The 72,089-nt window shown below is 35.7% G+C and overlaps 2 protein-coding genes and 1 long non-coding RNA gene across 9 annotated transcripts; 2 read left to right on the forward strand and 1 right to left on the reverse strand.

Moving 5' to 3' along the window:
- Positions 1-456: 456 nt before the first annotated feature.
- On the reverse strand, positions 457-10,388 carry LOC128209274 (complex I intermediate-associated protein 30, mitochondrial-like). 2 transcript variants are annotated; one of them, XM_052913234.1, is made up of 5 exons: positions 10,326-10,388; positions 8,755-9,348; positions 7,447-7,545; positions 2,384-2,470; positions 457-705 (listed from the first exon to the last, which is right to left on the reverse strand). In XM_052913234.1, exons 2-5 carry the CDS (start codon positions 9,334-9,336, stop codon positions 484-486), a joined length of 990 nt encoding a protein of 329 aa, XP_052769194.1. In that variant the 5' UTR covers positions 9,337-9,348; positions 10,326-10,388; the 3' UTR covers positions 457-483. The 2 variants fall into 2 exon arrangements, with proteins under 2 accessions (XP_052769194.1, XP_052769193.1); XM_052913233.1 differs by having other exon boundaries at positions 8,755-9,347; positions 10,305-10,377.
- Positions 10,389-10,578: 190 nt separating this feature from the next.
- LOC128207950 (calcineurin B homologous protein 1-like) lies at positions 10,579-52,985 on the forward strand. Of its 6 annotated transcripts, none has more exons than XR_008256781.1 (10): positions 10,579-10,734; positions 15,849-15,921; positions 16,938-17,018; positions 25,150-25,262; positions 29,828-29,931; positions 36,630-36,784; positions 38,646-38,729; positions 40,381-40,497; positions 41,464-41,549; positions 44,211-44,378. XR_008256781.1 is itself a non-coding variant. In XM_052911174.1 (7 exons), exons 1-7 carry the CDS (start codon positions 10,668-10,670, stop codon positions 48,603-48,605), a joined length of 573 nt encoding a protein of 190 aa, XP_052767134.1. In that variant the 5' UTR covers positions 10,579-10,667; the 3' UTR covers positions 48,606-52,985. The 6 variants fall into 6 exon arrangements, 2 of the variants coding, with proteins under 2 accessions (XP_052767134.1, XP_052767135.1); XR_008256782.1 differs by having other exon boundaries at positions 40,384-40,497; XR_008256783.1 differs by lacking the exon at positions 41,464-41,549.
- Positions 52,986-59,230: 6,245 nt separating this feature from the next.
- LOC128208128 (uncharacterized) lies at positions 59,231-61,206 on the forward strand. Its single transcript, XR_008256853.1, has 3 exons — positions 59,231-59,510; positions 59,853-60,258; positions 60,502-61,206. It is a non-coding gene; the product is annotated as an uncharacterized LOC128208128 (long non-coding RNA).
- Positions 61,207-72,089: the final 10,883 nt, after the last annotated feature.

Below are 72,089 nucleotides of genomic sequence, written 5' to 3' on the forward strand. Positions count from 1 at the left end.
AAAGTTACAGAGCCAGACGGACGGACTCCCACATATCGCCCTTTGTTAGGTACTTTTCCATTACTCCCATTATAAAAATATACCCACTAAAGCCCTACTATCCCTTACTAACCCTACCCAACAAGGGCTACCCAACAAATTTGATCTTCTATAAGTAATAAAGGAATTAGTACCCAATATATACCCATTAGTGTGTGCGGACGGACGGACGGAAGGTGCGATTTTAATATGCCCACCTTCGGGGGCATAAAAAGAGAAAATTCTAGCAGTTTTCCAAACTATCGAGATCTGTTCTATTGTGAGTTATCTTATATGACTGAATTGAAAGCATTGATGACGAAATCATCTGATTCTGAGACAGAAAATGAAAAAGTTGTCAGTTGGCAATCTGTGAGAGTGCAGCTTTAACTAGGCTTAACACTATCATGGAACAAATAATTTATTAGCAACTATATATTCATAATACAGATTTATTTTACTTCACTAGTAGTCTAAAGGACCTCTTTCATACATCTCTATATCAAAATCATAGCTAGTAGCGTTTTTATTATTAACAAGAGCAATATAGTCTATCTCCAGTTGGAAGGGTCCAGGATTTCCGTCAGCAAGAGTGATTCCGAGGTCACTTATGGAATGAAGCTGAATCATCTCTTGAGAGTCCTGTATACGACCCGCAGCTGTGAGGAAAAACTTGGACAGCGGTATCTGGAACAAAAAATCATTATTTGTTTTAGAACATTTATATTTGTTTTAGTGTAAGAGATATTTATCATTTGGGTTCACATGGCGAAATATATTGCAATCTTACACTAAATCAAACAGTTTTTCTTTTTATTTCATGATTTTAATTCATTAAAATTAACAAATATTTGATTTATAGTTGATCGGGAAATCAAGCCAAATTTTAACCAAGTGATATTAAACTGGCAATGGGGTCATTGACTTTCCAGCACTTAGTGAAATTATGTTTGTTTTTCACAGTTAATATATATGATATATCATCACTCACAGAAAATACATGTGTATTTAATGCCATTAACTGCAGGCCCCAATTTCTCGAAACTTCTTAAGTCCCTTATAAAAAGATTAAGCTAATCTCACTATTTTTGTTGTTCTATAAAATGTGTTATATTTACTTTGTCAAGAATATTTAGAAATAATTTTGGAATAATCTGTATGATTATCACAATAAACCATTTTTCATATAGCAAAATCCATTTTCAGTATGTATTTCGGCTATTTGAAATAAGCGACTTAAGCCTGTTAAGCTTAAGAAGTTTCGAGAAATTGGGGCCAGGGCTTTTTTCAAATATTGAGTAAAGGCATAGCCTTCCAATACTGGGATATTTCAGTGATTTATATCGTACCGTGTAATTGGTGGGATATTTCAGTGATTTATATCGTACCGTGTAATTGGTGGGATATTTCAGTGATTTATATCGTACCGTGTAATTGGTGGGATATTTCAGTGATTTATATCGTACCGTGTAATTGGTGGGATATTTCAGTGATTTATATCGTACCGTGTAATTGGTGGGATATTTCAGTGATTTATATCGTACCGTGTAATTGGTGGGATATTTCAGTGATTTATATCGTACCGTGTAATTGGTGGGATATTTCAGTGATTTATATCGTACCGTGTAATTGGTGGGATATCTCAGTGATTTATATCGTACCGTGTAATTGGGACTTTGCAACGGTCAAATCAAACAACAAGAGCTGTCACAGAGACAGCGCGCTCAACTATTCCACCGCTTTTCGGTGTATGGATTGAAAAGTTTTGGCGAAACATGCAGGAATCACTGTTAAGATTAGATTTCAATGCAATATATGATGTGCTGAGATATTTACATAAATTGAATTGGAAAATATTTGAGGTGGTACGCAAATTTTAACGTAAATTCTAAGTCGAAAAAGGGGCATAATTCTGTCAAAATGCTTGATACAGTGACCTCCTCCTGTGTACAGGTTGGGGGCATGATGATGAACAAGTGTGCGAAGTTTCAAAGCCATATGTCAATGGACTTTGAAAATATTTGAGGTGGTAGGCAAACTTTAACGTAAGTGGTTACGCCGACGCTCAGGTGACTAGGATAGCTCTTCTTATTCTTCGAATAGTCAAGCTAAAAACAATGATCATAAGGTCTTTCTTGATCTTTCCACTGGAAAATTTATCTTTAGAACTTTTCTCATTTGGCCACCTTACATAAAATATAATCCTATTTTTCTTGGAACAAAATTTGCTCAATTTCGGATAATTTATGTGAAAATTTGGAAATGCTGTAATGTTTGCCAATAAGGAAGTTTCCCTAGTCTAATTTCCTTGTCTTATTTCAGCACCTATTAAAGAAGATAAAAAAGCCCTGTTCAGAACACTTACATTAACTTCCTGCCAGTAGGGCCCGCCCCTTGTGTACAGTGGGTAGTTATACATGTCTGACTGATGAACATTCCATTTACGATCCATCTGAAATTTTACACAAATGGGATAAATATTATATGCACACACAGTCGAAGACAGACAATTCAAGATGTACTAAGTAATTTTGGCTTAAAACCCCCAAAACCATCAAATAACAAGAGCACCATGGAGCAAGCACTAACGATTTTGTTTTGTATATTTAGTCGAAAACGGGCATAGCTCAAATTTTATTGAAGGCAGAATTATTGGCATGTACATGTCAGCATCGTCGGATTGCTTTATTGTGTACCGTGGGCAATTTGGCTAGGAAAATGTTGTAATCATGAATAATTTATGAGGCATTTTAATTGGTTCCGCAAAGTACTAGATGCTTTACAGTTGAAAAATATTCTGGCGAATGCCAGAGTTGAGCTGGATTCGCCTTCTCAGTACAAATATATTTGGCAGTAGTCAAGACCACAAGGCCACGTAGGCTACTGACATTGTAGAGTCATTGAACAATATTTGAGTGTAACATGCAAATTCATTGGAAGAAGAGTTGTCTCTCCTGCCTCATGCATATTCATTAAAGCGTGATTTTTTCAGTCAATTGTCCCAAGGTATGTATGAAGTGTAACAGAAGAAAGTACCGTGGCTGCCGACGATGCATGTCAGAGGCGCCGGACGGTATTTTGTATTGGGGAGGCAAGGTTAGGTCCGGGAAGGGATGACCCCCTTCCGTTTGTGCAGATTTTTTTTTTAAATCACCTTGCTTAAAACGCGTGTTCAGGACTCACATGAATCGTTTGAAACAAGTATTTTTATGCGTAAATATATTTACACCTCATCATAGTGCAGCCAAGAATATAGTTTGAACCATTAAGCATTGAATGACCTTAACTCAGGGTTCTTTTTTTCAAAAGATAGCTTTGAAAAACTAAAAATTCAAGGTTGATTTGGCTCTGACATGTTTATTAAGAGGAATATGAAAAAGACATGATAAATAACAATTACTGCTTCTGTGTCAACTTATTTTTGAGAAACAAACTGTTCTTTTGATCTTTTTTGACAAATGTGATAAAATCTTTATTAGTCGTCTGCAGTTTGCATGTACTGTCATTGTTATACTTTACTCCACTAATCTTCGATGACCGCTGATGGCTTCGATACCGATGAAGCCGTAGTTAATTGCCCAATACCGAGTCACAGTCGTTCCCATTAGAACAGAAGATAGCACCCTTCAGACATTGGCAATAAATGACCAGGCTGTAGCTAAATTATATTTTCTCAAAAAAATATTTTTTCTCAGTTGATCAGCCGAAATATTGGGGAGGCGACCGCCTCTCATATATTGCGGCTGATCATGTGAGTAACATGTGCACCATGTTTCATGTCAATATTTGAAGACATTTGGGTTATGGATAAGGTTGAAGTTTGTTTATGATGATGATGACAACTAAACCCAAGAATAAAATTAATATGGCTCAACATTTTTTTCTTCAATAAATAGACTAGCTGATAAAAAATACCACACTGGTATTCAATAATTGTAAGTTCTGGGTGTTACTTAGTATAGCTCAGAACATATGTCTAAACATGAACATCACAAAAGTAAAGCTTGTGCATGTTATCGAAGCGTTTTATGTCACGTGATGTAGGTCAGTCGAGGGGAAAGCCGGAAATATGCATGGGTTTTTTATTGTATTGGTCTGTTTTATGCTAGACTTCGAGCGGTTAACTTGATTTAATTCAAATTTGAGTCGTTTAATGTTGGTTATTATAGCAATCGGAAATTGACATGTTCATTGAGAATGTTTATAAATATAAACATGTCAATTGTTGGTTAGAAAATCAAAGGTCACGAAATTGAAATTGAAATATTTAAAAAAGTATTGACGAATAATGAATGAAATACGGAAACATTTTGATCTCATAGAAAATATGAATGAAAATTGAAGCATTATGGTATTCAGGTACAGTTTTCCCGAGTTATTTTACAAACAGTTGAAGTTTCGATCTCTGGTTTTTACCCTGGCTTGGAATATCATAATTTGTACAACGCTTTAATCTTCGAACATTGTATATAGATGTTGTATAGATGTTGTATAGATGTTGTATATATAGATGTTGTATAGATGTTGTATAGATGTTGTATAGATGTTGTATATATAGATGTTGTATAGATGTTGTATAGATGTTGTATATATAGATGTTGTATAGATGTTGTATGGTAACAGTTTTTGATACATATATATATTTGTAATTTGTTTCAAGTCTTCCCCAGAAAAATAAATTGATCACAAGTATTGCTCAAAGCAACAAAAGTGTTTGTGTTTTGTGTGTATTTGTGTTAAGATCTAAGTTTTGTAATTCATCCAATGACCTTTAATCATAATACATGTACATACATTTACTATCAAATAAATTCTTCACATCAGTTCATAAATGTAGGCCACAAAGATTTATCTATACTGGTATTCATAAAACATCTTAAATCCTTTTCTCACTTATCAAATAATATAAAAACAATTACTGTTAAGTAAAAAACACTAATACTTAATAATTTGACGGAAATTGATGTAAATTATTTTAGACTTAAAAAATATTGCCCAAGATCATCTGTTGTGCTATTTTCAATTTGATCAATAGTGATTTCATACTTGAAATCTTAATCAAGTAATGCTGTGCGGTTGCTCATAACTTGCCTTCAAATCATTAGAAGCAATTCTGGTCCTCACTTCAGCTCAAGCCTCCAAGCTCTGTTTTCCCCTAATTTCATCTTAGCTGGGCTTGTTACATTTTGCTATGCCAAATACTTATATAAGACCTAAGCCTTGTACATGTACATCCAAAAGTCTGGTTTCGTTAACTAACAAATATTTGGGTTTTACAAAAATAACATATTTTACTATAAGAGTTATTCATTTTTTTCTTGTGGGGACATCATATTACAGCTGCAATCTCACAGATGGACTTTTATGACAACTTTTTTATTTTTTTTAGAATGAGCCAATTTTTGCATAATTTTTTTTAAAAAGTTTGATCTGATATTTTGACACCAGTATTATATAACTGGTTTCCAGATATTTAAATGCAAAAAAAGGGTCCATTAAGACAAAAAAAAAGTTGTCAAAATGGTCAATCTGTGAGAGTACAGCTTTAATATGCTATTCCCACAAGAAAAAAAATTAATAGCTCTTATAGTAAAATATGTTATATATATTTGTAAAACCTAAATATTTTGAATAACTCTTATAATAAAATATGTTATTTCTGTAAAACCTAAATATTTGTCAGTTGATAGTTTTCACATTAAACATTATAAGTATGCATTCATCAAAACAAATGGGCTTGTATACCATTTATGATTTTATAAGCTTAGTGTTTGAGATTATATTTTGTCTACAGGCCCAGCCTCTGTTCAATTCTACTGAATCGACAAATTAAAATAAACAAGAGTGACACTCACAAAATACGCCCATCAATAATTTCTTGGATTCTAAGACAACTTAATGTAGCACCTTCAGACGTATGGCATCAAAATAAGGTGGAAGCAAAAAGTATCCCTTGTAAACTGTGTATCCAAATTCCGAAATTCCGTGATGCGAAATTCAGTACCTTAATCTGTCAAAGTCAGAAAAGGCTCCTGAAAATCGTGTCTATAGATATAGACGATTAATCCCAAATCATGCCCAAAGACGATCAACGTGTTCGGGATATGAAAAACAACATTCATGTAAAAATCGTCTCCAAGAGATGATTCATCCTTAATCGTACCCAAGAGACAATCAGTGTGTACTTGGCAAAGCATTTATACCGGCAAACATTCTTGGTAAAGATTTTATAGCTACAAACATTTTCAGCAAGTTTGGTGAAGGTCAGATGAGAATTGTTCAAGTTAGAGAGTAGACAAAGCTTAAATGGCAAGGGCAGTAATCCTGAAGTGCTTCGGGGCATTTGGCTGATTATCATACTTGACCGATTTATTTTACCAACAAATATTTTCAGCAAGTTTGGTGAAGATCAGATGATAACTGTTCAAATTAGACAGTGGACAAAGCAAAAATGGCAAATTTTGACCAATTCAAGGGCCATAATCCTGAAGAGCCTGGCTGGTTATAGAACTTTGCCAAGAATATATACCAACAAACATTTATAGTAGCAAGTTTGGTGAAATTCGGATAAAAACTGTTCAAGTTTGAGAGTAGACAAAGCTAAAATGGCCAATTTTGATAAATTCAGGGGGCCATAACTCTGGAGTGCCTAAAGCGATTAGGCTGGTTATCGAACTTGACCTAGATATTTCACCAACAAACACTTTCATGAAGTTTGGTGGAAATTGGATGAGAAATGTTCAAGTTAGAGAGCGGACAAAGCTAAAATGGACAATTTTGACAAATTCAGGGGGCCATAACTCTGGAGTGCCTAAAGCGATTTGGCTGGTTATTGAACTTGACCTAGATATTTCACCAACAAACACTTTCATGAATTTTGGTGGAAATTGGATGAGAAATGTTCAAGTTAGAGAGCGGACAAAGCTAAAATGGACAATTTTGACAAATTCAGGGGGCCATAACTCTGGAGTGCCTAAAGCGATTTGGCTGGTTATTGAACTTGACCGAGATATTTCACCAACAAACACTTTCATGACGTTTGGTGGAAATTGGATGAGAAATGATCAAGTTAGAGAGCGGACAAAGCTAAAATGGCCAATTTTGACAAATTCAGGGGGCCATAACTCTAAGTGCCTAAAGCGATTTGGCTGGTTATCGAACTTGACCTAGATATTTCACCAACAAACACTTTCATGAAGTTTGGTGGAAATTGGATGAGAAATGTTCAAGTTAGAGAGCGGACAACATTGTGGAGCCGCCCGGCTGCCCGCCCGCCATGGGTGTTCCCATAATATGGCCATCGTAAGATGGGCGTATAAAAATAGCTGATTGCTGATAAACCAAAAAAAATGTTCAGTACATTTAAAAAAAAAATTGCCATCCCATTAAACGCAATATAATTTTAAACACTAAATGCACATAACATACCTGTATGACAATCATGTAGTTCCTGCCATCACCTCTCACTCGCAGGGTCATGTCTGTATAACCAGTCCAATCATATGGAATCACCTGCTCAAATGATTTCTGAAAAATTTAGATGATTTTTTTTAATTAAAAACATCCAAACAAAAGCTTAGTACACATTCATTCTTGGGGAAACATTGTAGGGCCGCCATTTTTCACAGACATAAACTGTTTTTATAATATATTTTGAAATGTTTAATTGCTGGTTGGTCTCAGCATACGGTAAATATACAGAGCTTTAGATCAATGATGGTCATAAAAAAAGTGACACAAAGGGTAGTCTATGCTGTTTAAAGAGCCCCGCCTCCATTTTATTGCCGGAGTGTGATTAGGTAAATATTTACTTCCAACATTTCAATAAACCTGTTTCCAAAAAAAAGTTTTATTGGTAGTGCTCCTTCAGACAGCGGTTTTGTGAAAAGGTTTGTCAAAGTGTTTTAAGAAACTAAACTCACAATCAAACTCTGGTAAAAGAAATAAGGCGGGTCTCTGTAAGTAGTGTATACTGAGCTGTGTTTCATTTAAAATGATGAAGAAATAGTAAAGTTATCTTTGTTTAAAGTCTTAATTCAAAACAAAATATTGCCAGACGTAGCATTAATGGCACAATTCATCAATTGGTATACACACACTGAAGGTTAAACAAAGTGGAAAGGGTGTCAGCATGGTATTACATCATCATAATTAAATTAATATGGTTGCCGGAATCCACCTCCCGAAAAAATATGTACGGAATTTTGTAATTTCCGAATACATATCAAAGAGTATAAAGGTACAAGATGATATCGGCACCTTACGTGTATTTTCGGTTTTTACAGCAACATATGCAAAACAGGGTTTACAAATTTTAGTAGTGATGCACGTATTAATACGGTAAGCTAAATTATCATGACATAATAGTTAAAAATAACACTGAACATCTATTATTAGAAACTGTAAGTTAATTTTCCAAAAATTAAACAGTGCTGACTTATTTTTCACCGACATTGTGACGAACCAAAACAGAAATCATGAAACAGTTATGTACGAAAAATACAAAACATTCAATGTTCTTTTAACTTTTTATTGAAGAATTTCAGTGCTCACTATACCAGTATGATGGCAAAGTAAGGTTCATGTATGGATATGTACACAGGTGGTTGCTACGTTGACAGGACTCAGCCTGGTTGATGTTTAGGTTTTGTGATAATAATTCATGATTCAATCATTTTTTTTTGGGGGGGGGGGGCAGGGGGGGGGGGCCATCTATGGTTATGTCAGGTAACTTACTTTATTCGAGGGCGAGCTCAGGTTGCAAAATCCTGACCTTTTTGTTACTCCATCTTGTGGAACTTCCGTAATTAAATTACCACAAAATAAAGCCTTTTTATTTGGGCTGACAATCAATTCTGCTCTACTCTTTCCATCCCCGGAGTCACTATCAGCCGACACAAACCATGAATTGATTATTTTCTCATCAAACTTTACAAAATATTCAAAGTCACCATGATCACGCCTACCATCAAAGTCAAAATTGATCTTATCCCTCATTTCCTTTTTAAACTTGGGTATCCCAACTCGGATAATGTCAAGTCCATCAGTTAAAACTTTAAACAATGATCTGTCGTCTTTTCCTCTGAGCTGTGATCTTTTGGGTCCCTGCATGGACATAATTAAGTTTGACTTTGGCATTTTAGCACTATAGTGCCGTGCTTGGCAGTATGTTATTCCGCTATTTTTTGAACGGGCGGCTGATTTCACACTGATGGGAAAACAGATCTGGCAAGAAATTACCAGTCTATGAAGACCTGGGATAGTTTTTAAATGGTTGTAGCACAAATGCTTGTACACTTGGCTTGCCATTGTTGACATGTTGTGATGTTACTGAAAACAGAAAATGCAGACAAATGAAACAATCTAAAAACAACAACAACGTATATTAGTTTAATGTTTAAACAGGTATGCAGTTGCTTTATTTAAAAATATTCAACTCTGAGCTTGTATCCATACCAACTTCTCAATCCAAAATCTGCAATTCTTCATAATTATATTATAAACTTGTAAATGATGAAAATTGTATGAATATTAAAAAATCTGAAATGTTAAATCGGATAGCTTGACTGGCTAAAAAAGAGGTTCCAAATACCAAAGTGCCAGGTAACTTGGTCGGATTATGCACCAGTCAATTGTAACCACGCCCCCCCCCCCCAGGTCCGGGGGTAAACCGGGGATAGCCGGGGAAATGGGCCGTGTTTTTACCTTTCAGGTGGCCCCGCAGTGCTGGGTGGTTTTGTCTTCGCGCAAAATATAGCGGGGAATTTGCCTTTAATTACCTTTTGGGCATTTGGTGGGGATTTGACCATCAGTTAGTCCCCGCGGGGCAGAGATTTTACCCGGGGTTGGCTGGACCGAAAGTCAAAGTCGCCGCTATTCCCCAGACCTGGGGGGCCGTAGTTACAATTGACTGGTGCATTACCAAAATGGTTGGGGAAATAAACACTGGACGGATTGGTCTCAGGTTTGTTGCAGGCACCTGACAATCAATTTTTTACAATAAAAAAAGGTTTGTTGCAGGCACTTGACAATCAATTTTTTACAATCAAAAAATATGTATGCAATTTGTCAAACAATAAATTTAGCATTGTTAACTTTTTATATAATAGTCCGACTATTAAAAATAACAGCTCTCAGTGAAAACCAAGGAACTCATATTTCCATATAAATAGTTGTATGTAACCTTGCGATTGTCAACTTGACTCGAAATATCACAAACTATCGTAAAACTGGAATAAGTAAGAAATGCTCATTAATAAAAAAATACGAAAGGAAACAGTACTGTAACTAGGATCAAATGACAGAACCTGTTAGAAGTCTTATGGTCTAAATAGTCTGCATGATCTTGAAGAGTTACACCTCCATGATTTTTAATGCACAGAATACTCTTCGGCGAAAAAAATTATAAATGCAATAAAAATGATACTGGATGTAAAATAGGTTTTTAATATAATCATATTTTACAAATTATAAGGTAGATTTACAGATTGTGTTTATATTTTTTATTCAATTAAAATATTGTGCATCGGTTGAAGATATTATTCGTCCTTCACCTTTTAAGCCTACTTCCGGGTTCTGTCACAAGATTTTGTTTTGTGTCTGTTTTTACTAATAAAATTCTTAGAACTGTGATAAAACATTTAGCCAGTATGGGGAATAAATCTTCTATGCAGCTTCAACAAGAAGAAATTGATGAAATTCAAAAGGAAACAGGATGTAAGTTTGTCAAATAATACGAAAATTTGTAAAATATGGTTGATTATTTCAATTTCTTAAGCCTGATTCACACAGGGACGCACTCATGGTTTGTTAAACTTAAATACCAAAAGCTGGAATCCTTAAGAAAATGTTGATAATTACTCAAATAGCGTTTTTGAAGACCACTATTGACAATACTGTTACTAACGGTTTCAGCGATTTAACAGCGGTTGATTGACATTATTATGTGATGTCACGGCTTTCAACAGCGTCTAAAACCCAAGAGTCAATGACTCTTGAGATCTGATTTTCAAGAGTCAAAATCATATCTTCAAGAGTTATGATCGTTTTTTTTTCTAAATTCTTGGTCTTTCTTCATAAAAAAAGTTCCCATCAGTCATAAGATGGCATTCCAAGGTACATAATAATTTTTTAATAGTTTCCAAACTTGAATAAAAAAAAAATCCAGTGTTTTATAAAGATCAGATGTATTTATCCACTTCTCATTCTAGAAAAATCTCAAGTAAGAAGAAAATTGATTTATATAACTTCATAAAAAAACTTGTTGTCTTATTTCCTGTCAGGCCAAATAAAAAAATAAGTGCATTTCCGGTAACCTGACCGACTGTATTTTTTCCTCGCCGACCCTAATCTTTTTTTAGGCATAAAATTAAAAATCAAATATTAAATTAAAAATCAAATATTAAATAATTTTTTTAGTTGCTTCTTTGTCTCTGTTCCGGGAGAATAAATGTTCATTCCTGGTATGTATTACCGAGATGCTTTGTCAACAGGAAAACAAAATGACCGAGTTCGGCGAACCCTCTCCGATATCTTCTAATTGGCAAACGCTTCTTAAAGGGACTGTCTCACAGATGAAAAAATAGCGAAAAAAAAATAATTGTCGAAAAATGACATAAACTTGGCATCGATGTGTTCAATGCATTGAAACTTAATTATTGAAGTACCACATAGTTTACAATTTATTTAAGTTTAGCAGATATTTCGTATTTTTCCATTAAAAAAAGTTACTGGGTATGTCTACCGGGTAGAATTCACAAGTCATTTCTTATGTGTGATTGGATAGTCGGTGTATCACCGAGGTAGGTTTATAGCTTAATTATGTCACCCTTATTGTGTAAGCCTTGATACAGTACACTCAACGAGTTAGACCCACTTTCCGTTTCCCTCTGCGGATTTTTGCTATCGCGGCCAACACAATGATTTTATCGACTGTCCGCGTACCTCGGAGTTTGAATTTAAGGCCATCGGAGGGTGATAAGTCGACCAAAGAATAACGAACTCGGCGTTCCTCGGAGGGGTTAACTCCGCGAAACTCTGCGGACTCTTGATAAGGATCAACGCTGATGTTATATTTATTTTATTAGAATTTTCAACAGATTACGACGACTCCAGTAATTTGCTATTATTCTTTTTGCTCTGCCCATTTTGCATGAAGTTAGCTTACCACAAGAATGCAGTCGTATTTCACTAGTTGCACATGCATCTTATAAACGTGTTTTTGCTAATGACTGATAAACACATTTCTTCCGAGAAGGTATTTTTATCATTAAAATGGTGGTTTGGGCGATATTTTAACAATTTCTAGTATGAAATGGTGCATTTTGAGCACATTTAATTACTTTTTAGCTCGACTATTCGAAGAATATGGAGAGCTATACTACTCGCCCAAGCGTCTGCGTAGGCGTCGGCTTCACCCCTTGGTTAAGGTTTTGCATGCAAGCACACATCAACCATCCAACCTACTCAATTAACCAAGTTAGATAACTATAGTTTGCATTTAATGCAAATAATAGGCCTTTATTATTTGACTTAGAAATTCTGGTTAAGGTTTTGCGTGCAAGCACACATAGGTTAATATCTCAGCAACTACTTGAGGTATTGCATTGAGACTTGATACAATGGTACTCAACCATCCAACCTACTTATTTAACCAAGGAAGATAACTCTAGTTTGCCCAACCTACTTATTTAACCAAGGAAGATAACTCTAGTTTGCATTTAATGCAAATAATAGGCCTTTATTATTTGACTTAGAAATTCTGGTTAAGGTTTTGCGTGCAAGGTTAATATCTCAGCAACTGCTTGAGGTATTGCATTGAGACTTGATACAATGGTACTCAACCATCTAACCTACTTAATTTTCCAAGTGAGATAACTATAGTTTGCATTTAATGCAAATAATAATTGCCTTTATTATTTCACTCAGAAATTCTGGTTAAGGTTTTGCATGTAAGCACACATAGGTTAATATCTCAGCAACTATTGTATGAATTGCATTGAGACTTTATACAATGGTATTCAACCACCCAACCTAATTGAATAATCAAGTTAGATAACTGTGTTTTGCAAATAATGGCCCTTTATTATTACACTTGAAAATTATGGTTTAAATTTTGCATGTAACCACATTTATGTTAATATCTCCGCACATCATGTATTGCATTGAAATCTAATCTAACAGTGATCCATGCATGTTTCACCAAAAAATTTCAATCCTTACACTGAAAAGCGGCGGAATAGTCAAGCGCGCTGTCTCTGTGACAGCTCTTGTTCTCTCTGATTTTAATCTAAAAAGAAAAATGGGAAGATTTTAGGGAGGGCACGACTAGGTTGCAGCCCACCTGGATCTGCTAGTGTTATGGTATTTATTTAAGTACTAATGTATTAATGTTTTATTCCTTTTTCATCTACCAGGTACATTTTAATTACAAATAGACAAATACCGGTATGACCAGTAAATGACTTTTAGAAACCTCTTGACTGTCTTTATTTAATAGCAAAGTAAAATGGCTGTACATCAAAAGTCATCAATTACTGTTTCATGATACACAAGTTCAATAATGTACTGGGATAGGAAATGCTTTTATCAGTGATACCAAATCAATACAGTAAGGCCAATCTGATTGGACCAGAAATATCAATACTTGCTTATCTTATTAATATTATATAAACTACCAGTACATTAGTTTATCCATAGGGCACAATTAGTTCACTCGGAGTGCACACAGGTGGCAAGTTTGGTTTTAACAGTTCTGTAGTATTTTTCAAACAAAACAAAGCCATCTTTAAAGCTGCACTCTCATTCTCACAAATTGACAATTTTGACAACTGTATTTTATTTTTTGTCTAGGAATGAAATTTTCGAATGTAAATATAAAGAACTGTGAACTTATCTTTTGCCAGCTGTCTTATAATATATCACTGGTTGTCAGACATTTACGCAATCATAAGCTCATTATAAAACGAAAATTTAAAAAAAAGTTGCCAAAACAGTCAATCAGTGAGAGTGAGAGTGCGGCTTTAAAATCAAGAGTTTTAAGAATTTTAAGAAGATTTGACTGCATAAATTTAAAAAAAATATGTTCCAGTTAACCTGGTTAGAGTTGGATATAAAAAAAATTTGATTGTGAATTTTGAGTCCATTTCTTGTATATTATGTGTACTTTAAGCGATTGTGGCTGGAGCAGAATTTTGGCCCCGTTTTGATTGTCAATCAAAAGAAACATTGCATTATGCCCCAGCAATTTGCAACCACGCCCCCCCCCCCCCAGGTCCGGGGATAGCCGGGGAAATGGGCCGTGTTTTTACCTTCCAGGTGGCCCCACAGTGCCGGAAAAATACAGTGGTTTTGTCTTCCCGAAAAATATAGCGGGGGAATGGGTCTTACCTAGAGTGCAATGCGGGGACTTTGCCCGGGCTTGTCTGGACCAAAAGTCAAAGTCCCCGCTATTCCTCAAACCTGGAGGGTCCGTGGTTACAAATGACTAGTGCATTAGTTTCACCAGCCAGAGCCTAAATGTACTTAGTATGGGCTGTATGAATTTAAAATCTTAGCATTTGGTTTTTCAGTCTGGGCTATGTCATCTGCCGAACTGGGCTGCTACATCTTGAATATTGGTCATATTATATGCAGCAATCAATGTACATATGAGTTTAGAGTTTATCACTTTTTGTGTGTGTATACCACATAATAGATTACGTAAAAATGAAGACTTAAATCAAAGGTAACTTTTCTTTTACTTCACCATTTTAAATGAATAAAAGGGCAATTTATGCTGCTTAAAGAGCCCCGCCTTCATTTTATTACCGAAGTTTGATTGGGTGATTAGTTTCATCAAGCACCTCGATAAACCTGTTTCCAAAATAATATTTGACAGTGCACCGTCAGACGGCCGTATTGTGAAAAGGTTTGTCGAAGTGTTTTAAGAAACTAAACCCTTAATGAAACCCTAGTAAAAGACCGAAGGTGGTGCTGAGATCTATTAGTGGCATAGACTGCCCTTTGTTTCATTTAAAATGGTGAAGATTTGTGAATTGTTATCTTTGTTTAAAGTCTTCATTCGAAGCAAAATATTGCCTTCCGACGTAGCATTTTACCATTTATAACGCAATGATATACATTTAAGTGATTTAACACTATTATGATACAGGGCTTCCATTAAGAATTTGAAACTGGAAGTATGAACTTCCTGTTCATCAATTTTGGAAGTTTTTCACTGAAATGTGGAAGTTTAGGTCTCCCAAAAACGACATCTTTTTCCACTATTTTTCAACTAGCATGTTAAAAAACTTTTAATTGCAACTTTAACCAAATTCAAAGACTTATATTGTAATAATTCATTTTACTTAAACACTGATTGAAAGTGTGACTATAAAAGTAATATTGACACATTGTTTTGATATTTTGAATTTCCAATCTTTCTACTTTGGAAGTTTTCTTCAAAATTATGGAAGTTTTTGTACTTTCAAGGAATCGGTTTTGGAAGTTTTGACCCATTTCTAGGGAGTTATATACTTCCAAACTTCCTTTAATGGAAGCCCTGATGATAGTGTAAAATTATATAAGGAAATGACATTAAATCTACAAATTAAACAAAATTTTACATAAACCAAAGGTATTCCGGTGCAATTTGTTCAACAATATCAAATATAAAAATACTTTGTTGATGCATGCACAAACAAAGGTTCTTTACAAGTTGTTAAACAGCTTGAGCATGTCAACAAGATCAAAGCATTTGATTAAATTAGTGTGGTAATGCTGTGATATTTGTGTTTTACTTTCTGAGCCGAGTAGACTAAGGTTTGAAACAATCTCCTGATACTTTACAGTTTCCCACAACCAGATTGTTCGCCTCTTCAGCAGATTCACAAGTCTAGACAAGAATAACAACGGCTTCCTCAGGTATGTCCTCTTAACTTCTTGCTGTGTTGAATTATTCATTCTTGAATGTTGTCTTTTTTTTCAACAGTCGTATTTTTTGGTGATAAGTAAAAATTTACCAATTTGAATATATATACCGGCAGGTGGGCGATGTCAAGTTTGTTGTCCAATCAATAATTTGAGAAGCATTTTCCCAATCATCACCAAATTTGATGAGAATGGGTATGGGCATGCTATCTCAGACAAGTTTGATGACCAGCCATATTGATCAAGAGTTATTGCCCTTTCATCATAGAAATTACCTAAAATTGATCTTGTCTAATAACTTGAAGAGCCTTTGTCCAATCTTCAATATATTTTTTCAAAATGTATTTAGGCATCATGAATATCTTGTACAAGTTCATTAACAAGCCATTTTTCTCAAGTCATTCATCAATTATTGCCCTTTAATTATTGAAATTACCTAAGATTGTTTTTGTCAAATCAATACCTTAATAATAAATACTAATTAAAAGCTCTTTGTCCGATCATCACCAAATTTTGACAATACGTTTGAAGACAAAATATATTGGTCAAGTTTGATATCAGTCCCCTTGTTTTAGTTATTTCAGAGTTTTGACCCTCGAATTGGTAGAAAGCAGTGTCCGCTCACTAAATTTGGCTTGTGTAAAACCAATTATCACCAAACTTGGTGTCCTAAAACAGGACGGCTTATTTTGTGACAGCTAGTGCCAATGATTTTAGATGACTTGACAATCCTTAATTTGCAAAAGAACTCTTCTACAAATATGTTAGTATAATATCACAATGATGAAATTTTAAACAACATGATTATTAGGACCTACCAGAATAATTGCAGGTGCCCTATTTGTCCAAAAATTTGTTTAAAACATTTTATTTATGATCAAAGAAGGAATAAACAACTTAGGTTAGAACAATATTATACTGAAAAAAGCAACAGCTAGAGTTATAATGGTCTCAAATTCAATTCACTTATTGTTTAACACAAAATGTATTGTTTCGAATTTCCATTTCAGTCGAGAAGACTTCCTGAGAATTCCTGAGCTCGCTATTAATCCTCTGGGTGACAGAATCGTGCACTCTTTCTTCTTAGAGAGGTAATAAGTTAAATTTGTTCTCTGTTCCATACTTAAAGCTGCACTCTCACAGATTTACTGTTTTGGCAACTTTTTTTTTTGTTGTCTTGGAATGAGCCAATTTTTGCGTAAATATCTGCAAACCAGTGATGTAAGACTACTGATAAAAGATCAGAACGCATAATTTCATATTTCTGTTAGAAAATAAATGTTTAATGGCTAAAAGCGTTACTAACAGTTTAAGAAAAATGCATATATTAACATGAATTTTTGAACTTAAATATGAAAATCTGCGATCTGATCTTTTGTCAGCAGCCTTATATCACTGGTTTCCATGCATGGTTGCATAAATTGGCTCGTTCCAAGACAAAAAAAAACAAAAACGTTCAATCTGTGAGAATGTAGCTTTAAAACAATATTTCAATAATTCAATAGATGTATAAAAAAGTCAAAGCAAAGTATTCTTCAAATGATTTGTGTTTAAATTACATCATATAAATAAAAAAAGTACAGCTGAGACAGACTCTATAATCTTGATAGAAATATTTTACCGCAGATCGCAAGAATATTCATAAAACTTCCAGTGCATTATAGATTTGACAGATTTCAACGTCGACATTAAAAACGTTGTTGACTTTAACAAAGTTCTGAACGTTTTGGCCGAATGTACATGTATCTAAAGAAGTTCTAGCATTGAAGAATCAAAAGCGATTTTTGTACATGTATGATCAAATCTTAGTTAGTTCAGTCAAGCGTGTTTAATTTAACTTCATGTACAAGCCAACCACGCGTTTTTTGCACATTTTGCTCATCGCCGCGATTTATCCTTACTGCGGCTGTTATCTTTTGAATCTAATTTTCACTATACGCCGTGATAAAAGCAAAATGCCCACAGCGTTCATTTCTATAACTTTCCCCATGTTCCACTGCGTGGTGTCAACGCGAACGAGGCGTTGCGAAGTGTTAAATAACAGTAATTAAGGTAGCTGTCAATTTTTTTAAGGCTTATTCTTTGTTCCCGTCTTATAAATATAATTCTAGTCAGTTTTAGTAAACAAACTTGAACCGTAATCTACAAACCTTGGTTCATTATCAAAAAATAGTTTGATCCCTGAAAATAATGCTTTGCAACAGTAACTATAAATGTATTCAGATGCCATTTTCACCTTATTCGCAAAAATCTAAATTTCAAATTCCCTCTTGTTAAACTTGTGAGATTGTGAAAAAATAACAATGATTACTTTTTAAATGAAAAATGAGTTCAATTTTGTTTAAGTAATTTTGACGCTTACAAGAATGTACAATAATCTTGTACAAACTCTTCCTAAAGGCGTGAAAGCCTTTTCGCAGGAATAGTTTGGGTTCAATTAACTTTTACTAACACTCAAAATATTCCAGTGATATAATTATCAAGTTTGGGCGATGAGTTCGCTTACCCTCGCAATCGAGTGAAATCCGTTCTGCGAGCATTGGTTCAATTTACCTGTACCAAGTTCTATTTGTACCAACGGAACCTGTAAAGATACCTGCATATTGCGCTACGCCACATCGCAGTGATATGCCAAGTTGATATTTCTGGAAGTCATATACGGTAGCAGAAGACGCACACCACCGGTTAGCTAGCGGAATATATTGCTGCGCTTTTCCGCGATGACACAATCTCGCCCGCGGTGGCAACACGTTGTTGGTAGTGTGCGTGGTACCTACACAAAGTCAGAATGATGGAGTCCCATGTTACAAAATTTGATAAGTCATAACAGCGTTTGAGTCAGGTTTGGGTCATAATAGCGTTTGAGTCAGGTTTGGGTCATAACAGCGTTTGAGTCAGGTTTGGGTCATAATAGCGTTTGAGTCAGGTTTGGGTCATAACAGCGTTTGAGTCAGGTTTGGGTCATAATAGCGTTTGAGTCAGGTTTGGGTCATAAAAGCGTTTGAGTCAGGTTTGGGTCATAATAGCGTTTGAGTCAGGTTTGGGTCATAACAGCGTTTGAGTCAGGTTTGGGTCATAATAGCGTTTGAGTCAGGTTTGGGTCATAACAGCGTTTGAGTCAGGTTTGGGTCATAATAGCGTTTGAGTCAGGTTTGGGTCATAATAGCGTTTGAGTCAGGTTTGGGTCATAATAGCGTTTGAGTCAGGTTTGGTGTCATAATAGCGTTTGAGTCAGGTTTGGGTCATAATAGCGTTTGAGTCAGGTTTGGGTCATAATAGCGTTTGAGTCAGGTTTGGGTCATAATAGCGTTTGAGTCAGGTTTGGGTCATAATAGCGTTTGAGTCAGGTTTGGGTCATAATAGCGTTTGAGTCAGGTTTGGGTCATAACAGCGTTTGAGTTAGGTTTGGGTCATAACAGCGTTTGAGTCAGGTTTGGGTCATAATAGCGTTTGAGTCAGGTTTGTGTCATAACAGCGTTTGAGTCAGGTTTGGGTCATAACAGCGTTTGAGTCAGGTTTGGGTCATAAAAGCGTTTGAGTCAGGTTTGGGTCATAATAGCGTTTGAGTCAGGTTTGGGTCATAACAGCGTTTGAGTCAGGTTTGGGTCATAATAGCGTTTGAGTCAGGTTTGGGTCATAATAGCGTTTGAGTCAGGTTTGGGTCATAATAGCGTTTGAGTCAGGTTTGGGTCATAATAGCGTTTGAGTCAGGTTTGGGTCATAATAGCGTTTGAGTCAGGTTTGGGTCATAATAGCGTTTGAGTCAGGTTTGGGTCATAACAGCGTTTGAGTCAGGTTTGGGTCATAATAGCGTTTGAGTCAGGTTTGGTGTCATAATAGCGTTTGAGTCAGGTTTGGGTCATAACAGCGTTTGAGTCAGGTTTTGGTCATAATAGCGTTTGAGTCAGGTCTGGGTCATAATAGCGTTTGAGTCAGGTCTGGGTCATAATAGCGTTTGAGTCAGGTTTGGGTCATAACAGCGTTTGAGTCAGGTTTGGGTCATAATAGCGTTTGAGTCAGGTCTGGGTCATAACAGCGTTTGAGTCAGGTTTGGGTCAAAACAGCGTTTGAGTCAGGTTTGGGTCATAACAGCGTTTGAGTCAGGTTTGGGTCATAATAGCGTTTGAGTCAGGTTTGGGTCATAATAGCGCTTGAGTCAGGTTTGGGTCATAATAGCGTTTGAGTCAGGTTTGGGTCATAATAGCGTTTGAGTCAGGTTTGGGTCATAACAGCGTTTGAGTCAGGTTTGGGTCATAATAGCGTTTGAGTCAGGTTTGGGTCATAATAGCGTTTGAGTCAGGTTTGGGTCATAATAGCGTTTGAGTCAGGTTTGGGTCATAATAGCGTTTGAGTCAGGTCTGGGTCATAACAGCGTTTGAGTCAGGTCTGGGTCATAATAGCGTTTGAGTCAGGTTTGGGTCATAATAGCGTTTGAGTCAGGTCTGGGTCATAATAGCGTTTGAGTCAGGTCTGGGTCATAACAGCGTTTGAGTCAGGTCTGGGTCATAATAGCGTTTGAGTCAGGTTTGGGTCATAATAGCGTTTGAGTCAGGTTTGGGTCATAATAGCGTTTGAGTCAGGTCTGGGTCATAATAGCGTTTGAGTCAGGTCTGGGTCATAATAGCGTTTGAGTCAGGTTTGGGTCATAATAGCGTTTGAGTCAGGTTTGGGTCATAATAGCGTTTGAGTCAGGTTTGGTGTCATAACAGCGTTTGAGTCAGGTTTGGGTCAAAACAGCGTTTGAGTCAAGTTTGGGTCATAACAGCGTTTGAGTCAGGTTTGGGTCATAATAGCGTTTGAGTCAGGTTTGGGTCATAATAGCGTTTGAGTCAGGTTTGGGTCATAACAGCGTTTGAGTCAGGTTTGGGTCATAATAGCGTTTGAGTCAGCGTTTGAGTCAGGTCTGGGTCATAACAGCGTTTGAGTCAGGTTTGGGTCATAACAGCGTTTGAGTCAGGTTTGGGTCATAATAGCGTTTGAGTCAGGTTTGGGTCATAATAGCGTTTGAGTCAGGTTTGGGTCATAATAGCGTTTGAGTCAGGTTTGGGTCATAATAGCTTTTGAGTCAGGTTTGGGTCATAATAGAGTTTGAGTCAGGTTTTGGTCATAATAGCTTTTGAGTCAGGTTTGGGTCATAATAGCGTTTTAGTCAGGTTTGGGTCATAACAGCGTTTGAGTCAGGTTTGGGTCATAACAGCGTTTTAATCAGGTTTGGGTCATTATAGCGTTTTAGTCAGGTTTGGGTCATAACAGCGTTTGAGTCAGGTTTGGGTCATAACAGCGTTTGAGTCAGGTTTGGGTCATAACAGCGTTTGAGTCAGGTTTGGGTCATAACAGCGTTTGAGTCAGGTTTGGGTCATAATAGCGTTTGAGTCAGGTTTGGGTCATAACAGCGTTTGAGTCAGGTTTGGGTCATAACAGCGTTTGAGTCAGGTTTGGGTCATAACAGCGTTTGAGTCAGGTTTGGGTCATAACAGCGTTTGAGTCAGGTTTGGGTCATAATAGCGCTTGAGTCAGGTTTGGGTCATAATAGCGTTTGAGTCAGGTTTGGAAAAGACAGGGCGCTGAAGAAGAGGATCAGGGTGCAATGTAGCTGTGAAATACTTAAACATTATAATTCACCAAAAAAGTTAGAAATTGTGTTTAATTGAAGCAATTCTAGGTTTAAACCACAAAATATGTAAAGTTTGTATGCATTTATAATCTTATTATAGGTTCTTATTAAATATGAATTTAATAAATTAAATTAAATATTTATTCTTAAGCATTTAATTCTATGAAGGCAGAAGGGGGCCATGCCAGTCTCCGTTATGGCAGAAGGGTGCTTCCAAAAAAGGACAGCACCTTCCTTACTCTTCAGCTAAAACCTTAGTAATAAAGATGTTACATAATATGTTTTAACTCCCTAAGATTATTCTCTGCAGGTGGGTAACCAAATTTTGACGCAATGTCTGTTAACTTGTAAAATTTCAATTCCTAACAATTAAGTGTGAACATAATTTGGTAATATTGAAATAATTTTATGTAGTAAAATCGCCATAAGGTAAAATTGATTTATCTTGATTTGTCACCAGTCATTTGAGGACTAAAAGGTTAACATTCTTACGTAAATTGTCATTATGCTTTAGGGTGTGTGAACAGGATATATTTTGCCTTTGATTAAGGTAATAAGGAAACAATTAGCTCGATATTAACACTGATGATGAGGAAAGTTTCAAGTTTCAAGTAATGAACAGACACTTTCAAATGATTAATAACGTTATTGGTCCTGTACCCAAGGCTAATCATATGACCTGGGTCAACCATACCAAACGTTAAGGTGAATGTTCTCATTTCAACGTCAAACAACGGCTTCCTCAGGATATCCGCTAAATTCTTGCTGTGTTGACATATTTATTCTTTAATGTTGTCTTATTTTTTCAACAGTGTATCTAAACTGCTCCTTGATTTTTGACACTTGTTTTTGGTGATAGTACTAAAAAATTACCTACAGTTGAATGCCCTTAATCTGAAATCGTAAGGACCCAATAAATTACTTCGGAATAGCGATGTTTCGGATTAACAATTTTCTGCAAATGAGTGTTTGCGAATTATAGATGACGTGAAGATTTCAATGTCGGTTACACGTTAGCAATACGATACACTCAGTTTGAGTTTTCTTTCCTATACAAAAATATTTGTTGATTTAGTGTTTAATAATTGACAATTAATTCGTTATTATGCTTCTTTATTAAAACAACATAAAACATTTAAAACAAAATGACAGCACATTTATGCAATGCGACGATTGAATCAGATGAGGTAGACATTTTCGAATAAAATTGTGTTAACCAGCAATTATATACGCACTACATCAACTAAATGAATCGCTCATTTTGTAACATACACGTGCTCAATGTCATTCTTTAACAAGCGCTCATTGTGCTCCACTGTCACCTCAAGCCGATGCCTGAGTGCATTCACAGAATGGTGTGAAAAACTATGACACGATCGAGTTCGAAATAAGAATTTATAAATAGGTGTGAAAAACCAAATCGGGACCGTAATTTTTCTTTGAAATAGCGATTATTTTGGAATAACGATTTTGGATTTAAGACCAAAAATTTAGTTTAACAAAGAAGGAGTAAAATGGAGACCGAAAAATAATTTTGAAAATAGCAATAATTTTGGATAAACGGTGTTTGAAATAGCGGTGTTCAACTGTATTTTAAAAACTGTATCCGACTCTTACTTTTTATACGTCTGTTCATAGAACTGAAAGTATACTATTTTTATCTGTGGCATACTGGCGGCTGGGCAGTGTCAAGTATTATGTCCAATCAATAACTTTAAAAGCATTTTTCCAATCATCACCAAATTTGATGAGAATGGGTATGTGCATGATATCTCAGACAAAATCGATAACCTGCCATATCGATCAAGAGTTATTGCCCATTAACTTTGGAAATGATCTTAAATCAATGAAATGTCTGATAACTTTAAAAGCCTTTGTCCAATCTTCAACAATTTTTTTTCAGAATGTGTATGGGCAAACTTTCTTGGTTCATTTACGAGCTTTTTCCTTCAAGTCACTCATGAGTTGTTGCCCTTTAATTATATAAATCACCTTGTCAAATCAATACCTTTGAAAGCCAAGGCTAGTTCAATGACCAGCCATATAGCTTGAGAGTAATAACCTATTTGTAGGAATTACATAAAATTGATCTTGTCTGATTAAAACTTAAAGCTGCACTCTCATAGATTTACCGTTTTTCCACTTTTTTTATTTTTTGTCTTAGAATGAGAAAAAAATTGCGTAAATATCTGCAAAGTAGTGGTAAAGGATTGCTGCCAAAAATTCAGATCACAGACTTTCATATTTCTGTTAGAAAATTAATGTTTTATGGCTAAAACTGAACAGCGGTTTAAGAAAAAATACAAAAAACATCAATTATTGAACTTTAATATAAAAATCTGCAATCTAATGTTTTGTCAGCAGTCTTAAATGACTTGTTTACATGCATTTTCGCATAAATTGGCTCGTTCCAGGACAAAAAAAGTTGTCAAAACGTTCAATCTGTGAGAGTGCAGCTTTAAGATGCCTGTGTCAAATCATCAATAAACCCAAGGCTACAGATATGACCCGGCTCATACTGGGATTGTTAAATCATCAATCTAACCACGTTAGTGTGAATGTTCGCTTATCAATGTCAGAAGAGCCATAAAATTGTATACTAAAAATGAAATGACAATTTTGGGGCCTTAATGTCTGCCCCGTCCCAAGCTAAAACATATACTTTTTTTCCCACGTGTGAAATGTGGTGTATTTAGGAAGAAAATAACTCATTTTATTAACTTTTCAGTTTTTTTATAGGCTTTCTTTTTCATTTTTAGGTAAATTTGAAGTTCCCACTATCAGTCCAATTGACCGATTTTTCATAAACATAAAAGGCATGGGTCTGATTCACAAAATGTTGAAAGAAAAACAAAAAACATATTGGAATTAAACATACTCCTAGGTACCTTGCATCTCAAATTCATTTAAACTCTGTTTATCAGAACACTGTTTAAACAAATTATTGCTATTTCAAATTTATTTTTTGTTTTCTTATTTTTTGGTCCTGAATTATTTCATCTTTTCATCAATAATTAGAAATGGCTATTTCGGAATTATCACTATTTCAAAGTTAAAATTATGGTCCCAAATCAGTATTTTTGCACTTATTTATCAACCATTGTTTCAAACTCGGTCATCTCATAGTTTTCACGTCATACATACGGCGATAGTTAGGTTTGATGTGAAAATGATGCACATTTAGCGCTTGTTAAAGAATGACTTTCAGGACGCGTATGTAACAAACATCATTGTCAGATAATATGAGATTTATTTTGGGTAGTGTAGATTGTATAATGGCTGATTTACACGCTGTGAACATCATTTGAACTGTCAAACTAAACTGCTGCCGAACAATCTGTAGATTGGCCCTGTAACCAACGTGGGAGGATAACTGAATTAGAAGTGAAAGGGAAGGGTGTTTTAAGTGGTGTCAACGCTGTCATTTTCTAATAAATTTCTTATAATTTTAATTCGAAATATCTTTTATCCAGAGTTTTTTTCTTGGTCCAGACGACTTTGGATTAACGATATTTAAATGTATTATACCGCGCAAATGATATTTTATGATGCCAAAAGAATTTAAATTATCAAAATTAAGAAAATTTAAGTGTGTATTTTTATTCCAGCAATGAAGAGACCGTCAACTTCAAGCAGTTTATGAGCGTACTGGCCAGATTCAGACCCACTAAGTCTAATGAAAGCAAGAATAAACTCAACACAAGGGAAGAAAAACTCAAATGTAAGTTTTCATTGTCCTCGTTTGTACAGTCAGTTTCATAATGTAGATGAGTGAATCGAGGGTATAGCACAAGACTTGTGTGTGCGGTCAGTTATGTAGATGAGTGAATCAAGGGCTTAGCACAAGACTTGTGTGTGCGGTCAGTTATGTAGATGAGTGAATAGAGGGCTTAGGACAAGACATGTGTGTGCAGTCAGTTATGTAGATGAGTGAATCGAGGGCATAGCACAAGACTTGTGTGTGCGGTCAGTTATGTAGATGAGTGAATCGAGGGCTTAGCACAAGACTTGTGTGTGCGGTCAGTTATGTAGATGAGTGAATCGAGGGCTTAGCACAAGACATGTGTGTGCGGTCAGTTATGTAGATGAGTGAATCGAGGGCTTAGCACAAGACTTGTGTGTGCTGTCAGTTATGTAGATGAGTGAATAGAGGGCTTAGCACAAGACTTGTGTGTGCAGTCAGTTATGTAGATGAGTGAATAGAGGGCTTAGCACAAAACATGTGTGTGCAGTCAGTTATGTAGATGAGTGAATAGAGGGCTTAGCACAAGACTTGTGTGTGCGGTCAGTTATGTAGATGAGTGAATCGAGGGCTTAGCACAAGACTTGTGTGTGCGGTCAGTTATGTAGATGAGTGAATCGAGGGCTTAGCACAAGACTTGTGTGTGCGGTCAGTTATGTAGATGAGTGAATCGATGGCTTAGCCCTAGACTTGTGTGTGCGGTCAGTTATGTAGATGAGTGAATCGATGGCTTAGCCCTAGACTTGTGTGTGCGGTCAGTTATGTAGATGAGTGAAACGAGGGCTTAGCCCTGCCTTGTGTGTGCTGTCAGTTATGTAGATGAGTGAATCGATGGCTTAGCCCTAGACTTGTGTGTGCAGTCAGTTATGTAGATGAGTGAATCGAGGGCTTAGCCCTAGACTTGTGTGTGCGGTCAGTTATGTAGATGAGTGAATCGAGGGCTTAGCCCTAGACTTGTGTGTGCGGTCAGTTATGTAGATGAGTGAATCGAGGGCTTAGCCCTAGACTTGTGTGTGCGGTCAGTTATGTAGATGAGTGAATCGAGGGCTTAGCCCTAGACTTGTGTGTGCGGTCAGTTATGTAGATGAGTGAATGGAGGGCTTAGCCCTAGACTTGTGTGTGCGGTCAGTAATGTAGATGAGTGAATGGAGGGCTTAGCCCTAGACTTGTGTGTGCGGTCAGTAATGTAGATGAGTGAATCGAGGGCTTAGCCCTAGACTTGTGTGTGCAGTCAGTTATGTAGATGAGTGAATTGAGGGCTTAGCACAAGACATGTGTGTGCAGTATGTTTTGTAGATGAGTGAATGAAGGGCTTAGCACAAGACTTGTGTGTGCAGTCAGTCATGTAGATGAGTGAATCTAGGGCTGAGCACAAGAATCGTGTGTGCAGTCAGGATGTAGATGAGTGAATCGAGTGCTGAGCACAAGACTAGTGTGTGCAGTCAGGATGTAGATGAGTGAATCGAGTGCTGAGCACAAGACTAGTGTGTGCAGTCAGGATGTAGATGAGTGAATCGAGTGCTGAGCACAAGACTAGTGTGTGCAGTCAGGTATGTAGATGAGTAAATCGAGAGCTGAGCACAAGACTAGTGTGTGCAGTCAGGTATGTAGATGAGTGAATCGAGGGCTGAGCACAAGACTAGTGTGTGCAGTCAGGATGTAGATGAGTGAATCGAGGGCTGAGCACAAGACTAGTGTGTGCAGTCAGTTATGTAGATGAGTAAATCGAGGGCTGAGCAGAAGACTTGTGTGTGAAGTCAGGTATGTAGATGAGTGAATCGAGGGCTGAGCACAAGACTTGTCTGTGCAGTCAGTTTATTTTGTAGATGAGTGAATAGAGGGCTGACTCATTGAGTCTTGTGTGTGCAGTCAGTTATGTAGATGAGTGAATCGAGGGCTGAGCACAAGACTTGTGTGTGTGGTCAGTTATGTAGATGATTGAATTGATGGCTTAGCACAAGACTAGTGTGTGCAGTTTGTTATGTAGATGAGTGAATCGATGGCTGAGCACAAGAATTGTGTGTGCAGTCAGTTATGTAGATGAGTGAATCGAGTGCTTAGCACAAGACTAGTGTGTGCAGTCAGGTATGTAGATGAGTGAATCGAGGGCTTAGGACAAGACTAGTGTGTGCAGTCAGGTATGTAGATGAGTGAATCGAGGGCTGAGCACAAGACTAGTGTGTGCAGTCAGGATGTAGATGAGTGAATCGAGGGCTTAGGACAAGACTTGTGTGTGCAGTCAGTTATGTAGATGAGTGAATCGAGGGCTTAGGACAAGACTTGTGTGTGCAGTCAATTATGTAGATGAGTGAATCGAGGGCTTAGCACAAGACATGGTGTCCAGTCAGTTATGTAAAAGAGTGTATCGAGGGCTTAGCACAGTGCTTGTGTGTGCAGTCAGTTATGTAGATGAGTAAATCGAGGGCTTTTCACAAGATTTTTGTGCGGTCAGTTATGTAAAGATTGTTAGTGGAACTTACTTTTTTCTTAGTTGTGTTGAAAGATAATTTACAATGTTTGTACACAATGGTATAAATATAAGCAAAACAGTTCTAAATGAATAAGCAAATATGAAAAACTGAGATGAAAATTTGAGGGTATTTAAAATAATAATAATCATAAATGAGGTAATTATGTCTCCCCCTCTCTGGGGGAGACATATTGTTTTTGCCCTGTCCGTCAGTCCGGTAGTCCGGTAGTCCGGTAGTCCGTCAGTCCGTCAGTCCGTCAGTCCGTCAGTCCGTCCGTACGTCACACTTCGTTTCCGATCGATAACTGGAAAACCGCATGACCTAGGATCACCAAACTTGGTAGGGAGGTTGGTCATGAGGTGTAGAAGATCCCTATTGTTTTTGGGGTCACTAGGTCAAAGGTCAAGGTCGCGGCGACCCCCAATGTAAAAAACATTTCCGCTCAATATCTTGACAATGGTTTGACCTAGGTTCACCAAACTTGGTAGGGAGGTTGGTCATGAGGTGTTGAAGATCCCTATTGTTTTTGGGGTCACTAGGTCAAAGGTCAAGGTCGCGGCGACCCCCAATGTAAAAAACATTTCCGCTCAATATCTTGAGAATGGTTTGACCTAGGTTCACCAAACTTGGTAGGGAGGTTGGTCGTGAGGTGTAGAGGATCCCTATTGTTTTTGGGGTCACTAGGTCAAAGGTCAAGGTCGCGGCGACCCCCAATGTAAAAAACATTTCCGCTCAATATCTTGAGAATGGTTTGACCTAGGTTCACCAAACTTGGTAGGGAGGTTGGTCGTGAGGTGTAGAGGATCCCTATTGTTTTTGGGGTCACTAGGTCAAAGGTCAAGGTCGCGGCGACCCCCAATGTAAAAAACATTTCCGCTCAATATCTTGAGAATGGTTTGACCTAGGTTCACCAAACTTGGTAGGGTGGTTGGTCGTGAGGTGTAGAGGATCCCTATTGTTTTTAGGGTCACTAGGTCAAAGGTCAAGGTCGCGGCGACCCCCAATATAAAAAACATTTCTGCTCAAAATCTTGAGAACGGTTTGACCTAGGTTCACCAAACTTGGTAGGGAGGTTGGTCATGAGGTGTAGAAGATCCCTATTGTTTTTGGGGTCACTAGGTCAAAGGTCAAGGTCGCGGCGACCCCCAATGTAAAAAACATTTCCGCTCAATATCTTGAGAATGGTTTGACCTAGGTTCACCAAACTTGGTAGGGAGGTTGATCATGAGGTTTAGAAAACTACTATATTATGGGGGGGTCACAAAGTCAAAGGTCAACGTCGCTGTGACCTCTAATGTAAAAAAATATTTCCGTGCAATATCAGGAGAATGCTTTGATCTAGGTTCACCAAACTTTGAAGTGAGGTTGGTCATGATGTCTAGTTGATTTTGCAATCAGTTGGTCAAAGGTCAAGGTCACTGACCTTGAGGTGAAGAACCGGTTTCTGCTCAATAACTCAAGAACGTTTACACCCAGGAACTTCATACTTGGTATGCCAGTTAGTCATGACTAGTTGATGGCCCCTATTGATTTTGGGATCCATCATTGATTATTTCTCACCTACGACCACACAATGGGGGAGACATGCGCTTTTTCGAAAAAGCAATCTCTAGTTTCAACTTGAAATTATTCACACCAGTTTTATGAATATCGTCCCATAGCATATCACATTAAAATATATTGGATTTTGCATTAAAGTCCTTATTTGGCGTGTGTATCGGTGAGTCAGATTTAAGGCAATTAAATTTAGAATTGTGGAGTATAAGCAATATTCTAATCATGGATTACTTCCCTTTGCAATACTAAACCTTTTCAATTTTAAGCAGAGGTGAATGCGTAAAAAAGTTTGTTGTTTTTTCCAAACTGGTTTAACTACCTAAGAAATGATAAATAAGCAAACCTTCATTTCTTGGATTCTCAAGGATAAAGTTTTATAATTCGTAAATACTCTTGGTATTTGAATATAAACTTTCTAAAATAAAATATGTCTAAGCCTCAGAAAATTGTGTTACGGATGCCTCTGCAAAATAGCTTTATAAAGCATATATTATGCTGATTTTTCTGTGTTTTCAGTTGCTTTCAAGATGTATGACTTGGACAGTGATGAGAAGATCTCCCGAGACGAATTGTTGGCCGTGTTACACATGATGGTCGGAGACAATATCTCAGAAGACCAGGTTAGTACTTTCCAGGCATTGTATATAGTAATCTATATTATGAAATATCAGGTGCTTCACTCACTTGAGTTATAGTTATCCCCCGCCTATGAAATAGGGAGGGGGATATTGAAATGGCGTTGTCCGTCCGTCCTTCCGTCCGTCTTTTCTTCCGTCCGTCCTTCCTTCCGTCCGTCACCTGCGTATTCTCAGTAACTAGCTGGTAGAATTTCATGAAACTTAAAATAAATATGATCCACTATACTGGAATGATGCCTGTCCAAAAAAAAATTTGATTGGTCAATTGTCCTTGGAGTTATTGCCCTTGATTTTTTGAAAAATGCACATTCACAGCCATTTCTCAGTCACTAGCTGGCAGAATTTCATGAAACTTAAAATAAATATGAATTACTATACTGGGATGATGCCTGTTCATTTTTTTTTGGGATTGGTCAATTGTACTTGGAGTTATTGCCCTTGATTTTTTGAAAAACTCTCATTTACAGCCATTTCTCAGTAACTTGTTGGTAGAAATTCATGTTAAAATATAAGGTCATTGGTTACATGTTTGTCTAGCTTGTCTTCATCGTCGGATATACCCCCGATACACTACTACGCTATGCTTTGTTGTGTACTGTCGGAGATTTGGCTGGGAAAATCTCGTAATCATGAATAATTAATGAATCAGTTTTATTGGTTCTGCAATGTACTAGATGCTTTCCCATTGAAAAATATTCTGGCGAAAGCTGGAATTGAACCGGGTCTGTCTTTTCATTATAATAATATTTGTCAGCAGTGAAGAACACTGCAATGGAGGCTACTGATACTACGGCGTTATTGAAAAATGTTAAATTGTAAAATTCAAAATCATTGGAAGAAGAGTTGTCTCCCCTGCCTCATGCATATTCATTAAAACAAGATTTTGTCAGTTAAAGTATGTTCCTCCATAAAGTTTATGCTAAAATAAGAGATAAGATAATGATAAACAGTTGACATTCCAGACAGAACTGTATTGAATATGCTGTATATTTTCCAGTTGAACAGCATGGTAGGCAGAACTGTATTGAATATGCTGTATATTTTCCAGCTGAACAGCATGGTAGGCAGAACTGTATTGAATATGCTGCATATTTTCCAGCTGAACAGCATGGTAGGCAGAACTGTATTGAATATGCTGTATATTTTCCAGCTGAACACCATTGCCAACAGAACTGTATTGAATATGCTGTATATTTTCCAGCTGAACAGCATGGTAGGCAGAACTGCATTGAATATGCTGTATATTTTCCAGCTGAACAGCATTGCAGACAGATCTGTATTGAATATTCCGTATATTTCACAGCTGAACAGCATTGCAGACAGAACTCTATTGAATATGCTGTATATTAGTAGGGTAAAAAGGGGACTCTCGCGGCCATCTTTGGCGGTTTCCCGCGTTAGCGGCCATCTTTGGCGATTTCCCGCGTTAACGGCCAGGGGACTCTCGCGGCCATGTTTGACGATTTCCCGCGTTAACGGCCATGGGGACTCTCGCGGCCATATTTGACGGTTTCCCGCGTTAGCGGCCATATTTAACCATTGTTTGAAATCCAAGACAAAGGGTCATTGTTTAACTGGGTCTCCATTGATTAACAGTATTCATTTCAATAGAAGGGATATAAACAATAGCATTGTCACACTAACCACATCAGTGTATTGTATGTCAAAGGACAACTCATCCAACGTTTCTAACATAGGGTCATCGACCTAGGATCTATTTAATGGTATTGTTTTCCCTCATCAGACGATGGACTTATCATAACCTCCACCATCTTTATATGTGATCAAACGGATTCTTTTATATGTAAGATCACAGGTCATTGACAAACAAAAGTTCATCAGAACCCAGCCATCGCGTGATCGAAAGTGATTTCAAGAAATTGAATGACTAAAGCCTGACCGTTTAGTGTCAATTCGTACAACAACACCATATCTAATAGCCACCCAATTACTCTCCAACGTACCCATTATAAAAACTTAAAAGTGAAGACAGTTAAATTAGCTGCTGATGGCTCAAAAGACGAGATTGTCGTTATCATATATCTAGTTTATCATTCAGGATGACTAAAGCACTTCCACTGTGGTGAGCTATCACAATAAATCACTTATTAAACCATTGTCAAATGCCAGCGCTCGATTCACTGGACTCTGTTTATCATTATGGACACCTCCGTTGAACCTTACAATGACATGAAAGTTTTTCAAACAACTTACTAAATAATCTTTTATTTTGACCACCAAAAGTAGGTTTTGAAGATATAACAGTTTTGTCCTCTCTTAGCTTCTTTTGAGTTTCACTATTTTTATTAAATCGGTAAAGGATTCACACAATTTCTTTATCAAATAACCTCATACCTTAAAGGTATGATGTATCGTTTACATTTCATTAAATCAACCCTACAGAAATGTTAAGATGTGTTCGATCTTATTGTAATGAAAACGTGAATGTTTTTTATTATTTATTTTTGTGTATAACTATTTCATTCCATTAATACAATATTTTAAAATTTAACAAGACCAAATTGAGATTTATAAGTTGAGGACATGTCTGACGAGCTATTTTATACCATTCCGGTATGTTGTATCAATAAATAAAATATCAGACAAGATTTTAATATTTATTTTCTTATAAGTACAATACAATGCAAATACAAATAAAGTTGATTATAATTGAATTCAAACAATTTGTTTAACAAAGATCATACATTTTTATTTATTTTTTTATTTATTTTAGGTTACATTTCAACAGTAGAGCAGTAGATAACATCACATGAAATTACATGAAATTAGATGTAATTTGGTATAAAACATAGAAATTATATGTATTGTATCTTATAATGTCCATAAGCATATGATTTAATTCCATCTTCTAATAAAAATCTTTTGTCATCAAAACTAGATAATCCTACTTTGCTGATTGTTTCCAGATAAATTTTATGGTTATGACTTCTTAATGAATGCATTGTTGAGTGCATTTGAGAATTATTAAATAATACATGTTTATAATCATTAAGAGTCAATGATTCTTTAACAACCGCTTTTGATATCCCTTTTGCTCTTTTCTCGTCTATATCATCACACTTAAATGCATACATTTTCGATCGCAATATTCACTAATACATTTCTCATTTGTTTCACTTTTCATTTTTCCCATTACTTTTTTGTTGAAGTCACTATATAAAAAATGATCTTTAGGGAAATCTGAAGTGTCAAACAAATGTGAATAGACCAACATATCTTGGAAAATGTCCGGTGTTGTACATGATACTAAAAATGAATCTGGGTCCGTTAATTCTAGCTCAACGTTGCTACCATACACATTTTTCAAATGATTATAATAAAAATCGTACATGGTATATTTTGACAAATCAAGGATACTCATTCCAACAAAAATTGGTTTATTTAATTTAATTTTTTTGCGACTTAATTCAACACCAACAAGGTCTTCAGAAAAAATCCGGTGCATCTTATAAGTGGGTTTGGATGACACCTTCTGTAGTCGTTTTTCTGTATGAACAAGTTCTACGGACCGATGCTTCCGAAGATTTTCCATGGTTTTTCCTGAAAGTAAACAAAATTGAACTGCTCAATATATGTTTTTATGATGGTATCCGTCGTTAGATACCTGTGTTTTGGATGAGGGATATGAAAATGGAACCGAAAAATACACTTTTTACTTGCCGGTAGTTAGTTTTGGTCAGTTTTACTTTAGGTTCATAATTGTACATGAGCACTTGTAAGCGTCTGATTGAAGATGAATGAAATACCAAAAAGTGAAACTACGCCTGACAATTATTGAACAGTTGTTTTTGTAGATAAGTATTAGTGGTATGAAAGTGACAATAAATTTATTGTATAAATTACATACGGGCAGATCATACAAAAATGATAACAATGCAATAATTAACACGAACCCCCAAAAAACAAAAAAACAACAACAAAAAACAACAACCTTACCGAAGACCGAGTTGTTCATGAGTTTGAAGAAGTTCTTCTCGAAAGCAGTCTTGGCTTGTTGTCGCATTTTGGTGTTGAACTCAACGTAGGGTTTCATGAAAGCCTCTTGTTGGAACTCTAATACTTTATGTATTTTTTTCAATTTTAGACCGAGTTGGAGATACAGTTGCAGGTTGCGATAGTGAAGTACATAATTCTGTTTGTTTTCTAAAGTGTTGAGTAATTTTTCCACCTTTGCTCTGGGTGGAAGTTCCTCACTGTTGTGTAAATGTTTCAACACATGTTGAGCATAAGGAGATAATTTTTCATTGGGTGTGAATTTACGTTCCAGAGCTAATGGGTAGTCGTTATGACTGTCATGTAAATGTTTTGGATATTCTAGATCTACTTCTAGAATATACCCCTTAGATCCATCCTCTGGTATTTTTTCAGGTTCAAAAGTATCAATTTCTTCCTTCTCTAAAAACTTAAAGAAGCCTGTTGGTAGTTGTTGTGACATACTGTAACCATAAAGATTATTGACATCATAATAAGCTAGAAATGAGGTTTCTTTTGTAGGATCATAATCATTCAAATATTCATTGTTTGCTTTTTTGTATCTATTTGATATTTGACTAATACCACCTCGAATTCCTTTTTCGATAAATAAAATTTGATCAATGTCTGTCATGAGCTCTAGAGTGACTTCAGTCATTTTCAACATTGCCTGCCAGCTCAATCCCGGACTGGTGTAAAAGTGACAAGGGTCTAAACCATAACACTTCAGTGACATATCACGAAAATTTTCAAAAACATCAGCTAATAACAATATGTCTGTTTTTAAATAGAGATCATGGTATTCTCCAAGACTTTTTAGTTTAAATGTTTGATATACTTGCTTTGCATGTTCATAGTCTTCTTTTGATATATTTTCAGCATCTTCAAATTTATCCCAGTCAGTCATGAACTCGTAAGGATAAACACCCTTTCTTAGCAGGAGGTTTCCATGATCTTTGATTTCTGAATGAAAGTGATGGAAAGACTGTGGGCCATTTTGAGCTAAGTTATCTACAAGGGTCCCAAGAGATGAAGGGAGAAAACCCAAAGAGTCAATAAACCTAAGATTTCCAATACTAAAACTGATATACTTTTCAACTGACTGTGGGATGCAATTGATTTTATAATTTTTGAATGTACCAATGCTTTGACAAAGCAAGTGACCATCAAAATTTTTAAGATTGTGGAAGATGACTGGGATGAAACTGGGTTGTTTACCGGTACATTGTAAATTACAATTCATATGTGCAGCTCCTATGTATTTCCCACTTGTGTGATCATGATGTCGTGCTTTCTTTTCCTTGTTACCAAATACTTTTTGACATAAACAACATGTGTTTGCTTGTTCGAACTGTTTTTCTTCACTTTCCTTTAAAACTAGGGGTTTGATATTTTGCATATGTTGCTGTATTTCATGACTTTCTCGTAAAAGACATTCTAACAATTTTTTTGGTGCATCTGGACCTCTGTAGATAACAGTATCTTTGGTTAATTTTGAATCAGTTGAAATAACTTTATATCCAAAGGAACAGGGTTCTAACAATTGATTTTTTGATGTTGAAGCTGTTTGGTTGTTAGTCTCTATTGGTTTATTTAATGTTTCAAAATCAGCCACAATAACAGAAGGGACACACAGTGATTTTTCATAATCTTTAAATTCAAGAAAGCAGTCTGCTCCTGATGGAAGTTCAATTTTTTGAGCATCATGGACTTGACAGTATGAAAGGTGATCATCTAATAAACTTTGTTTACTAAATCCATGGAGGCAATATCGACAATAGTAATATGCACGATGTCCTTTCTTACCATGACTAAGAAACCTGTTTATGTTTTTTATAAGCACATAATGTGAACTGTTTTCTGATTGCAAAAGCAATAAGTCAATATGATGGAGTCTGTTTTGACAATTTGTAATGCGTAGTGGAAGAACATCATTGTCTTCAAAAGTAAACACATTTACAGACAAAAATGGGTTTTGCTTCTCAAATTGATTTATTTGATTCAATGACATTGGAAACAGCAGACCTTTTGTGTTTAATTCATTTTCAAATTGTTCATAATCACTCACCAGAGGGGAATCCAAGGGATGAAGGGATGCTAAACAACACCATAGAAAGCACTTTTGGTCAAGATTTCTTATGTTTAGTAAACTTTGATAGTTAATAAGAGGCTTTGGTAGCTCTACAAAACTAGATCCGGACACTTGAGAATATTTCACAGTGTGTACAGTTATACTTAATACTTGTTTGAGAATCCACCCAGAGCTTTCTCTTATATGCTTCATTTAAGTTGTTTTCATCAAATGTTATCAAATTTAAACTTCTATAACTCTTAGATCTAAAATGTGGAGTTGATGTATTGTCTCCATCTTTTGTGTGTTTCACTAGCTCAACCTGCACTGATAAATACCATTTAATAGGATACAATTGAAGTCTTTTTTCTAAAATATTTTGAATGTTTTTATTGGCATTGGCAAAAAATGCCAACAGATCATATTGTTCATGTTGATTTGGTTGTATGGTGAAATCTTGAATGTTTTCATTAATAGCATGTTCATAACTGTGGTCCATTTTTGTAGATGATGGTGTTCTTGCAGTGGAAGTTGGTGTTGATGATGGTGTTGATGATGGTGTTCTTGCAGTCGAAGATGGTGTAGATAATTGACTGTAGTTGTGTTCATTTTGAAGGTGAGGACTTGGAGAGAGCGGTGTTCTTGCAGTAGAAGATGGTGTAGATAGCTGACTGTAGCTGTGCTCGTTCTGAAGTTGTGAAGTGGTGAGAAGTCCTGTTGTATGATCTACATTGCTTGTTGAAGAGGAGCTTTGGGTGTCGCTGCTTGGAGGTATTTGATTATATGGAGTTATTTTTCCACCAGTTTGTTGATGTTTTCTAGACAAGTGTTTTTTAAGATAATCTTTTCTTTTAAATTTGTCTCCACAAACTTCACAATTGTAAAAACTTTTGTGTGTGAGCGCATGAGATATCAAAGAAGTCTTGTTCTTAAAGTGTTTTCCACAAGTATCACACTCAAATATTTTTGAATCCAATTTTATCCTTTTTTGTCTCTGATATTCCTCATATTCATGCGCATATTTTGAAGTAAGGTAATCACTAAAACTGATCATCCATGTTTGAAGGTTAATGTTAAACTGATCCCACTTCAAGTCAGAAATGCTTTAAATATTCTACCTTTTCCAGCTTATACATTGTAAACGATCCACTTTTCTTGGGTTGGTTTTTTCCTAACAATAGCTTTTGTCGTTTTAAGCTCAATTTTCATTTTTTTCTTTGGTGATTGTTCTGTCTTTGTAGTTGTTCTTTTACGACCTTTTGTTTCTAATAAATCTTTTGTAGTAGGCCATGCTTTTTCAAAAACAATATTTGATCGTTTTACAAACTTTTTATGCCCCCACAAAGTGGCGGCATATAGGGTTGCCCTTGTCCGTACGTACGTACGTACGTACGTACGTCCCGAAGATTGTTTCCGATCTAATTCTTGAAAACCGTTTGTCCAATCCTCACCAAACTTTAAACACATGTTTGTGACCATCATATCTTGATCAAGTTCGATAGTCATGGAAATCGCTTTAGTCATTTAGGAGTTACGGCCCTTTTTTGCCAAAAATTCCCGAAGATTGTTTCCGATCTAATTCTTGAAAACCGTTTGTCCAATCCTCACCAAACTTTAAACACATGTTTGTGACCATAATATCTTGATCAAGTTCGATAGTCATGGAAATCGCTTTAGTCATTTAGGAGTTACGGCCCTTTTTTGCCAAAAATACTTCAAAAATATATGTTTCCAATCTAATTCTTGAAAAGTATGTGTCCAATCCTCACCAAACTTTACATACATGATTGTGACCATAATATCTTGATCAAGTTCGATAGCCATGGAAATCGCTTTTGTCATTTAGGAGTTACGGCCCTTTATTTGCAAAAAAAGACTTGAAAAATACGTCCCGAAGATTGTTTCCGATCTAATTCTTGAAAACTGTTTGTCCAATCCTCACCAAACTTTTAACACATGTTTGTGACCATAATATCTTGATCAAGTTCGATAGCCATGGAAATCGCTTTAATCATTTAGGAGTTAGGGCCCTCAGATTATCCTGAATAATCATTATGGCTTATTTTCTGTGACAAAAAATCGAAGTGGGGGCATCCGTGTCCTATGGACACATTTCTAGTTTTCTTTGGATTTAAAAGTTGTCCTCCTTTTTGATGTGAAGTATCCTTAATATCTCTTGGATCATCGTTCAATTTATTATGTATTGATGATTGTTCCAATTTTTTATGATGAAACTGGTTATTGTTATCACTTTTTGTAAATTCCTTCCTCATATGTTCATATTTTGATTTTGAAATCAATACTAGTTCTTGAGCCATGACTCACAAGGTTGTATTAATATAATAAATTGCTTAAAAATTTTTAGGAGGAGAGCTCTTCTCTTTTTTTGTGATAGCCCTTTTACCACAAACTTACGAATGACATTCCTATATCTTTTCAATGACTTTTTGATATTGTCGGAAATTTTTAGATTTCCAATGAGAATATTGTAAACCACTTCCACAATCACACTCATTTGTGATTTTGTTAATGCTTTTATCAGCATTTTTTGTTGATTTTCACTTGTGTTTAAGAGAAATTTTAAAAAATACTTTTCCTTTTCCATTTTTTCACTCATATTTTTCTTTTTCAGGTCGAAAGACAATCAACGTCTGAGAGGGAAATATGTTGGTGCGCAATTTATACAACTTGTTTGAATGTGGGCTTACATCAACGAGTAAGTAAGAGTATTTGTTTTGTGTTGCTTTTTTATAGGCATCCATAAAATATTTTAAATCACCTGGAAACATTTGACGAGCAAGTGTTTGAATCTGAAGTTGGTCTCTCTGGTTATTAAACAATACAAAGTAATGACTATTCAGACTAATAGTTCGGAAATACTTTCCTCCAGAAAACAGATTTTGTACCACAAAAAACACTGAAAAAATTTTGTGGTGACTATAAATCGTAAATAAGTTCACAATGTCAATACTTTCTGAAGCCTTTTGCACTAAATCATCAATGACTAAAATCTTAAATCCAGAGTCGTATGCCCAAAGATCCATATCTTCTTTAGATGGTAAACCTTCAAAGAATTCTATGTTTTGCACATGTGTTTTCATGCTGTCATATAATGGTTGATAAGTTGAATAACAGTATATAATTTTTCTTGGAGCATCATTAAACATGGAATTTGCACTCTTAAAAAGTTCAAAAAGAAAGGTAGATTTTCCGCTACCACTCGCTCCCGCTATAATGCAAGTAGCTGGACTTTCAAATTTCACAACAGTGTTTGTCATGATGTTAATATGAAGACTTCAGCAATATAAATGATCTTAAGATTGAAAAACAACAACACTTTTAATGTAGTTATACATTTTTTATTAATGCTCTACATAATTGGTTAAAAACACATTGATTTTGTACACAGTCATTAAACATGCTACTGACATAATTGTATACACATAAATCATTACTATGAACATCATTGGAAAACATATTTACAATATCATAAAACAATACACCATTCAATCTATGAATCAAGAAAAATAAACAGTACATTCCACACACATCACTATACAAACTTTGTAATTGCTTTGAATTTGTTATAAGTGATGAAAAATTTGATGTGTATTGAGGGAAATAGTCATTAAAGTAGTTGACAGGCATTCCATAACTATCAAAATATTCTATGGTGGTAGAGTTTGGAAAGTAAAAGGCACACCAATGCCTTCCTGTCTTTGTATGATCATCTGTATTTGCTATAAATCCACATGGAATATTCATTTCTGTAGGAAGTTCGTTTGCTGCATAAACACCCAAGTACAGACTTTCTTAGCAAAGGGAAACAATCTAAACAACACTGAATTTGGGATGTATTCATTCTGTAATTATGTCTCTTTGTGAATTGATTTGAAAAAAAGCAGGAGAGCTACTATGTACAATACAACTTGTTGTATCTGTCAATGATGTCTTAAACTGAACCTCTAAACGCACATTGCCTGTTTTAACAAGAGAAAGAAATGTGTTGTCATCTAAAAAGTTTGGTTCTAACTGAAACGAAAAAAGTGTTGATGATTTGGCAAAGTCCTCTCTATTTATATCCAGTCCTGAGTTTTTGCCCCACTGTCCATTTGTTAGAAACATGTTTGTGTAGGCTCTCATAAAAGATTGCCCTTCAGATGCATCAAAATTTAATTTTAATGGGCTACCCCACACTGGAACACCATCCACATATAAACATATGCTTTGAATGTTACAGTTTAAGAAATGAAATGGATTGGATTTATAATCACCAGATAAAGCCTTTGATTTTACAAATGCCACAACTAATTTGTTTGGTTTTTGTCCTTGAAACAAATTATCCCATGTAAACATTGTACTTCCAGCAGCAAGACTTTGCGATCGACACTCTACTCTGTCAAATGGATATTTAGCTGTGCTGTTTTTCAACAACTCTGCATGAGCTACAATAAGAGCTGGATTGACTCTTACCTTCTTTGCTAGTAAGTAAATGTCTATAATCTTTATTTTATAGTTGGGAGATGCATCCCCTGCTGATAAACAAAATGCTGGAGAGCTTCGGTATAATTTCAATTTGACATCAACTTGATTTAGTTAATAGCGTTTAATAGTAAATAAACTGTGATATATTGGTCCTTGAAGCTCCAGAATCTTGGAGCCTTTAATGTATTCTGATCTTAAAAAGAGACCATTATTACCAGCGCTGGCATCCGTAATAACTGCTCCAGTACTGTCATTATCATCTTTAATATTTAATTGAGATAATAATTGCGAATGGCTAGCATCATGACCGCTGTGTAACAAAGTCTAAATCATTGCATTATATGGATTGTAATTTGAAGAAATTACAGCTTTGTTTTGTAATGAGACTTCAGTGGCTGAAAATAATGCTTTTAAGAATAAATTTACAGGTCCCACTTTAACACTTGTAATATCACTACCATCTGGATTAGTAACTTTTAATTTCACACATCGAGAGATCGAGATAGTCCATTGAATTTTGTCCACTTATTTGGAACTCGATAGGAGTATCATCTGACACTTGTGATAAAGGTCGAATTTCTTGGTAATGCACATCACTGACAGCAACTTGTGTAGGTGGTAAATCAAATAATAATAGTTCATTTGGAACACCCTCAGAAAATCCATCTTGTAAAAAGTATGACATTTTTAATAAGTGAATATGTCCTGGACTGGTCTTGAAGTTTTTCTGTTCACTTTTGTAGCACCGTTTTTAAAGTTTTTTTCTGTAGTTTTTGATGTCTTTTTCACGGATTTTGATGCTTTTTTCAATCATTTTTAACGTTTATTTTGGTGGTATTTTGATCTATTTTCGCTGTCTTTCCGTGTTGTTTTACCTTTTTGATTGAACCCTTAACGTTTGACTGATTGGATGATGTATGCGAAAAAGATGATACTTCAGGTGTTTTTATACCTTCTCGTTTCAGTTCGCTTTTCGCTTGATTTACAATTTGCTGTGTGGGGGAAGTCACGTTCAATGTCAAGTCACTGCTCTCTGCGGAAGCCTTATGAGGTATGGCAAATCCTTTCCCAACCTGTGATTTATTTTGTTTAAAGTAATTAATCCATTTTTCTGGGTTTGGTACATACAACTTAGAGCGATTCATAATTAGGGTAAAATGAGTAACGTTTGAAGTGAAGTGTGAGGTAGACCGGTGAATCAACAAATGTTGCAAAATTGTTGTCTACTGTCTTTATATCAAATTCCATTTCCCGAAACTCTGTTTTATTTAATGGTAAATAAAATGGAGTATCAAACACATAACTCCATTTTTTATCGTAATTTTTTTCCACTCTTCTCAGTAATGCGTGTTCACTGCCATTTACAATGCTTTCTTTAGATATATTCGAATAAATAAATATGGTGTCAGTTAAATCCTTCTTTTTAACTTTATAGTCTGCTTGTAAACAGATTTCTTTTAAAGCTACTTTCCAATATCCATCAAAATGAAGTGGTAACTTCAACTGCACTTTAAAGCTATACGGTTTATTATCAATAAAAATATCATTGCTCTCATTGTCTCTCACAAACACATAACGTTCCATTATTATTGTTCTTGAACTTGATCTGCATCAATCCAGCTATCAAATGATTTTGGAAATCCTTCCCATCGAACAAAATACTCTAATTTCCCTTTGACTTTTCTCTTTTTTAAAACTTTATCAACATACCAAAGACTGTCTGCATCTTTATCAACAGGAATTATTTCATTTTGATTCACATAACCTGATATTGGTTCTTTATTCAAGTCTATGATCTTATACAATGGAAAACCTTGTTTGAAAATCTTGCTCTTTATTTTAAAAACTTCTGTAGTATATTGTTGTTGATACGCTCTTCTAAAGGGATGTTTCGTGTAACTTAATCTAACCAAATCACCAATTTTATATTTAAAGCGAGGAGGCGTTTTGGGGAATTTTTTAGGTTTTAGATACATTTTACTCCAAAGTTGTGTCTCGTTTTTCTTTGTAACATCACTTGGTGCTAATCCATCCAAACTCCGATGAGGGGAATTATTGTAACTATTTACAATATCTTGAAGGTGATCTATATATCTATAATTTCGCTGATATCTTAACATTCTAAATATCATACCACGAAGGGTACGAATGACTCGCTCTGCATAGTTTGCTTTAGCGGTGCTTTGTGTATTAAACAAGTAAACTCTCTTCTTTTGCATAAACGCTTTTAATTCACGATTGATAAATTCAGAACCTCGGTTCGTTCTTAACTTTTTAAACTTATGAACACTAAGAATATCCTTGATTGCTAACAATACCGTGTTAGATTTTTTATTAACTAAGGGTCGAACGGATAGAAAACGTGAAAATATATCTATAACAATGAGTAGGTATTTAACTCCATCATTGTATTTAACTCCATCATTGTATTTAGCAATGTTATCAACTGCCATTAAATCCATATCACCCTGATCGTTCATACCCGCCACTTCAACACGTGGTCTTTTATATGTATGTCTCGCCTGACGTTGAATGGCATACGAATCTTGATTGTTGAGCCATTTCTGTATGAAATAAGTAGTAAATACTCTTGGATAGTTTTGGTTTAATATCCTGTGTAACTTTTTTGCACCCAAAAAGCTGCCTGCGTTTTTAGAATCGAAATAATATTGTGATAGAATATGTTCCTTCTGCGTTTTATCCATGATTAAACATGATCATCGTTGTAAGTAGTTTATATTATGGGACACATGGGTTGTTAATTAAACTAAAGCAAGGAAATGAAAACATGTATAGATATAAATACATTTATTTGAAACTAAACATGTATAAAATAAGTCAGCATATGATCATACAAGCATATACATACAATGACATACATGTACATAAAGTGAATTAAATATTTATTTGAAACATGCAAAAAGGAAATTCGTGAAGTAATAAATATAACAAATCATAACGCCACACAATGCCAGAGTTCTTAATTTCTCATGAATTCTTTTTTCGAAGAAAAATGCAGTAAAACACATACAACATTGCATAATATGTCCATTTTGTTGTGTTGTAAATATTCTTTTGCTCAACGTGATGGACGAAACAGTCGATCGTCAATGCGATTGATTGTCAACACCATTCTTTTCATTTTTTCACACCACCGCTCGGTTTTCATTATCTGCAGATAGTCATTGTTCTCTAGCAAATGTTTGTGTAAATCAATCATTTCAGAGGAAATGTTTGAAATGCGCACAATTTCTTCCCAACTTTGTAGTATATTTTTTTCATTAACTGCGTTTAGCATGTCACTAAAGTAACGTTCTATTTTATACTCATCAATATCAGGGTCTGTATCCATGATACAATCGTGATCTTTTTGAGATGGGAGATCCATCTGGCAACCATAGCAAAGTTGTCTAGTCACCATACCCATAACCTCACACAGTGCCTTCGCATATACAAAGTCAAAGTACGAATTCATTAGCGCGACACTTGTAGAAACTGGAGTATAAATCTCTGTAGTGTCCATAACATTCGTTTTGGAGTCACAATGTTCATTTTCATAAATATCTTGAGATCGTTCACTGCAATCCATGTTAAGTTTTTCTGCTGCGATATGATTACATCAAATGTCGATGAAACACTGAATGTTTGTGCTGTGTTGTATGTCTTTTATAGTTACATATGGTAACGGAAAAATTCAAATTTGAATTTTCAGATCATCCGGGGATATCGCCATATTGAAAACCCGCCAGAGGTTCGGTCCACGTCCATGGTGCTCGGGATGAGTCATTGGAGGACGAAGATCGGGTGTCCTTATGCTGCCATGAAATGTCGTTTTTATGATGTCCAATTATGTTCAAAAATAAACAACTTGGAGAATGTGTTTTATGTTCTAACAACGACTCGTCTCCTTTCTGCCACTGATGTAATCGCAAACCGCAAGAAAAACACTCTACTGTGTCATTTCTGCCAGTATAATAAAATCCTGCTGAAGATAATTGGAACTTGTTTGGTTCTATTTGAGGTGGCCACATGTCGAACGTTTTAAGTCTGTCTTGATAGAATGGCATGCTTGGAGAACTATATTCAAACTCTAATAGTTTTGAAGTTGTCATTTCGACTGTCCGTGTAAGAATGAAGCCAATAACTGAACACTTTCCTTCATATCACAAGAGAGTTTCAAAAATATCAAATGGTAATTGAAGACTTTGGTGACCCTTTTTAAATATTATTTTAATGCGTTGCTGTCTCTCTTTCACAACTATGACAAATTTATCACCAAGTGTGCATGTAATTTCCCTTCTTATTGGTGACCAAGAGACATTTTCAAAACCAAAACCTCTCAAATATGTCTGCAACTCGTTAGAAAAACGTATCTGAGCTTGAACCATTTTTTGTATTTTTTAAACCCTTTAGACAACTGTTTAAGCACAGACTTACACTATCCAATTTGTTCGGTTTGTTACATACAACTATTGACAATCCAAAAAAAAAAAAAAAAAAAAATGTCTTGGACGTTGATTATTCTCGTACTATGGGCTCGTCTTTAAGTCCTGTATATGCGGTTAAAAAGGGAATGAATTTACATCTATCTTGATATTCTTCAATCTCTTGATGGCTATTGTACTGATCAACTATGGTTTGAAAATTGTTAGTTTGTCTTAAAAGAGTTACCATTTTCTGATGACTCTCCTTAACCCACAAATATATACAACGAGCTTCACTATCTCTTGTCCAGGGTAACATATTACCATTCTCATCCCAAAAGGAATCAAACATTCTCCTGTTTGAGTCATATGGTGTCAAATTATAACTCATATTAGCCGGTAAAACAATGGCTGCCAACTTCAATCGCAAAAAGATTAATACTGATAATCAATGGAGACCCAGTTAAACAATGACCCTTTGTCTTGGATTTTAAACAATGGTTAAACATAACCGCTAAATGCGGGAAATCGCCAAATATGACCGCTAACGCGCGAAATCGCTAAATATGGCCGCTAACGCGGGAAACCGTCAAAGATGGCCGCGAGAGTCCCCTGGCCGTTAACGCGGGAAATCGCCAAAGATGGCCGCTAACGCGGGAAACCGCCAAAGATGGCCGCGAGAGTCCCCTTTTTACCCTACTTATATTTTCCAGCTTAACAGCATTGCAGACAGATCTGTATTAAATATTCCCTATATTTTACAGCTGAACAGCATTGCTGACAGAACTACCACGGAGGCTGATGAAGATGGAGATAGCATGATCTCATTTGTGGAGTTTAAAAAGGTTTGTAAACAATTTTTTTTTTTTTAATTTTTAAGATAAAGAGGTTTTGTTTGTACCGGAGGATTAGGTTGGGAAAACCAGAATAGCTATAATTCCGGGCTACAACTATCTTACTCTGAAATTCCACAATTAGTTGTCTGGTTAGCGCAGTCGTTTGCGCAATCGCTTCTCATAAAGGCATCCTGGGTTAAATCCCCAGCCTGGGCCCATGTGAGTGAGTGGTCAACAAGCCTGACAAGTGTCATTATTCTGGATACTCCAGCACAAGATCTCACTCACGAGCAAAGTTGTGCAAATAAATGACTTAGACTAAGTCATTTATTTGCACAACTTTGCTCGATTCGGAAGAAAGTTATAATAACTTATAAGTCTTAGTATAAGTTATTATTACAATACGCATATGTGTAGCAAACAAGATGTTGAAATGTAACTTGGTACATATGTTGCCTGAGACAATACCCATATGTGTAGCAAGCAAGATGTTGAAATGTAACTAGGTACATATGTTGCCTGGGACAAACGCATATATGTGTAGCAAGCAAGATGTTGAAATGTAACTAGGTACATATGTTGCCTGGGACAAACGCATATGTGTAGCAAGCAAGATGTTGAAATGTAACTTGGTACATATGTTGCCTGAGACAATACCCATATGTGTAGCAAGCAAGATGTTGAAATGTAACTTGGTACATATGTTGCCTGAGACAATACCCATATGTGTAGCAAGCAAGATGTTGAAATGTAACTAGGTACATATGTTGCCTGGGACAAACGCATATATGTGTAGCAAGCAAGATGTTGAAATGTAACTTGGTACATATGTTGCCTGGGACAAACGCATATGTGTAGCAAGCAAGATGTTGAAATGTAACTTGGTACATATGTTGCCTGAGACAATACCCATATGTGTAGCAAGCAAGATGTTGAAATGTAACTTGGTACATATGTTGCCTGAGACAATACCCATATGTGTTGCAAGCAAGATGTTGAAATGTAACTAGGTACATATGTTGCCTGAGGCAATACACATATGTATAGCAAGCAAGATGTTGAAATGTAACTAGGTACATATGTTGCCTGGGACAAACGCATATGTGAAGCAAGCAAGATGTTGAAATGTAACTTGGTACATATGTTGCCTGAGACAATACCCATATGTGTAGCAAGCAAGATGTTGAAATGTAACTAGGTACATATGTTGCCTGAGACAATACCCATATGTGTAGCAAGCAAGATGTTGAAATTTAACTTGGTACATATGTTGCCTGAGGCAATACACATATGTATAGCAAGCAAGATGTTGAAATGTAACTAGGTACATATGTTGCCTGGGACAAACGCATATGTGTAGCAAGCAAGATGTTGAAATGTAACTTGGTACATATGTTGCCTGAGGCAATACACATATGTTTAGCAAGCAAGATGTTGAAATGTAACTAGGTACATATGTTGCCTGGGACAAACGCATATGTGTAGCAAGCAAGATGTTGAAATGTAACTTGGTACATATGTTGCCTGGGACAATACCCATATGTGTAGCAAGCAAGATGTTGAAATGTAACTAGGTACATATGTTGCCTGAGACAAACGCATATGTGTAGCAAGCAAAATGTTGAAATGTAACTAGGTACATATGTTGCCTGAGACAAACGCATTTGTGTAGCAAGCAAGATGTTGAAATGTAACTAGGTACATATGTAGCCTGGGACAAAAGCATATGTGTAGCAAGCAAGATGTTGAAATGTAACTAGGTACATATGTTGCCTGGGACAAACGCATATGTATAGCAAGCAAGATGTTGAAATGTAACTTGGTACATATGTTGCCTGAGGCAATACACATATGTATAGCAAGCAAGATGTTAAAATGTAACTAGGTACATATGTTGCCTGGGACAAACGCATATGTGTAGCAAGCAAGATGTTGAAATGAAACTTTGGACATACTTTGCCTTAGACAATGCGCATTTGTATAGCAAGCAAGATGTTGAAATGAAACTTGGTAAATATGTTGCCTGAGACAATACACATATGTATAGCAAGCAATATGTTGAAATGAAAATTGGAACATATGTTGCCTGAGACAATGCGCATATGTATAGCAAGCAAGATGTTGAAATGAAACTTGGTAAATATGTTGCCTGAGACAAACGCATATGTGTAGCAAGCAAGATGTTGAAATAAAACTTGGTAAATATGTTGCCTGGGACAATACACATATGTGTAGCAAGCAAGATGTTGAAATGAAACTTGGTACATATGTTGCCTGAGACAATACACATATGTGTAGCAAGCAAGATGTTGAAATGAAACTTGGTAAATATGTTGCCTGGGACAAACGCATATGTGAAGCAAGCAAGATGTTGAAATAAAACTTGGTAAATATGTTGCCTGGGACAATACACATATGTGTAGCAAGCAAGATGTTGAAATGAAACTTGGTACATATGTTGCCTGAGACAATACACATATGTGTAGCAAGCAAGATGTTGAAATGTAACTTGGTACATATGTTGCCTGAGGCAATACACATGTGTAGCAAGCAAAATGTTGAAATGAAACTTTGGACATACTTTGCCTTAGACAATGCGCATATGTATAGCAAGCAAGATGTTGAAATGAAACTTTGTACATATGTTGTCCAAGCTCTGTGTTATGTTATTGTCAAGTCATTTTACTTTTTTGAATTGAAAAAAAGACAATTATTTGGGTTTGCTTCATGTCGCTTTTATTAAGCCCAATTCTCAATTAACTGATTTTAATCTGCTGTGTGTTCCTGCTTCAGGTTATGGAAAGAGTGGACGTTGAGCAGAAGATGAGTATTCGATTCCTGAACTAGACACCACAAAACACTGCAGCATCAATCCAGTTCCTGAACAAGACACTTCAAAACACTGCAGCATGAATCTATTTTCTCAACAAGAGACCACAAAACACTGCAACATGCTAAACATTCTTGGAGTGACTCTGTTTGAACGTGTAATCATCTAGTTTGTATGAACAGAATTCATGGCAAACTACATGTACATAAAAGTTTCAGTAAAGCTTATGTCGAATGCATTTAACTATCCTGTCACAAAACTTAATATGTGTTATTATTGTTAAGGTACTAATTATTCATTCACTCAGCACTAACTATTTATTTTTATATTTAAACAGGAATTAGGCTATTTATATATTATGATGTATTATATTTATGAAGTACACACTTCTACTTGTAATGCTTTTAGCATGCCATGACTTGACCTGTGTCATAATACTAACAGCAGCTGGTTTGCTTTAATCTGATGGTTATCTTTTAACTTTTATTAGGGTGTTTTGGGTATGTGTGAATGACAAACCGAGTTTGTAAATTACAATTTTTATTGACTGAGCGGTTTTGGATTGAAAATATAAGAAAATGAACAAATTTCAGACCAAATTTTTTAACTGTTTTTCTGTTACTGAAATTAGTCCGACGTAGTCAAAATTGGTCCAGACCAGCAAGTTTTTAGAAGCCCTGCATATTAGTATACAATCTTATATCATAAAGGATTTTCATTTGATTGCTAGTGCTGTAAATAAAGTATGTATATTTTTCACTAAAAAATAATATTTTTTTAAGAATTTTGAGTGGGAAAAAAGCAATAAAAGCTGTAACCTTACAGTTTAATTAAATGTTGTTGCTTTTTTGAAAATTAAAAAAGTTACCTTTTGTTTCAAAATAGTCTGTTTCAAAAGAAACAGCGTGATTTAAGAAATAAATTGGAGTTAATGTTTAATCACTCAAAGACATGGCACTTCCAAACAGATAGAACTGGTAGTTTTCTTTACTTTAAATATATGCAAAGGTTTAAGAATCCACTTTTCTCCCACCTCAGATAAGTAGATCCATTAATTTAACCATGCTAGAAATTCTTATCTTGCCCACGGGCGAAGATAAAATGCCCGTATGGAACTTCTTTTTATGGTCACCACATTGTAATTACCTCCCTTGTTGAAGACTGTCGTCTGTAGCGCATCATGGAAACCTTGTCTTGTGGCAATATTTAGAACGCTAGTTAATCATTTCTCGCTTCAAATGTCACCAGAAAACAGTTTTCACACACCTTTCAAGAAATAATGCTTTACTCTTCTTAGAACTATTTAAAGACCGATCAGACCATTTACATACTCTGAATCACTGCGCGAATATCCATGACAACCACAAATTATCACATATCCGTACGCAATTATTTTCACTAAGCACAAAAGAGTTCCAGCAAAAAAATACATTTTTACTTAATTTTGTTTAACTGAGGTGGGAGAAAAAGGATCTACCATAGCCGCTTGTGTAAGATAGGTTCATCCCGACCCTCATGCAGGGTGTTTTGCGGAAACTCAGTAAACCTCGTTTCCGCAAAACACCCTACGCTCTGGTCGGAATGAACCTATCTTACACTCTCGGCCATGGAAGATACTTATAATCTTGATAGCAATTATATTGGATAGGAAATAACATGCCCTACTTGCATATACAATATGTTAGCAATATATACAGCAAATATGACATACGTTATCATTACAATACATATGAGCATTTAAATATAAGTACATGTTTATTTATTTCTTTTGATGTACTTTTGAAAATATGTTTCCTTGATTAAACGGGTATAGTTAGTTTTGCTGTATGTTATGTGTAAAAGATCTAGTATTTTTGTCATGTTTATAATGGGCCGCTTGTTCCGAACTTTGATAGAGTTAACAATGTGATTAACAACATCGTTGTTAACTTTTAAAGGAAAATATTTACGATGTGCTAAAATATTTAAATATAAACAAGAACAGCTGAAACAGTGGTCTGAAATCTTGTTAAATATACAGTAGATCACAAATGGATCCATTAAATTTTCAGAGCAGGAATTATTTGAAAGTTAACAATAATTGGGTTAACAATGTTGTGAGCTTTAACATAGATCAGACTATCGGCCAAATGTGTATTATATTAGGAGGTACATGTACTCCTTAAAGTTTTACTTGTATTTGAAACTTCATTCGGAACTTCTCCACCATTTTGATCGAAAACAACCTCGGACGTATTCCGGTACATCTGTAGAAGTAGTTTGTAAAATTTTGAATTATGTCATTAACTAAATGTGGTGTTTTAACATGCATTTGTATTATCTAAGTTTAAATTGATTGCCAGTGAAATGTATTATTGCAAACATAATTAAGATTTCCAAGAGTCAAGTCATTAAGTTTAACTGCTAAATTAAATTACTACACAATCTACTTGCAGGTGACTTAAAAAGATCTAATTTCTGACATTGTAAACCGTCCATATTCATCCAAGGTTGTTTTTTTATAAAAATTGCCGAGGAGTTACAAATGTTTGAAACTTGATTCAAATATGGCCATATTGCAGGATCTCTGAAACAAAAACAAATATTTAGAAAATTATTGTTATGAATAGGTTAATTAAAATAAAGAAAATGGTTTAAAACACTTGGTTATGAAAAATATTATATTATTATAAATATACAGATGAAGGTTTTTATTTTATCAAGGGTAATATATAGGTCAAATAGAAGGTTTTTCATCAAGGGTAATATATAGGTCAAATAGAAGGTTTTTATTTCATCAAGGGTAATATATAGGTCAAAGTTTTTATTTCATCAAGGGTAATATATAGGTCAAATAGAAGGTTTTTATTTCATCAAGGGTAATATATAGGTCAAATAGAAGGTTTTTATTTCATCAAGGGTAATATATAGGTCAAAAAGATTATACAAGTTCTTACACTCATAATGCATATTGATGTCAGCAAGTAATATTATATGAAATCCAACTGTCACTGATTTACTCAGAATTTATTATTTACATGTGTTTGTGATGGAAACCGTCTGCCATTTTTTGGCATACATGTAACATTAACAGGCTTTATATATTGCGAAAAAAATCATATTCTTTTTAGATCTCAATTTTTCTTGACAAAATGAGGTTGGCTTTATTTTGTTTAAAAAAAGGTGCTTTTTATTATTTATAATTTATATGCTAAACCAGTAAACGTTAACCCAGTTTTGATAAGCTTTTTTTATTCATGACACATTTAATTCTGTCACCAGAAAAGCATGGCAGACACTTAAGGTTAAGTTTGTCTATTGTTGTCATTGTAGACGGGGTTCTAAAGTTCCGGATTAATCCTGAAATCCATCGTTGGATACCCCCGATACACACCACGCAATGCTTCGTTGTGTACCATTGGCAATTTGACTAGGAAAATCTCATAATCATGAATAATTAATGAGGCAGTTTCATTGGTTCCACAAAGTACCAGATGCTTTACGATTGAAAAATATTCTGGCGAATGCCGGAGTTGAACCGGGTCCGCCTTCTCAGTACAATAATACTTGGCAGCAGTCATGACCAGACGGCCACGGAGACTACTGACACTGTAAAGTTATTGAACAATATTTGAGTGTAACATGCAAATTCATTTGAAGAAGAGTTGTCTCTCCTGCCTCATGCATATTCATTAAAACGAGATTATTAGTCAATTGTCCCACGGTATGTATGAAGTGTAATGGAAGAAAGTAACCGTGGTTGCCAACAATGCCTGAAATCAGGATTAAGAACTTCTGATAATTGTACAGTTGTAAAAATTGTTTTTTGCTCCAACATTTGCATTAAAAGCAGTATGTAATACCTTGAAATGAATATAGATGACTTTGGAAACAATTTCTAAAAGGGGTCTAAGCCCCTTGACCCTCAGTTGGGCATGACTCCCTTTATACTCAAAACAGACCCCAGGCTGTAGACCACATTGTCAGTGTCACACTTTATATACGCAGTACTTTTTGAACAACTTGGTATAGAGCCTTCAATCTTGCGTTGTACTGTGGTCATTATGTCATTAGTTCACCCCTATTGGTTTTTGGGGTCAAAGGTCATTGTTGCCTAAAAAAATGAGCACTTATGTTTCTGATGAATATTTTTGAACAACTTGGTGTAAAATTTTCAAACTTGGTATTGGCCATTTGCTATGGTCAGTAGGTGACCCCTATTTATTTAAAGGTCAAAGGTCAAGGACATGGTCTTAATAGAAATATTATTGGTTTTCCCGACAGGCAACATATCTGATGCACGGAAATCAAGTTTATTTTTGTGATAGCAATTGATGAACTCTTTTAAATTGTAAATGAGCACTTTATCAATTGTCTTGTTGAAAAATGTTTGCAAAATAAAATTTGGTGAAGTGAAATGGTATTTGTATTTTTATCAATGCCCAATTTATATATTCATTAATTCTGATGAAAAAGAATGAAAAAACAACAACCTGAGCCTCGCTGACATTTTTCACAAAAGCCTAGAAATGTGTTTCATACTCTTGAACCAATATGTGAAATATGCATTTCAGTCATTTGTTAATTTAGTACGAAAACCTCCGACGCCGTATTGGTATAGCAACTTAGTTTTCAACTTTAGTTAAGTACATCAATTATTTTTTTCTGAAGCTGATTTTAAAGATCTGCATTAGTTTAGTTTAAACTTATTTAATTTTACAACGATTGTGAAACAAGCTATTGGAACTTATATCAATCACTCTCGTTGGCACGATGTTGCTCGAAAGTGTGGTCTTGTGTTGTGGGGGAAACCGGAGTACCCGGAGAAAATCCACTTGTCCGGCTTGGTGACCACTAACCAAACTCACATGCGTCCAGGCCGGAAATCGAATCCGGGTCGCCTTGGTGAGAAGCAAGTGCACTAGCCACTGCGCTAACCGGACAACCTACATTGTGAATTCATATGAATTTTTTTAAGAAAAGTAGAATGGATTTGAAATAAACACTGAAAAAATGTAGGATTTTTTTACTAAGCTTCTTTATGAATAAGGTCACTGTTGCTTAACTGTTCATGCTGAACAATAATAAAGTTTTATGAGTGTAGATCAAATAATTTTGGAGATACATTTCACACAACTTTTTTAACCAGGTTTTCAGCAAAAAACAGGTAATTAGAATGGGGATGTCGTTGCGGGCAGACAGGCGTAAAACATTGGTTTCTGCCCAATAACTTACACTAGCGTTGATGGATAGTAAATATGTTGGTGTGTAGGTAGGTTATGTTAAGAGCTAGCTTGGAATTGCTTTAGATGGCTTTGGGTCAAGGTCAAGTTCTCTGTTACTAAAAATAGAAAAATAGTTCTCGCCCAATAGATTAAGTAAGAATTGATGGATAGTGATGAAAGTTGGTGTGTAGGTAACTTATGTGAAGAGCTAGCTTGGGATGGCTTTTGAGGGAATGTCAAGGTCAAGGTCACTTATACAAAAAATATAAAATATGGTTCCCGCCCAATAAATTAGGGTAGAATTGATGGATAGTAATTATTTAGTTAATTAAATCAGATTTACACAAAAACGTTCCAGTGAACACGTCCGGTGTTTTTTAGTCATATTGGAGTGACCATTAGATGGTGTAAGCTGTTCTGTAATGCACCAGTCCCCATGTCCGGTGGTTTACCTGGGATAGCTGGGGAATGGGCCGTTTTTTACCTTCCAGGTGGCCCCGCAGTGCCGGGTGAATGCGGTGGTTTGGTCTTTGCGCCAAAAATACTTAGGGTACCTCGCGTGCGGGGGCATTTGGCGCGGAATTTACCAGCAGTTCATAGTTCATCCCCAGGCTTGGCTGGACCGAAAGTCAAAGTCCTCACTATTCCCCGGACCGGGGGGGGGGGGGACAGCATTGTGTTGCTGTTGAATATAATTTTAAACATTCTTTTTCAAATATTGCTCAACAATCATTGAATTTACATTGAAATTTGCTTTTTATAAAAGTAAGATTAAATATTCTGCTTTGTAAAGAAATAAATATATTGGTATGCAGTGATGTGATGTCTGCTTGTATAAAGTTTAACCATTATGTGATACGCAAAAAATAAGGTGATAGATATTCACATGAGACTTAGTATGAATGTTGCAGTAAAACTACACACAAACGATACTAAACTAGAGTCATTTTCAGTTACTTCTCTGTTTGATAAAAGTATGATAGATGCTGCTACTTTTTCACAACTCATACAAGAAATTCATTGGCTATATTTCTGACATTATTAAATAACCAGGTTTTGTTGCATTGCGACACTTCCAGTTTAAAAAGGCATTGATTTTTTTGTACCGGTTTCTTTTGGACAGGACCCTAGCCCTTTTTATTGCCATGTGATTTTTTTTATCATTCAATAATATTTGGGGAGTTTCTGTTCAAAGTTAAAAATAAAGTGTTTTAGGCTTTTAACTATACCAGTGATGCTGGTACTGAGTGTATAAATGTCCATAAGCATATAGTCTATAGCTTTTCGTTACAGAAACATCTTAAAGTGACACTCTTATTGAAATTCAATTCAATACATACACATGTATAACAAACCTAAAATTTGAGTGATAAACCTCTAACTACTTACTAAATAATGCATTTATGGAAAATATAAATTGTAACCGTGTATTTAATAGCTGAAAACGCAAAAATATTAAATGATTGGTGAATGCTAAAAGATTTACTGTTATCTACTATAGTCTTATAAGGTAGAAAAAACTTGTTTTATGCACATTTCTTTCCAATTAAACTCGGTATCCTTCACAAGAACCACTGTTTTCGACATTTATTCATCCATTTTGGAATATTAAAACAATAGTATTAATTGTGGTAAATCTTATGAGGGAGTAAGAGAGCATCTTTAAAAAAACAATTTGCCTAATAAAACAAAATCCCAACCTACCTACCCGATTTCTTTTGAGCATAAAACCAGAAACAAACATTTTATTTTTCACACCTAATGAAACATTTTTGTCAATTTAAAAAATAACTCTTGTGATACTAAACATCTAGCCAAGTTGCACAACTATCTATATATGACTAAATATCTATGATATTTTATGAACCTTTAAAGTCTCAAATACGTTTGCAGGTATGTTTGACACAATACTTTTCTGGTCTGGTCTTCATGTGTGTCTCCTAACCCTCCAAATTGGTCTTCATAAGTATTTCCAAACACTCAAAACGGGTCTGCATAAGTATTTCCGAACCCTCGAAATGGCTTTTCATTTGTGTCTCCTAACCCTCGAAATGGGTCTTCGTGTGTGTCTCCTAACCCTCGAAATGGGTCTTCGTGTGTGTCTCCTAACCCTCGAAATGGGTCTTCGTGTGTGTCTCCTAACCTTCCAAATGGATCTTCATTTTTGTTTTCGAATCCTCCGAATGGGTCTTCATTTGTGTCTCCTAACCTTCTAAATGAGTGATTTCGAACCCTTGAAATAGAACCCTTTCGGAATCCTCTAAATGACCCTCCAAATGGGTCTCCATTTGTTGTTACAAAACCCTTCAAAAATTGTTTTCATAAATGTTTCCAAAACCCTTCAAATGACCCTCCATATGGGTCTTAATTTGTGTTTTTGAACCCTCCAAATGACCCTCAAGATGGGTATGCATAAGTGTTTCTGAACCCTTTAAATGGGTATCCATTAGTGTTTTCGAACCCTTTAAATGGGTATCCATTAGTGTTGCCTAATTCGCAAAATGGCCTCCAAATGGGTCTCCATTTGCTGTTCCGGAGTGTTTCAAAACCCTCCAAATGTCCCTTAAAATGGTCTCCATCAGTGTTTGCGAACACTCCTAATGGGTCTCCATTTTTGTGTCCGAACCCTCTTAACGGGTGTCCATTTGTGTGTCCGAACCCTCAATATGGGTCTCCATTTGTGTTTATGAACCTTCCAAATGGGTCTCCAATTGTTTTTTTAACTATCCAAAATGCCCTTCATATGGGTCTCCCGTTGTGTTTTTGAACCCTCCAAATGGCCCTCCAGATGGGTCTCCATTTGTGTTTTTGAACCCTTTAAATGAGCCTCCAGATTTTTCTCCTAATTTGTTTCCAAACCCTCCAAATGGCCTTCCAGATAAATCTCCATTTGTGTTTTTGAACCCTCCAAATGGCCCTCTATACGAGTCTCCATTTCTGTTTTTGAGCCCTCAGATTGACCCGCCAGATGGGTTTCCATTTGTGTTTTGAACCATCCAAATGGCCATCCAAATAGGTCTCCATTTGTATTTTCGAACCCTCCAAATGACTCTCCAGATGGGTATCATTTTGTTTTTGAACCCTCCAAATGGCCATCTGATTTCGGAATATTTCCAACATTGGCGCTTAAGGAACTGCCCATGTCAGGAACAAATATTTCAATATCAGTAAAGGAGACATACCATTTCGATTATTATCGTTGATCATTCTTAGTTTGGTAATTCAGATAGCATTATTTTGATATTTTTTTAATAATATGGAGTGTGTTTGCTGTGTGATGTGTCTCATACTGTGACGTTGAAACTTGTTTAATATGTATGCTTGTTACGTAGGTTTGTCACCGTATTTTCCATTCTGTTTTTTAGAGTCTTAGATGGCGGTTCAGCCTAATCCTCCGGCCCCAATTTCTCGAAACTTCTTAAGCTTAACAGGCTTAAGTCGCTTATTTCAATTAGCCAAAATACATATACTGAAAATGTATTTTGATAAATGAAAAATGTTTTTTTCTGATAATCATACAGATTTTTCGTACATAATTTCTGAAAATTCTTTAAGAAGTAAATAGAACACATTTTATAGAACAACAAAAATAGTGAGATTAGCTTAATCCTGTTATAAGGGACTTAAGAAGTTTCGAGAAATTGGGGCCCGGCTAGTAATACAAATCATGTTACTGACCCATTTGGGTCCATGTTTGAGGAAGGTCTCACGTTTGACTAAGAGACTCAGATTAAAACTGCAAATTTGAAATGTTTTGATTGCTAATAAATGATGATGAAAAGAGTTTAAACATAACAACACGTAATTATTATTGTAATATACACACATCAAAAGTATGTAATATTATAATTGATTTTTTAACATCTCAAAACCTTGCTTGTCTGAAGTTGTAAGCATGGGCCCATATAGCTCAGTTGTTCCTATGTTAGTTTAAACTTATTTATTTTACAACAATTGTGAAACAAGTTATTACATCATATAACTCTCGTTGAGAAGATTTTACGCGAGAGTGTGGTCTTGTGTTGTGGGGTACACCAGAGTACCCGGAGGAAACCCACTTGTCCGGCTTGGTGGCCACAAACTAAACTCACATGCGCCCTGATGCTGCCTTGACTTTTATATACAGACATTGAAATTTAAGGGTATCGATCTCTTCTTTCTCTCGTCTAAAACTATGCTTCTTCTATATCAGGATTTATTATATACCCATCATCAAATATCACCTCCCGGATCAAAACGCAGTACTAATAACCCTATTTTATTTCCCCAATATAAAAAATCGACACAAGAACAGGTAACAATTTGCCCATTTATTAAAAATCCAGATCATATCAGGAAAACAAATCTGTATTTTCTTCTGAGATTTGTGTTTCATGTCACTGTCTGAGTGTCCGCAAAGAAATCCACTGCTTATGCATTCCAAGTCACGGGGAGACAAGAAAGTGTCAGATTTTTTATCTAAGCCTTTTCCAGTGCTGTCATCGAGTCCAGCCTCATCTATTGGAGCTCCAAAAACAGAAGTTGACAAAAGCAAATAGTGCAATATCTGAAAATATAAATATCAATGTAGAGTAAATAGTTGAACCCCGCTGGCTCGAACTCCAAGGGACCGGCGAAAATACCTCGAGCCTTAGAAAATTCGAGCAATTAAACCGGAATGAATACCTTTAGTATAAAGAAATTGGTCCGTTATATCCAGTTCGAGCCAACTAGGAATTCGAGCCAACGAGGAATTCGAGCCAAGCGAGTTCACGCCTGTATTAATATTACATCACCTGTTCCGCATTACTGTTGGTTGTTCCTTTTTGTACTAATCAATAAGATCATACAAGTGTTACAGGTTCAGGCATCGAACAAAAATCGTGTTTAGTGGTCAACATTATATTTTGTCCGATAAGAAGGCAATATTTCTGAAGTTTTCCAATAAATCTATTTCAATCAATCCAATCAATCAGTTGAAGAGGTAGATATAAACAGTGGCTGGCCCAGGTAGTGGGTAGTTTACACAATAAAATGTAGACCACGAAATAACTTAAAGCATGTTAGTATGTACACGTTTACAAAAAAAAATGAATTGTCATGTATCACATCGCATTATTTCTTATAATTGCAAGTGCATGCTATCTATCTTAAAGCATTTGAAAAGTTAATAAAATAGAGCTATATTGTTTTATTAAATCAAATTAGGTGGTATAAAATGTCCTTTTCTGCTGGAAAGTGTTCGTAATGCTATTGAAAATGAACAGTTTTAGGCTTAACATTTTCGTTTATATTTTTAATGAGTATCTGCCAGTTGCTGTTAATTGTTTATCTAGCCACAATAATGCGCGTTTAGGGGAACAGAAAACGTCAAAGACTCTGAAGCGGCTGTTTATATGGACTAATTGACCTTACGACAGCGGCTTCTAAGCCACGCCCCCTGATATCAAGGGAGCGAACTCTGTCTATGTCCGTCAAACAAACGAGGAAGTAATGGCGTATCGCGTCGTTTCGCTTTCCGATATTCCTGACAAATTATCATAAATGTGACATTACAATGCGAAAAAATAGAAGTCAAAGGAATTTGTAACTGGCTGCTTTAGAAAATGACGATATCTAAAATTTACGGGGTGAAATCTATCCAAGTCAGAGAAAATCGGATAGCCGCCATGTTGTCAACATTGACATCGATACAAAGGAAAAGCGTGTGTGTGACGCATACTGTAAATGCAAACAAGGGTAAGTTTAACTTTTAATAACACCGGTCCTTCTTACAGTATTGTTGAAACAAAGATTAAATCATCGCACAATATGAGTAAATCATAAATGGCCCGAATGGGGAACCCGGAAGTGACATTAAATAACAGTTACATGCCAGCTATACAGTATAACCTTGTATTCTATAGTATGAGCAGAAATAGTTTATTGGGGTTATGCATAAAAAGTTTCAGTTCTAATCGATTGAACACTCTCCCTTATGAATAATAATGTAATAGTTGACAAGTGACAATCGTGGGTGATACCAATCAGTAACTTTTGCATTGCTCAAACATTCACATGCTTTGATTTTTGTTCTTACAGAAATTGTGGAACATGTTCACACACTCTGGCTGTAAAAGTAGACCTGGAAGGAAAAGTGCCCCCGGTGTGGGGCTCGAACTCACAACCACCAGAACACTAGCCCGGCTTTCTAACCAACTAAGCTGACCGGGCAGCTGGTTCTAACCCACACACACTACCCTCCCCCCATTTACCGTTTAAGGCTGGTGGAGGGTCTCCTGCTATTTACCGTTGACACCATTAAAGTATTCTGATTGATGGAGATAAGGAAGTCCCCTTATTATTGTCTTCAACAAGCCTACCGCCACAGGGGACCTAGCATAAGACCGGAAACCGCCCCCCCCCCACACACACACATGATATTTGCCAGTCCAGGCAATGTCAACCGCAAGAGAAAACCAGTGATGACAAGTTTTACAAATAATCGGTAGGACCTATTTTAAAGCTTTTTATAACATTTAGTTTTACTTTGCTGTACAAAAGTAATGGACTATTTGTCCAGAGAAAAACAACAACCACAAAACATTAGCTATTATCTTGTCAATATTTCATTATGATATACATGTAGAAAGCAAACATCAAAGGCAGTAGCATTTACAGCTAGTATCAAAATATTGAACAATACATGTAACTGATTTATTTTAATATTGGCATCTTTTATTTATTTCAGGAAAGTGTGGTCTTTTGAAGAGAGTTCTTGAAGTTGTTCAGCATGTTGTTTTGATGGATTCTTGGAAGGATGTACCTCTATGATGTTAGCTTCAGTTCTGGAGTATAACACCAATTGTTGCATATTTAATATCAGATTTATTAAATACATTGTTGTTTTGCAAACATTACTTAAACTTTGATATTTCTTTGGTGTTTATGTATGATATTGTAGGTGAATATCTCTTTATTGCAATGGCAAATATATTTTAAAATATATAGCATTAGCAGAAGTTATTTTTCACTGTAAAAGCTGCACTTTCACAGATTGATCACTTTGAAAACTTACACAGGATTCGATTGCATTTATCATATTTTGGCTCGGAGAAGTTTGCTTTGTGATTTATATATTAGGTCTTAATTTAAAGAATGCCAAAATAAGCCGATTCTGAGACAAAAAGTGTCAAACTAGAATTCTGTGATAGTGCAACTTTAAGAATACTGTTCATCGAGTGTGCATGTGATCCGGACTCTGAACATTGGATGAACTATCATTAAATATTGTAGATTTACGTAAATGGCCCAAAATATAAGAATAACAATGAAAATATGTACATGTTTGACTTGTTCTTTATTCATAATAAGTCTAAGTGTTTACAGCACATGTTTGGCAGAATCAAGTTCTAATGAACATAATAATTGATTTAAATGTACAGTGAAATAAATTGTTTTTATACAGAAAATAATACCTTAACGATTCAGACCGATCTGTTCTCGTTTTGTTTTGGTGGCTCAAATATTTATCTGAGTTTTGGAGGAGGCCTAGCTGGTGTGAGCTGGTCAAATACAGTAGCTGCTTGAGGGTCAGGGTTTTCTTGATTGGATTTCCCGTCGACAAAGTGCTGATATGAAAATAAGAAAATCTATGAAATGTGTCGGAATGACAGCTACAAAAGCCATTGTTTACATAGGAACCATACGAGTAGAGGAGATTCGGAAGCATGCGATGGTTCGGACAAAAATTTAGTTCTACGATATTTCCTGATTTACTTTGAAAGCAAAGCAGTTTATAAAAACTACATAACGGTATCAACAAAAATACCTCTATCTTGAATAAAATCAATCGTGTCCATGTTGAACCTGATATTAAATGGCCATTAATGCCGATTTGACAACACAAGCCAAAGCATAAATGTACGATGTTTATAGTTTAAAAATAGTAACACTTATTTAGGTCATGCACGGACAATTTCAGTATTAAATAAATTTTGAATGGATTGAAATAAGTAGTTTTGTTCAAAAAATACTTTTGTACAGACGTATAGATGTTTCGCCTTTGAACGATCTTTAAAAAATTTCCAAGTTCAACTGTTGATGAGGTCTTCCACAGAGTCTGATACAGCACTTGCATTTTTTCAAAATAACTCGCTGGTTTCGAATACGGAACGAATTGGAAGCCATCTTTAGTCGGCCTGGCTACCTTGTATCCGAATTACAAGTGCCATGACAACACCTTTTTACCATAATACTTAAAAAGGCGAGGAATTGCCAGCGCATGTATATGACGGACTCTGGTCAGTTTGACGGACAAAATGGCGGATAGCAACACGGCTTATCAGCCCTACATTCTGATTGGCTGATAGGACCTGTCAATCAAATCCTGTCGTAAGGTCAATTGCGTTCATACCCCGATAATGACATCAACCCCGCAATTCATTCCTTAAATAAGTAGCGGGGAAAAACAACGTTATTCAATTGTTCGCACGCTAGCAACTGAACGTTGCCCTTGACAACATGCTGCAAACTATTCGTTCTGCGCACTCGTTTATCATATCAATAACTTGGTTAGTGGGTGCTACAACCTGTACATATAAGTTGAAAGTAATATCTTAAACAGTTTTTTTTTTTTTTCAATTACTGTAGAGATAAGAAACAATTGTTTTCAGAACTTTTTTTTTCTGTTCCACCTCTTTCATTCAGAGTGTGTGTCGTGTCGGAAAGAGGTCGGTCCATCTCGTACCGTCTTAACTGAAGAAATTATCTAATCGATTTTAATGTAACAAATGCAACGTGACTTAAAATAGTCTGAAATTTATGATTTGGAAATCAAAAATTAGTTCCGAGCTATTTTTCTATCACTGAAGGTAAACTTTGGTGTATTTAGTGTTTCATGGATTTCTTATATTTGATCTCATGTTAATTTTTCAATCCAAAATTAATTAACAAGTCTAGTTTGATGCATGTGCTACGTTTGTGGTGTATTTCTAAACAGATTTTAGTAAGATATTTGACTACATTGGCTTGTCCCTGTAGTTTTCACTATATTAATGACTGTCTGAGCTTCCAGACGATAGTAGCTTCCAGACAATAGTTTCACAACGATAGTTTTACAGATTTTCTTTTCTGAATTCGCTGGACGTTAACACAAGACAAAACAGACAGTTGTAGTTGGGGCGAGAGCATCGTTTGATGTTACTTAAAGGCCTAGTTTAAGGAATGTTTGGCATGATAATCCCCTGCTGTGCATCTCATGCTAATTGCACTGATGTCACAGTAGGGGGCAATTTCCTATGTATTCGTTTATTGGCTCAGGGCCATTTAGGGTCCATTTCTATAATAAAACTTCCAAAACTGCACAGCAGGATACTCAGATCAGAGATCTGGTAAGGGGGATCAAGGCAAGTAGATTAAGATCAATACACAGAGGTTGTGTACCGTACAGTCTTTTTTATGGGGGGATCACTTATAGAAGGCTTAAACTAGGCCTTTAAGGATATGTGCTGGCAATGACAGGAATAGAAGTGGGGGCGGGGGCATTGGGAGAGAGACTGAGATGATCGCTTCTGTATTTATTGTTTATTGGACAAAGACGTACTTGTTATTGAAGATGAATGTCATGTATTTTTAAGTGTTCAAGATCTAATGACATCCGCGAAAAGTATTTGTTTTCTTGGTATCGTGGAAATACTGACATTGTTCATTTCTATAATCTGATGTCATCGGAAAATGTTACCCATATTAAATCCACTGCTCTTTACGTCCATAAACTCATGTTAGATATAGACAACACTTAACTTTGTTGACCAAGAGGCACAACTCTTATTTAATTACATATATGTTTTTTGTTATATTTGATTTGCATTGTAACATGTATTATGGGTTGGAGGCCTTTTATTGAAAGAATGAATGTCAGTAGTGTATGACCATAAGATAAACTTAAGTTGAATATTAAATACCACCTAAATCTTCTAAAATCACCTGACGTACGAGAAGTTTTCTATTTAAATCGTGTTTCACTGACCGTTCTCTGGCGGTAATCCCATCAATTATTGATGAATTGTTTGTTGTCTCTTTGGGCCACTCCTTTTTTATTTTTTGGTTTACAAGAATTTTCGGAAAAAATGAAAAAAGAAAAGGAAAAAAGTCACAAAACATACTCTTAAAGGGTGAAAATCAGAGAACAACATAAAAACATTGAAAATTTATATCATTTACTTGACATTTTAAATTTTTAAACTGCTATTAATGCATGTTTTAATACACTCAAAGTTTCAAAGTTCTAATTAAACACACATTTTAAATCTTACATACTGTGCATATAAAACATCAATGAAATTGACTATAAAACATGTTTACATGTATAAACTACACTTTTTATCAAAGATACATTGAATATTACTCAGCAGGACATTTGTTAGCTTTAATGGTATGCTAAAGCAAAAGTGAATGCAGAACACTTAAAAACTGACCAATATTAAATTGGAAAAAAGGGAAGGCAAATTTTACGCTTTAAAATACACAAGAATTGCACTGTATTAAGAAAATACATGACATTTTCTAAGCATTGTTTCAGTTATTTCAATATTGGAAAATGTCAATAAAGTGAAATAATTTCCAATTTTGTAAATAAGGAAGTAATATTGTACGAAGACATTGTGCTTTAATATTGTGCAAACAATTCCTGAAAAACTAAAATCCAAACTAGACCTAGATTTGAGTTTTAATAACCTTTACCATGCGGGGTCCTAGTTGTGTGTAACCCAATCCATGCTAAGTCCGGATATTTTCGGACCGGGATATTTACCATGCGATGTTCAGCAAATCCATTTCAAATTCAAATCTTGCAGCAAATTACCACATCAGTACATAAAAATCACATAGCAAAATAATAAATCTAGCATGTGACTTAACTTTATGTACCAATGATAGTAACAGTGAAATCCATAATTATTTATCGGATATTTTCATCTTCTCCCAACTCCGCCATTTTGTGTATCATGCGTTCACAGGGCATCTATACTTCATGATTGTTTATTTTTCATTTTAAAGAGAATTCCTTGGTTACAACAACAAATCTCATTTATAGTGAAATATCAAGTTCATTACAAATTAAAATGGACTTATTCAAAATAGTTTTCCGTGTTGGTTTATCTTAATGTTTTGCACACAACTCCTGGCATTAGTAAATGTCATCGACACATGTGTTCAACTCTTTCATTGTTGTTACTCTACTATTAACCCAAACATGAATAAACATGTAATCTAGAATAAACACAAGCTTTACATTGACTCAATGACAAGTATTTCCAAACCAGTTTGTGATTTAAAATCCATAAACACAACCGACCGAACTTGTGAAACTAGGTCACCGGTGTCAACTTAGAAATTTTACTTTCGATTTCACCACTCACACTAAGTGCACTGTTATTTGATATTTAACCATAAAATGTTATAAAATATTTTTTCTCACACATAATTTACAGATATTTGTGTCTACTTATTCGATGGCAGCCGCTGTCACTTATTTTTCATCTATGAACAACAATATTTTCATGACCTAAATTTGCGGGGAAAAACAACAATCACGTGACAGTTATTGTTCGTGTCGGCTGTTAAATTTGCCAATGTATTTTGCTATTGTTATTTTAACAACTCCTGCATATTTAACTTAATTATTTCATAAAAAGGATGACTGCTATCGTCAATTTCGCCATTGCCAACGGCGCTGCCATAACAGTTGACTGGCTCACATGTTATCACTATAAATCAGTGAATACGGCTACGGAACAACAAACCAGTCGAGATCTACTGCATTCGTACTCTTATATGTTCGTTTTTCTTTCGTTTCGCACCAAAATCAATACGGTCGGGAAAATAATTTTGAAAAAAAGTGAAATTCATTTTTTATTTTTTTTTGTACTTTTCGGAAAATTAGACCCGCCGGTTTTGTAAACCAATTTATATAAAAGTACTGGCCTTGAGGTGATTGTAAAGTTCAGGGGTGATATTTAATTTGCAACTTAAAGGCCTAGTTTGAGGAATGTTTGGCATGGCAAGCCCCTGCTGTGCATCTTCTGCTTATTGCACTGGTGTCACAGGGGGGGGGGGTCACTTATAAAAGTCTTAAACTAGGCCAATCTTATGGTCATACATCATTTATTTCATTCACTGTATTGGTTTTTTATTCAGACAGATAGATACATAGACAGACAGCCAGATATATAGACAGCCAGATATATAGACAGCCAGATATATAGGCAGGCAGGCAGGCAGGCAGGCAGGCAGGCAGGCAGGCAGGCAGGCAGGCAGGCAGGCAGGCAGGCAGGCAGGCAGGCAGGCAGGCAGGCAGGCAGGCAGGCAGGCAGGCAGGCAGGCAGGCAGGCAGGCAGGCAGGCAGGCAGGCAGGCAGGCAGATTTATTTCGGCAATTTATTCCATGCCTTGCAAACCAGCACCAAGGATAACTCAAAAAAGGGTCACAGAGAACCCTTATTTATACAAAGGTCCTTAATCTCCCAATCCGATACGCTATATCAATCTTAGATCTAATTAAGACCAATATTGAATACCATCCCCGAAGTGTCATTTTGATAGTAACCTTGGGCTTCTTGGCAGTATCTTATATATGAGATTTGGATATATGTGCATGTCCCTGCTGTTGTGCAATGTATTTTAAACAAGGAAATGTCGATGCAATACTTACCACACCGCGTCGTCATTCGTTAAATGCTCTATACAGAAACCGCCTCCTCAAAATTACCTATTCGGTGAACGTGTTTCAAGTTAAGTTAAAGACATGTGCATTATCATTTCCGACATTTTCAAGTCACGTTTACCTCATTAAAAATAGCCATTGGTGTTCTGTTCAAGTACTTGATTTGTATCATTTAAATCTGACATGTATTTTGGTTGAAAGAAAAACAAACAATAATGATAAATCAAAATCAGTTTCGATAATAACGTTTACCAGACCTACGTCGTGACACATCCGTATTCTCAGAAATCATACATTTCCTCAAAAGCTCTTTACAGAAACCGCCGACTCAAAATAAGCTGTTCAGTGAAAGTGTTTCAAGTTAAGTTAAAGACATGTGCATTATCAGTTTCGACATTTTCAAGTCACGTTTACCTTATTAAAAATCGCCAATGGTGTTCTGTTCAAGTACTTGATTTATGTCATTAAATCTTGTTTTTTGTAAGTTTGACAGAAACCTACGTCATGACATCCGTAATCTAGCAAATCATGATTTTATTCAATATGATCATAAAAAAATAATTCAAATATGATTTAAAACATTCTATTTTGAGAAAAATATATATCAATGGAGAGCTTTCTTGTCGGCTTTTCTTAAGATTAAATTGTCTTTCGTTATTTAATCCGGAGCGGACGAATTGAGAACAATAATTCATAAACTTCAAGGACAGTTCCAATACAGAGATGTTGGCCTCTCGGATCGCCGCCACAACTTTTCTTATTGGTCTAAATAACAATTGCGATTCATTATTAAACATCCCCAATATCATTATCTGAGGGTGTCAACCCCTCCCCTCCCTGAAATCCAAAATACCGCTAAAGTTTGGATAGAGATCCGAAATACCGCTTAATTTTGAACTGGAATTCGGAATACTATTTTGTCAAAACTTCAAAACGGCACTGTGATATTTCATAGGGAAAATGACTACGCATTGGATACAACTTGGAATAGTCGAGACCAACCGAACTATGTTTATTTTGAAATATGTTATAGAAAATGTTAACACCCGGATAACATGGCGAATCCGTGGTTTATTGGTTACATACTTGACTGCCAATCAAGGAGTTACAGGTGCAATTGCCCGCTTTATCACAACAAATATACTTCCAGGAAGGACGTTAAATTGGGGTCCCATGTGACAGTGCTATTATACTGGTTATAGAATAAGGGTATCTCTAAACAGGGTAACATTTTGTGCATGCTCTTTGCTCCAACAACCTAATATGACTAACAATCGTATCCGAGCACTCGCCGAATGTGCCTTGCCCAAGTGCGAGTATAAATAAACTTACACATTCAACCGTATAACATTTGACACTTTGGCTCTGATTATTAACCGATAAAATGATAGTCTAATTCGAGGCTCTGAGCACGAAAATGACACGCACAAAGCCTGGTCGACCCTTTTTTGACCAGGGATGATCCATCCTTCTTCTCTTCTTATAGTTGTGTAACGTTATGATATTCATTGTTGTCTCACACCCAATTTCGATTTTTGGATCCCCCCTTCAAGTGTATATCCCATCAATAAAATGGTAAATTTCTCGTTTAGGCTTTAAAATTCCCCTCTAATGGAGGATATAATTAGGAATGAGGCGGGTCCAATCATAATGCAGACAATAAGCGCAAAACACCTTACCAACTCTCACATTTCAACGGTTAGAATTCGAAAGTTGTATGTCGTGTGTCCACTGTGCAGATATGAGAACCTTTCTCATCCGTAACAACCATGTAGCCTGGTAGTAATATTGAATACATTGGATCCACACCTGCAACATAAATCGGCTTCACTCTTCATAGAAAACAATTTAAAGGATTTAGGATAAAGCGCTTTCGTTGAACTGTGTTCAAATTCTGAACACTTATTATTAAAACAGTTGGGCGATATAAAACCTATTGAATGCCCAATAAACAGCCCTACTCTATCGATTGTCTGGACTTTGTAAATCGCATAAAGGTATCGATATAAAGGCGATAACTATGATTTGTAACCGAAGAAGCCAACGGTGCATTTGAATAAGGTTAAATTCGGTTTCCTTCATTTTAATGACAAAACCAACGTTAAGTTGACATAACGTACAGAGACACTCATAGTCCATAGGCTGAAACTATGATATTGTTTGATAGATGTAATATCGCTAACACTTCCTTTATTGCAATGATAAATCAACGCTGTAATGAATTATGAGCACTGCCAATCATATTTCATTAATTATTGAAACGATTTTAGGTGCAAGATACTTCGTTGTATTAATGTAAGGTGCAAGATATTATGCTGTATTAGAATTTGGTGCAAAATTATTGGTTATAACGATATTATGTTCAAGAATTAGATCCAGTTTCTGTCTTTTTTTCTTTAAATATACCTTATGACTAGCTCAGCCGCAGCAGGACAACGATGCGCTGGTTTGTCCCCGGTACCGAAGACATGAGTATTTCTCACACCTCTAAGGAAACATCTTCGGCTCCAACAAGTTTCAATGTGCTGTAGACTACAGCCAAAAACAATGGCTTTTCAAAGATATTGCAGTTGCTGGAAAAGAGAATAACCAGAGCTTAAAAGCAAATTTGTAATAACAAGAAAAATCGTTAAATTTATAATCATAAACTTATTTCTGAATTTGAGCAAACAATTGCATTTATTAGATTATGTTAAATGCCTTCATCAATCTTGTCATGGTAATTTTGCTAACCTTGTATTATTATGTTGATCGATGTGTAAAATTCTTTGAACAATTTATGTAAATAAACAACACTTTAATGTTAAACATTCTCGTACAACAGAGTGGTGAATAAACCTCTGATCAATGAGAATGATGTAAAATTGCCTTACTAATTAAGTGATTATAGTATTGTACTATGTTATTATCATTTTTTTATATTTAATAATAAGATTAAATTTTATGGCTATCTTGTAACTAAGAATAATGTTTTATGCTCTACGATGAACATGAAATAATAAAAGGCCTAGTTTAATCCTTCTATAAGTTACCTCCCTAAAAAAAACAAAAAACACACAAAAAACAACAACAACATAAAAAAAAACCGTGTATTGATCTTAATCTTATTGCCTAATTGTCTTATCAGGTGACCGATTTGAGTATCCTGCTGTGCAGTTGTAGAGATTTTATTATAGAAATGGACCCTAAATGGCCCTGAGCCAATAAACACATCAATAGGAAATTGGCCCCTACTGTGACATCAGTGCAATTAGCAGGAGATGCACAGCAGAGAATTGTCATGCCAAACATTCCTTAAACTAGGCCTTTAAGATGCCAATTTTGAACGAACCACTTCATGATACTATGTACATCCCTGCACCGAGTCCACAATATATAAAAGTAGATGGGAAAAAGCAGTTTATGAAACTGATGATTAAAATAGTGTGATTGTTGTCACCCCATGTAAAATCGACACACAGAACGCAGTATTCTTGGTAATTAATCAGAACACATAACACTTGGAGGGATATATTAAAATGATTTTTTTAGGCAAAAGCTCAGAAGCCAAAATCTTTCGTCATGCCATTTAGTACACTCCAGCCATATCCCATCGAAAACACCTTGGTTGTATGCCAGTGTATGGGTAGCAGTTGTGTGTAATTTTTTAACCTGGTAATTGGTATTACGTAGTTTAATTTGATTGCCAGTTAAGTGTATTATTGCATAAATAATTAAGATGTTTATAATTGAGTTTACCTTCTAAATTGAAATAACTGCAACTCTACTTGCAGCCTAGTTAAATGTAAACATTTCTGACATTGTAAACCGTCCACAAACATCCGCGGTAGTTTTCGATGGAAAATGACCGAAGTGTTCCGAATGCCGATACGCCTAATTAGAAGCATAATGTTCAAGGTCTAACAGACACTTAACAACAGACACAGAGTGTCACAATAAAACAAAGACAGATGACGGACACAAACATCTTTATTTCAAGAAAACATATGTAAGGGTCACCGCCTTGGGACGGTCCGCGCAACAAGAGATCTCAACCTCAATAGCTTCAATAAGTACCTGTGAATATTAAGGAAAATATCCATAGCATGCAAAATTTACACACAGTAAACTGAAACTAACAACATTTATAAGTGCAAAAGGCAACTGATAATTCAAAGCCATGCATTTAAAATTAACTTTCCTATGCTGAATCTAACATTCCTCCATTTGTAAATACACATGTAATGCTTAAGCTTCATTATCTAGTAAACATTAAAATATTGAACCAGAAATTATCGAACAATGCATTTTGCAATGTTTTCCAATCTTTACAATATAGAAAAAATCCTCAAGAATCTCAGAAATTCTAAAATCTTGACAAATAAATGATAGCATTATTATTAAAGAGACCTTTGACTAACATCAATCCAGAGTTCAACTTTAATGCCTTAATATAAGTTTTTACATGCTGTTGCCTTTATCTTGATACACTCAATGTAATCGCGAGAACTTTAAGTATCTTCCATGGACGAGAGTGTAAAATAGGTTCATGCCAACCCGTGCGAAAGGTTGTTTTGCAGAAACGATGTTTACGGAGTTTCCGCAGAACACCCTGCGCGAGGTCAGGGATGAACCTATCTTACACTTTCGGCCATGGAAGATCTTACACGAGCAGCTATTGTAGATGCTTTTTCTCCCACCTTAGTTAAACAAAATAAAGATGAAATGTTTGGGTTTTTTTGCTGTAACTCTTCTGTGCGTAGTGAAACTAATTTGCGTATAGATATGTGATAATTCGTTACATTGATTCGGATAATGTGAATAGTCAATTCGTTCTTGAAATAGTTCAGAGAAGAGTGCAGCATTATCTCTTGAATGCAGCGTGAACACCGTTTTTGGTGCCATTTGAAGCGAGAAATAATTATTTTGGATTTTAAATATTGCCACAAGATAATGCTTCTATGATGCTGCGGACGATGGTCTTCAACAAGGGAGGTAATCGTGTAATGACAATAAAAAAGGAATTCCATACGGGTACTTTTTTAATATTTTTTTTCATGGGCAAGATTATAAGTATCTTCCATGGCCGCTCGTGTAAGATAGGTTCATTCCGACCCGAGAGTAAGGTGTTTTGCGGAAACGAGGTCTACCGAGTTTCCGCAAATACCCTGCGCGAGGGTCGGGATGAACCTATCTTACACGAGCGGCTATGGTAGATGCTTTTTCTCCCACCTCAGTTAAACAAAATTAAGTAAAAATGTAATTTTTTGCTGGAACTCTTTTGTGCATAGTGAAAATAATTGCGTATGGATATGCAATAATTCGTGGTTATCCTGGATATGCGCGCAGTGATTCATATTATGTTTATAGTCAAATCGGTCTTCATATAGTTCTAAGGAGAGTGACGCATTATTTCTTAAAAGGTGCGTGCAAACTGTTTTATGGTGACATTTGAAGCGAGAAATAATTAATTAGCGTTCAAAATATTGCCACAAGACAAGGATTCCATGATGCTACAGACGACAGACTTCAACAAGGGAGGTAAATACAATGTGGCGACCATTAAAAAGGAGTTCCATACGGATATTTTATCTCCGCCCGTGGGGAAGATAAGAATTTCTAGCATGGCCACATTGT

The sequence above is a fragment of the Mya arenaria genome, chromosome 11, assembly GCF_026914265.1.
Source record: "Mya arenaria isolate MELC-2E11 chromosome 11, ASM2691426v1".
Lineage (NCBI taxonomy): Eukaryota > Metazoa > Mollusca > Bivalvia > Myida > Myidae > Mya > Mya arenaria.

Excerpts from the sequence above, each read along its gene's own strand:
- LOC128209274 (XM_052913234.1), bottom strand. The coding sequence starts at position 9,336 with ATGTCAACAATGGCAAGCCAAGTGTACAAGCATTTGTGCTACAACCAT. Across the intron at positions 7,546-8,754 it reads TGAGCTCGCCCTCGAATAAA|AAATCATTTGAGCAGGTGAT; the intron begins GTAAGTTACCTG and ends TAAATTTTTCAG. Across the intron at positions 2,471-7,446 it reads ACTACATGATTGTCATACAG|ATGGATCGTAAATGGAATGT; the intron begins GTATGTTATGTG and ends GTAAAATTTCAG.
- LOC128207950 (XM_052911174.1), top strand. The coding sequence starts at position 10,668 with ATGGGGAATAAATCTTCTATGCAGCTTCAACAAGAAGAAATTGATGAA. Across the intron at positions 10,735-15,848 it reads AATTCAAAAGGAAACAGGAT|TTTCCCACAACCAGATTGTT; the intron begins GTAAGTTTGTCA and ends GATACTTTACAG. Across the intron at positions 25,263-29,827 it reads AAGGGAAGAAAAACTCAAAT|TTGCTTTCAAGATGTATGAC; the intron begins GTAAGTTTTCAT and ends CTGTGTTTTCAG.